This window comes from Zea mays, chromosome 3, assembly GCF_902167145.1.
Source record: "Zea mays cultivar B73 chromosome 3, Zm-B73-REFERENCE-NAM-5.0, whole genome shotgun sequence".
Lineage (NCBI taxonomy): Eukaryota > Viridiplantae > Streptophyta > Magnoliopsida > Poales > Poaceae > Zea > Zea mays.
The window spans coordinates 64,847,182-64,919,270 of record NC_050098.1 but is presented as its reverse complement, the minus strand read 5'-3'; the positions used below and the strand labels follow the sequence as shown (position 1 = coordinate 64,919,270).

Here is a 72,089-nt window from a genome sequence, read left to right as displayed (position 1 = left end):
GTGGTTGAATTGCCCAACACAAACATTTGGACTAACTAAGTTTGCCCAAGTGTATAGATTACACAGGTGTAAAAGGTTCACACTCAGCCAATAAAAAGACCAAGTTTTGGATTCAACAAAGGAGCAAAGTGGGAACCGAAGGCCCTCTGGTCTGGGAGCACCGGACTGTCCGGTGTACACCGGACAGTGTCCGGTGCACCACCGGACAGTGTCCAGTGCACCAGAGGACTCCAGCTCAAACTCGCCACCTTCGGGAATTTCCAGAGGCACTCGCGCTATAATTCACCGGACTGTCCGGTGTACACCGGACAGTGTCCGGTGCGCCAAGGAGGAGCAGCCTCAGGAACTCGCCAGCTTCGGGAAACTCCAACGGCTAGTCCGCTATAATTCACCGGACTGTCCGGTGTGCACCGGACTGTCCGGTGCAACTCCGGAGCAACGGCTATCTCCGCGCCAACGGCTACCTGCGGCGCATTAAATGCGCGCGCAGCGCGCGCAGAAGTCAGGCGCGCCCATACTGGCACATCGGACAGCAAACAGTACCTGTCCGGTGTGCACCGGGCACCCAGGCGGGCCCACAAGTCAGAAGCTCCAACGGTCAGAATCCAACGGCAGTGATGACGTGGCAGGGGGCACCGGACTGTCCGGTGTGCACCGGACTGTCCGGTGCGCCATCGAACAGACAGCCTCCCAACGGCCATTTTTGGTGGTTGGGGCTATAAATACCCCAACCACCCCACCATTCATGGTATCCAAGTTTTCCACTTCCCAACTACTACAAGAGCTCTAGCATTCAATTCTAGACACACCAAAGAGATCAAATCCTCTCCAAATTCCACACAACGCCATAGTGACTAGAGAGAGTGATTTGCTTGTGTTCTTTCGAGCTCTTGCGCTTGGATTGCTTTCTTCTTTCTTGATCCCTTCTTTGCAATCAAACTCACTTGTAATTGAGGCAAGAGACACCAAACTTGTGGTGGTCCTTGTGGGAACTTTGTGTTCCAAGTGATTGAGAAGAGAAAGCTCACTCGATCCGTGGATCGTTTGAGAGAGGGAAGGGTTGAAAGAGACCCGGCCTTTGTGGCCTCCTCAACGGGGAGTAGGTTTGAGAGAACCGAACCTCGGTAAAACAAATCTCCGTGTCTCACTTGCTTATTCGCTTGGGATTTGTTTTTCACCCTCTCGCGGACTCGTTTCTGTCAGCGTCCAACCCCCGGCCCAGCCCACACTCGACAGCTTCGGACGTTCATGCGCTCGTGGGCCGGCCCAGCCAAGAGAGCCCACCACTCACATCCCAAAAGCCAGGCTGATGGGAGGAGGGGGACTCTCCCTTTTAAGCTGCCCACGGCCCCCTTGGCTAGCCGATGTGGTACTAAAGCCGGGGCGCTGACTACCGGCCCCTGACATCCCACCTCCCTTGGGAAGCCCCCCAAGGCAGGCATGGGCCAAACCGGGCTCCGATACCAGATGTCAGCGTCCAACCCCCGGCCCAGCCCACACTCGACAGCTTCGGACGTTCATGCGCTCGTGGGCCGGCCCAGCCAAGAGAGCCCACCACTCACATCCCAAAAGCCAGGCTGATGGGAGGAGGGGGACTCTCCCTTTTAAGCTGCCCACGGCCCCCTTGGCTAGCCGATGTGGTACTAAAGCCGGGGCGCTGACTACCGGCCCCTGACAGTTTCTTTATTACTAACGCTAACCCGGCTTGTAGTTGTGTTTATATTTGTAAATTTCAGTTTCGCCCTATTCACCCCCCCCCCTCTAGGCGACTTTCAATTGGTATCAGAACCCGGTGCTTCATTAGAGCCTAACCGCTCGAAGTGATGTCGGGAGATCACGCCAAGAAGGAGATGGAGACCGGCGAAAAGCCCACTACAAGCCACGGGAGCACTTCATCGGAAGAGTCCCGCACCAAAAGGAGGGAGAAGAAGAAGAGCTCCTCCAACAAAGGGAAGGAGAAGAAATCCTCTTCTCACCACAAAGAGAAGAAGGAAAAGTCTTCTTCTCACAAGCCGCATCGAAGTGGAGACAAGCAAAAGAGGATGAGGAAAGTGGTCTACTACGAGACCGACACTTCATCAACATCGACCTCCGGCTCCGATGCGCCCTCCGTAACTTCTAAACGCCAAGAGCGTAAGAAGTTTAGTAAGATCCCCTTACACTATTCTCGCATTTCTAAACATGCACCTTTACTTTCCGTCCCATTAGGCAAACCACCAACTTTTGATGGTGAAGATTATGCTAGGTGGAGTGATTTAATGCGATTTCATCTAACCTCACTCCACAAAAGTATATGGGATGTCGTTGAGTTTGGTGCACAGGTACCATCCATAGGGGATAAGGATTATGATAAGGATGAGGTGGCCCAAATCGAGCACTTCAACTCTCAAGCGACAACGATACTCCTCGCCTCTTTAAGTAGAGAGGAGTATAACAAAGTGCAAGGGTTGAAGAGCGCCAAGGAGGTTTGGGACGTGCTCAAAACCGCGCACGAGGGAGATGAGCTCACCAAGATCACCAAGCGGGAAACGATCGAGGGGGAGCTCGGTCGGTTCCGGCTTCGCAAAGGGGAGGAGCCACAACACATGTACAACCGGCTCAAGACCTTGGTGAACCAAGTGCGCAACCTCGGGAGCGTAAAGTGGGATGACCACGAAGTGGTTAAGGTTATTCTAAGATCTCTTATTTTCCTTAACCCTACTCAAGTTCAATTAATTCGTGGTAATCCTAGATATACTAAAATGACCCCCGAGGAAGTAATCGGGCATTTTGTAAGTTTTGAGTGCATGATCGAAGGCTCGAGGAAGATCAACGAGCTTGATGATCCATCTACATCCGAAGCTCAACCCGTCGCATTCAAGGCGACGGAAGAAAAGAAGGAGGAGTCTACCCCAAGTCGACAACCAATAGACGCCTCCAAGCTTGACAATGAGGAAATGGCGCTCATCATCAAGAGCTTCCGCCAAATCCTCAAGCAAAGGAGAGGGAAAGACTACAAGTCCCGCTCCAAGAAGGTTTGCTACAAATGTGGTAAGCCCGGTCATTTTATTGCTAAATGTCCTATATCAAGTGACAGTGACCGAGGCGACGACAAGAAGGGGAGAAGAAAGGAGAAGAAAAGGTACTACAAGAAGAAGGGCGGCGATGCCCATGTTTGTCGGGAGTGGGACTCCGACGAAAGCTCTAGCGACTCCTCCGACAACGAGGACGCCGCCAACATCGCCGTCACCAAGGGACTTCTCTTCCCCAACGTCGGCCACAAATGCCTCATGGCAAAGGACGGCAAAAGGAAGAAGGTAAAATCAAGATCCTCCACTAAATATGAAACCTCTAGTGATGAAAATGCTAGTGATAAGGAGGATAACTTGCGTACTCTTTTTGCCAATCTTAACATGGAACAAAAGGAAAAATTAAATGAATTAATTAGTGCTATTCATGAAAAGGATGACCTTTTGGATTCCCAAGAGGACTATCTAATTAAAGAAAACAAAAAACATGTTAAGGTTAAAAATGCTTATGCTCTAGAAGTAGAAAAATGTGAAAAATTATCTAGTGAGCTAAGCACTTCCCGTGAGATGATTGACAACCTTAGGAATGAAAATGCTAGTTTAAATGCCAAGGTTGATTCACATGTTTGCAATGTTTCAATTCCCAACCCTAGAGATAATGATGATGATTTGCTTGCTAGGATTGAAGAATTAAACATTTCCATTGCTAGCCTTAGAATTGAGAATGAAAAATTGCTTGCTAAGGCTAAAGATTTTGATGCTTGCAAAATTACAATTTCCGATCTTAGAGATAAAAATAATATTCTTCATGCTAAGATTGTTGAACTTAATTCTTGCAAACCATCTACATCTACCATTGAGCATGTCACTATTTGTACTAGATGTAGAGATGTTGATGTTAATGTTATTCATGATCATATGGCTTTAATTAAACAACAAAATGATCATATAGCAAAATTAGATGCTAAAATTGCCGAGCACAACTTAGAAAATGAGAAATTTAAATTTGCTCGTAGCATGCTTTATAATGGGAGACGCCCGGGCATCAAGGATAGCATTGGCTTCCAAAGGGGAGACAATGTCAAAATTAGTGCCCCTCCTAAAAGATTGTCCAACTTTGTTAAGGGCAAGGCTCCCATGCCTCAGGATAACGAGGGTTACATTTTATACCCTGCCGGTTATCCCGAGAGCAAAATTAGGAGAACTCATTCTAGGAAGTCTCACTCTGGCCCTAATCATGCTTTCATGTATAAGGGTGAGACATCTAGCTCTAGGCAACCAACCCATGCTAAGTTGCCTAGAAAGAAAACTCTTAGTGCATCAAATGATAATAACATTTCATTTAAAACCTTTGATGCATCTTATGTTTTAACTAACAAATCCGGCAAAGTAGTTGCCAAGTATGTTGGGGGCAAGCACAAGGGGTCAAAGACTTGTGTTTGGGTACCCAAATTTCTTGTGTCTAATGCCAAAGGACCCAAAACCATTTGGGTACCTAAAGTCAAGAACTAAACTTGTTTTGTAGGTTTATGCATCCAGGGGCTCAAGTTGGATACTCGACAGCGGGTGCACAAACCACATGACAGGGGAGAAGAAGATGTTCTCCTCATATGAGAAAAACCAAGATCCCCAACGAGCTATCACATTCGGGGATGGAAATCAAGGTTTGGTCAAAGGTTTGGGTAAAATTGCTATTTCACCTGACCATTCCATTTCAAATGTTTTTCTTGTTGATTCATTAGATTACAATTTGCTTTCCGTGTCTCAATTATGTCAAATGAGCTACAACTGTCTATTCACTGATGTAGGTGTCACTGTCTTTAGAAGAAGTGATGATTCAATAGCATTTAAGGGAGTGTTAGAGGGACAGCTATACTTGGTAGATTTTGATAGAGCTGAACTCGACACTTGCTTAATTGCTAAGACTAACATGGGTTGGCTCTGGCACCGCCGACTTGCCCATGTTGGGATGAAGAATCTTCACAAGCTTCTAAAGGGAGAACACATTTTAGGACTAACAAATGTTCATTTTGAGAAAGACAGGATTTGTAGCGCATGCCAAGCAGGGAAGCAAGTTGGCACTCATCATCCACACAAGAACATCATGACGACCGACAGGCCACTAGAGCTCCTACACATGGATCTATTCGGCCCGATTGCTTACATAAGCATCGGCGGGAGTAAGTACTGTCTAGTTATTGTGGATGATTACTCTCGCTTCACTTGGGTATTCTTTTTACAGGAAAAATCTCAAACCCAAGAGACCTTAAAGGGATTCTTGAGACGGGCTCAAAATGAGTTCGGCTTAAGGATCAAGAAAATTAGAAGCGACAACGGAACGGAGTTCAAGAACTCTCAAATCGAAGGCTTCCTTGAGGAGGAGGGCATCAAGCATGAGTTCTCTTCTCCCTACACACCTCAACAAAATGGTGTAGTGGAGAGGAAGAATCGAACTCTATTGGACATGGCAAGGACCATGCTTGATGAGTACAAGACTTCGGATCGGTTTTGGGCCGAGGCGGTCAACACCGCATGCTACGCCATCAACCGGTTATATCTACACCGAATCCTCAAGAAAACATCATATGAACTCCTAACCGGTAAAAAGCCCAACATTTCATATTTTAGAGTCTTTGGTAGCAAATGCTTTATTCTTGTTAAAAGAGGTAGAAAATCTAAATTTGCTCCTAAGACTGTAGAAAGCTTTTTACTTGGTTATGACTCAAACACAAGGGCATATAGGGTCTTTAACAAGTCCACTGGACTAGTTGAAGTCTCATGTGACGTTGTGTTTGATGAGACTAACGGCTCTCAAGTAGAGCAAGCTGATCTTGATGAGATAGGTGAAGAAGAGGCTCCATGCATCGCGCTAAGGAACATGTCCATTGGGGATGTGTGTCCTAAGGAATCCGAAGAGCCTCCAAATGCACAAGATCAACCATCCTCCTCCATGCAAGCATCTCCACCGACTCAAAATGAGGATGAAGCTCAAGTTGATGAAGTAGAAGATCAAGCAAATGAGCCACCTCAAGATGATGGCATTGATCAAGGGGGAGATGCAAATGATGAAGACAAGGAGGATGAAGAGCAAAGGCCGCCACACCCAAGAGTCCACCAAGCAATCCAACGAGATCACCCCGTCGACACCATCCTCGGCGACATTCATAAGGGGGTAACTACTCGATCTCGTGTTGCTCATTTTTGTGAACATTACTCGTTTGTTTCCTCTATTGAGCCACACAGGGTAGAGGAAGCACTCCAAGATTCGGATTGGGTGGTGGCGATGCAAGAGGAGCTCAACAACTTCACTAGGAATGAGGTATGGCGTTTAGTTCCACGTCCTAACCAAAATGTTGTAGGAACCAAATGGGTCTTCCGCAACAAGCAAGATGAGCATGGTGTGGTGACAAGGAACAAAGCTCGACTTGTGGCCAAGGGATACTCCCAAGTCGAAGGTTTGGATTTCGGTGAAACCTATGCACCCGTAGCTAGGCTTGAGTCAATTCGCATATTATTAGCCTATGCTACTTACCATGGCTTTAAGCTTTATCAAATGGACGTGAAAAGTGCCTTCCTCAATGGACCAATCAAGGAAGAGGTCTATGTTGAGCAACCTCCCGGCTTTGAAGACAGTGAGTATCCTAACCATGTCTATAAGCTCTCTAAGGCGCTTTATGGGCTCAAGCAAGCCCCAAGAGCATGGTATGAATGCCTTAGAGATTTCCTTATTGCTAATGGCTTCAAAGTCGGTAAAGCCGATCCTACTCTATTCACAAAAACTCTTGAAAATGATTTGTTTGTATGCCAAATTTATGTTGATGATATCATATTTGGGTCTACTAACGAATCTACTTGTGAGGAATTTAGTAGGATCATGACACAGAAATTCGAGATGTCTATGATGGGGGAGTTGAAGTACTTCTTAGGATTTCAAGTGAAGCAACTCCAAGAAGGCACCTTCATTAGCCAAACGAAGTACACTCAAGACATTCTAAGCAAGTTTGGGATGAAGGATGCCAAGCCTATAAAGACACCCATGGGAACTAATGGGCATCTCGACCTCGACACGGGAGGTAAGTCCGTGGATCAAAAGGTATACCGGTCAATGATAGGTTCTTTACTCTATTTATGTGCATCTCGACCGGATATTATGCTTTCCGTATGCATGTGTGCAAGATTCCAAGCCGACCCTAAGGAAGCTCACCTTACGGCCGTTAAACGAATCTTGAGATATTTGGCTTATACTCCTAAGTTTGGGCTTTGGTATCCTAGGGGATCCACATTTGATTTGATTGGTTATTCGGATGCCGATTGGGCGGGGTGTAAAATCAATAGGAAGAGCACATCGGGAACTTGCCAGTTCTTGGGAAGATCCTTGGTGTCTTGGGCTTCAAAGAAGCAAAATTCGGTCGCTCTTTCCACCGCCGAAGCCGAGTATATTGCCACAGGCCATTGTTGCGCGCAATTACTTTGGATGAGGCAAACCCTGCGGGACTACGGTTACAAATTAACCAAAGTCCCTTTGCTATGTGATAATGAGAGTGCAATCAAAATGGCCGACAATCCCGTTGAGCATAGTCGCACTAAGCACATAGCCATTCGATATCATTTTCTTAGGGATCACCAACAAAAGGGAGATATCGAGATTTCCTACATTAACACTAAAGATCAATTAGCCGATATCTTTACCAAGCCTCTTGATGAACAATCTTTTAACAAACTTAGGCATGAGCTCAATATTCTTGATTCTAGGAACTTCTTTTGCTAGATTGCACACATAGCTCATTTATATACCTTTGATCGTGTCTCTTTCATATGCTATGACTAATGTGTTTTCAAGTCTACCTCAAATCAAGTCATAGGTATATTGAAAGGGAATTGGAGTCTTCGGCGAAGACAAAGGCTTCCACTCCGTAACTCATCCCTCGCCGACGCTCCAAGTCACTCTCCATTCTTGGGGAGAAAGCATGAGCACCAAGAAAAGGACTTTGTCTTTGGGGAGAGAGTAAGAGCCCAAAGCAAAAGGACCGGACTTCGTCTTTGGTACAATTTTAACTCATTTATCTATGACCAAAGGGGAAGATAGCACTTCGAGGGCTCTAATGATTCTGTTTTTGGCGATTCATGCCAAAGGGGGAGAAAGTAAGAGCCCAAAGCAAAAGGACCGCACCACCACCAAATTCAAAAACTTAAGTGTTGAATATTTTCAATAGGTATCCTATTGTGTTCAAAAGGGGGAGAAAGTAGTATTTCAAAATGATATATCAAAACCCTCTTGAACACTAAGAGGAGGATCCCATTCAAGGGGAGTTTTGTTTAGTCAAAGGAAAAGCATTTGAAACAGGGGGAGAAAATTTCAAATCTTGAAAATGCTTTGCAAAATCTCATTCAATTATCTTTGACTATTTGCAAAAGAACTTTGAAATAGATTAACAAAAGAATTTGCAAAAACAAAACATGTGGTGCAAACGTGGTCCAAAATGTTATATAAGAAAGAAACAATCCATGCATATCTTGTAAGTACTTATATTGGCTCAATTCCAAGCAACCTTTACACTTACATTATGCAAACTAGTTCAATTATGCACTTCTATATTTGCTTTGGTCTGTGTTGGCATCAATCACCAAAAAGGGGGAGATTGAAAGGGAATTAGGCTTACACCTAGTCCCTAATTAATTTTGGTGGTTGAATTGCCCAACACAAACATTTGGACTAACTAAGTTTGCCCAAGTGTATAGATTACACAGGTGTAAAAGGTTCACACTCAGCCAATAAAAAGACCAAGTTTTGGATTCAACAAAGGAGCAAAGTGGGAACCGAAGGCCCTCTGGTCTGGGAGCACCGGACTGTCCGGTGTACACCGGACAGTGTCCAGTGCACCAGAGGACTCCAGCTCAAACTCGCCACCTTCGGGAATTTCCAGAGGCACTCGCGCTATAATTCACCGGACTGTCCGGTGTACACCGGACAGTGTCCGGTGCGCCAAGGAGGAGCAGCCTCAGGAACTCGCCAGCTTCGGGAAACTCCAACGGCTAGTCCGCTATAATTCACCGGACTGTCCGGTGCAACTCCGGAGCAACGGCTATCTCCGCGCCAACGGCTACCTGCGGCGCATTAAATGCGCGCGCAGCGCGCGCAGAAGTCAGGCGCGCCCATACTGGCACACCGGACAGCAAACAGTACCTGTCCGGTGTGCACCGGACACCCAGGCGGGCCCACAAGTCAGAAGCTCCAACGGTCAGAATCCAACGGCAGTGATGACGTGGCAGGGGGCACCGGACTGTCCGGTGTGCACCGGACTGTCCGGTGCGCCATCGAACAGACAGCCTCCCAACGGCCATTTTTGGTGGTTGGGGCTATAAATACCCCAACCACCCCACCATTCATGGTATCCAAGTTTTCCACTTCCCAACTACTACAAGAGCTCTAGCATTCAATTCTAGACACACCAAAGAGATCAAATCCTCTCCAAATTCCACACAACGCCATAGTGACTAGAGAGAGTGATTTGCTTGTGTTCTTTCGAGCTCTTGCGCTTGGATTGCTTTCTTCTTTCTTGATCCCTTCTTTGCAATCAAACTCACTTGTAATTGAGGCAAGAGACACCAAACTTGTGGTGGTCCTTGTGGGAACTTTGTGTTCCAAGTGATTGAGAAGAGAAAGCTCACTCGATCCGTGGATCGTTTGAGAGAGGGAAGGGTTGAAAGAGACCCGGCCTTTGTGGCCTCCTCAACGGGGAGTAGGTTTGAGAGAACCGAACCTCGGTAAAACAAATCTCCGTGTCTCACTTGCTTATTCGCTTGGGATTTGTTTTTCACCCTCTCGCGGACTCGTTTCTTTATTACTAACGCTAACCCGGCTTGTAGTTGTGTTTATATTTGTAAATTTCAGTTTCGCCCTATTCACCCCCCCTCTAGGTGACTTTCAGTCGGCGAATCCAGGGAGAGCTCAAGAATCTCCTGGAAGGAGCTACGGTCCGACGGGCCGAGAGCTCTGCCTCCCGAAGGCAGGGATACCCCTCGGAACCTCATGTCGCGACTTCCCGATTCATGCGGGAAGCCTCGGTCTACACCGGGCGCACGCGCAACACCGCACCTGCGGCCCCGGGCCGCCTCGGCAACGAGCACCATCATCGCGACCGTCGGGCCCACCTCGACGAGAGGGTGCGCCGAGGTTACCACCCCAGGCGTGGGGGACTCTACGACAGCGGGGAGGATCGGAGTCCCTCGCCCGAACCACCCGATCCGCAGGCCTTCAGCCGGGCCATCCGACGGGCACCGTTCCCGACCCGGTTCCGACCCCCGACTACTATCACAAAGTACTCGGGGGAAACGAGACCGGAACTATGGCTCGCGGACTACCGCCTGGCCTGCCAGCTGGGTGGAACGGACGACGACAACCTCATCATCCGCAACCTCCCCATGTTCCTCTCCGACACCGCTCGCGCTTGGTTGGAGCACCTGCCTCCGGGGCAGATCTCCAACTGTGATGACCTGGTCCAAGCCTTCGCCGACAATTTCTAGGGCACGTACGTACGCCCCAGGAATTCCTGGGACCTCCGAAGCTGCCGGCAGCACCCGAGAGAGTCTCTCCGGGACTACATCCGGCGATTCTTGAAGCAGCGCACCGAGCTGCCCAACATCACCAACTCGGATGTCATCGGCGCGTTCCTTGCCGGCACCACCTGCCGTGACCTGGTGAGTAAGTTGGGTCGCAAGACCCCCACCAGGGCGAGCGAGCTGATGGACATCGCCACCAAGTTCGCCTCTGGCCAGGAGGCGGTCGAGGCTATCTTCCGAAAGGACAAGCAGCCCCAGGGCCGCCCATCGGAAGATGCTCCCGAGGCGTCTACTCAGCGCGGCGCCAAGAAGAAAGGCAAGAAGAAGTCGCAAGCGAAACGCGACGCCGCCGACGCGGACCTTGTCGCCGCCGCCGAGTACAAGAACCCTCGGAAGCCCCCCGGAGGCGCCAACCTCTTCGACAAGATGCTCAAGGAGCCGTGCCCCTATCATCAGGGGCCCGTCAAGCACACCCTTGAGGAGTGCGTCATGCTTCGGCGCCACTTCCACAGGGCCGGGCCACCCGCGGAGGGTGGCAGGGCCCGCGACGACGACAAGAAGGAAGATCACCAAGCAGGAGAGTTCCCCGAGGTCCGCGACTGCTTCATGATCTACGGTGGGCATGTGGCGAATGCCTCGGCTCGGCATCGCAAGCAAGAGCGCTGGGAGGTCTGCTCGGTGAAGGTGGCGGCGCCAGTATACCTAGACTGGTCCGACAAGCCCATCACCTTCGACCAAGCTGACCACCCCGACCATGTGCCGAGCCCGGGGAAATACCCGCTCGTCGTCGACCCCGTCGTCGGCGACGTCAGGCTCACCAAGGTCCTTATGGACGGGGGCAGCAGCCTCAACATCATCTACGCCGAGACCCTCAGGCTCCTGCGCGTCGATCTGTCCTCCGTCCGAGCAGGCGCAGCGCCCTTCCACGGGATCATTCCCGGGAAGCGCGTCCAGCCCCTCGGACGACTCGACCTTCCCGTCTGCTTCGGAACGCCCTCCAACTTCCGAAGGGAGACTCTGACGTTCGAGGTGGTCGGGTTCCGAGGAACCTACCACGCGGTACTGGGGAGGCCATGCTACGCGAAGTTTATGGCCGTCCCCAACTACACCTACTTGAAGCTCAAGATGCCGGGCCCCAACGGGGTCATCACCGTCGGCCCCACGTACAAACACGCGTTCGAATGCGACGTGGAGTGCGTGGAGTACGCCGAGGCCCTCGCCGAGTCCGAGGCCCTCATCGCCGACCTGGAAAGCCTCTCCAAAGAGGTGCCAGACGTGAAGCGTCATGCCGGCAACTTCGAGCCAGTGGAGACGGTTAAGGCCGTCCCCCTCGACCCCAGTGGCGACGCCTCCAAGCAGATCCGGATCGGTTCCGGGCTCGACCCCAAATAGGAAGCAGTGCTCGTCGACTTTCTCCGTGCGAACGTCGACGTCTTCACGTGGAGTCCCTCGGACATGCCCGGCATACCGAGGAATGTCGCCGAGCACTCGCTGGATATTCGGGCCGGAGCCCGACCCGTCAAATAGCCTCTGCGCCGATTCAACGAGGAGAAGCGCAGAGCGATAGGCGAGGAGATCCACAAGCTAAAAGAAGCGAAAAGCGTCAAGCTCAACCCTGAAAGGTGGGTCCTCGGGGTGCCCCAGGGCATGGTCTTGGGGTTCATCATCTCCAAGCGGGGCATCGAAGCCAACCCGAAGAAGATCCCGACCATCGCACAGCACCCCGAGCCCTTGCTGGGGGCACCAGGGGGCTGCACGCACCCCCGAGAAAGGCCGCTTGTCATCGCCGACGTTCTGGAGCCCGGAACGTACAAGCTGGCCGGCGGTCAAGGCGAGGTCTACGGCAACGCTTGGAACATCCGACAGCTACGTCGCTTCTACCCTTAAGATGTTTTCAAGCTGTTCGTATACCTCGCTCCCACACAAGTCTCAGTCGTCAAGCGGAGGAAACAAGCAGAGGAAACAAACAAGAACAAGAACCAAGGATGGCCAAGGTGTACCTCCGGCTCGGGCACGCTGCTCCGAGGCCGTGACCTGGGCTTTGGCTAAGTCGGCTGCGAGGGTTTCGGCCCGGCTTTTGGCCTCGGCAGCCCGGCCCCGAGATTGGTCCCGTTCCTCGACGACCTGGACGAACTCCGACCGCTGCCGTTGCGCCTCTGCGCGCGCCGGTGCCGCCTCGGCTCTCAGGTCAGTGCAGAGCAACTGGAGGTCCGCTACCTCGGCACCCTGCTGAGAAAGGCGCGCAGTAGCCCCGGCGAGCGAGGTCCTCAGGGATCGCAGCGAGCCCCAGACATCGACCTCGCGGCGGATGAACGACGACTTGGCGGCGCTCCGATCCGTCAGATCCTGGGGGAAGGAAACGGGGCGTCACGAAGAACGCCTAGATCACAGAAAAGAAAAGGTATGCCTGAAAACGTTACCTGGAGGATTTTGGGGACGTCCCTGCAGAAAACCTCCAGCGACGACCGGAGCGACCCCACCGTTGCTTCAGCACACTCGCGGAGCTCATCCCAGGACCGGTCCTCCTGTTCATCGTCGAGAATGAAGACGGGGTCCGAGGCCTCGCGGGTCCGAAAACGGAGCAACTGGCGCCGGACCCCGGGGCTCCGCCGCACAGCGATGAGGCTGCCGCCCGGCGGGACGGATCGAGCCTCCACGCCCACCTCTTCCGAGGCACTGGGCGCCGACGCATCAGCCGTCTCGACGCCGGCAGCAACCGGTCGCTCTCCGACTGGGACGGCGGCGACATCGGTAGCGGCAGGCGCCGGCATAGCCGGCACGTAAGGTGGGCTCGGGACCACGTCAGCGTCAGCCGCGTCCCCTATCACGATGGCCGCCTCGGCAGAAGAGCCAGCCTCGGGAACCTGCTCCACAGCGACAGGTGCCGCCCGAGCCCCCTGCGGTGGAACGCCTTGCGAGAGGGTCGGCTGAACGGCAAGGCCCGGAGCGGCGCTGGCCGCACAGGCCGGCGCCGTCTTAAGGGCCTTCCGGGGTGCCAGGTCGGTCAGGCCATGGCTTCGCTTGCTGAGGGAAAAAGAAAAATCACGGCCGAGACATATGAATTGAAAGCCAGGACGAAGACATTCCGAGATACCTACCCGCTCCGGGCCATGATCCACCGTGCCTGGGGGGAGGTCTCTTGGATCCCAGCTCCCGGAACAGCCGCCGAGGTCCGCTTCGCCGGCAACTTCGGCACCACCCTTGCTTTGGACACCCGGGGAGCAGATTGCCCAGGCACTGTCACGGTGACTTGAGGGTCACCTCCATGCGCTGCCGGAGTCACCTCAGCTCCTCCAGCCGAGGGGTCAGGTGCCCTCTCGGGTTGCCCCCGCGCCTCGGGCCGGGACCCCGATGCCCCGACTCCGGGGACTGACGGCGTCAGCCCGCTCGGGGGCTGGCTCGACGGCTCCTGGCCACACCCCAAGCCGGGGCTGAGGCCGAGATGGGCGGCCATGTCGTCCTCCTTGTCATCATCATCATCATCATCATCGTCGTCGGGCGTTTCCGGCGATGGCTCCCTCGGGAGTCCCTCCCTCTCCTGCTGGCGACGGAGCTTTTCCAAGGCGTCTCGAGCCCGCCTCCGCTCACGGGCCCGGGCCTTCTCCGCATCCTTCTTCCTCTTCTTCTCCTCCGCGGCGACCCGCCGCGCTGCTCGGTCCACCGCATCCTGCGGGACCCGTGGCAGGGAAGGCTTGTGCCACCGCACCTCCTGAAGAAGGGGGAAAAAACCCGATCGTAAGAACCAGGAGCAACCCAATGTATGAAGAAGGAAGGAGCGAACACTCACCAGAGTCACGCACCCTTGGTCGGGGCGCATCAGAAGCTGGGAGAAGGCGTGGGGGTCCGGCTTCCCCGACGCAACGGACACCCGCCATTGGAGGGCGTCGAAGGGAAGAGGATCAAGGGACATCCGCGAGCCCTCCCAGTCAGCCTCCGGGGTCATCTCCCAAAGCGACAGCCGTCGCTCCGCCAAGGGAAGCACCCTCCGACGGTGGATGGCGGCAATCACTCCCGCAACGGTGAGTCCCCCCTTCCGCAACGCCTCCAAGGCCTGGAGAAGGGGTTCGATGTTCTTCTGTCTTTCGTGCGGGGTCCCGTGGCACCAAGCGTCGGTGGCGGTGGTGACTACTCGCTGGGAGAACGGCGGGAGCAACTCACCGTCGTTCCGGAGGTAGAACCACCGGCGCTGCCACCCCTTGTTCGAGGACGCGAGGATGGCAGGAATATACTGCGACGCCCGCGACTGCCTCAGCAGGAGGGTGCAGCCGCCGGCCCGCACCGCTGTGCGGACTTTCCTCTCCCCCGTCGGCGAGGCAAAAAGCTCCGCGAAAAAGAGATGGGTCCACAAATCCCAATGGGGGGCGATCCCCAAATACCCCTCGCACACCGCTACGAAGATAGCGGCCTGCGAGATGGAGTTGGGGGTGCGGTTGTGCAACTCCACCCCATAGTGGTACAGGATCGCCTGCATAAAGCGGCCCGCCGGCACACCGAATCCCCGCTCGTGGAAGGAGACGAAGCTCACGATGTACCCCGGCGGTGGGGATGGAGCGGCTCCGCCCACGGGAGGAATCCATTCCGGTCGCTGCTCATCGGTGAGAGGGCGAAGCAAACCCTCGCCGACCAGATCCTCCAGATCGCTCGCCGTCACCGTGGAAAAGGGCCATGGATCGCGCGGCGAGATGATGGTCACCCGGTCAGCCATCACCGAACGGAAGGGATGGCGGCGCAAGGGGCAGGAAGGGTGGTTTTCTCTTCTCTGGCTAAAGTCTCTCGGGTTGCGAAAACCTAAGAGGGAGGCAGGAAGCGGAGCAAAGAACCGTCACTAGACCCTCTCCCAGGTATATAAAGACCAAGGCGAGACTGTTTCCAACGTTCCGCCCGGACCGGATGCGGGATTCAAAAAACGCGAAGCGAAACAGCCGTTCCTCGAACGGCTCGTGCACGCGCAACGGCCGCCCCGCCAACCACTCGCCCCGTCGCATTAACTCCGCGGCGGGACAGGCGGCGCTTCTGGCAGGAGCAGCGGGCGACGCTTCGCCTTCGCCGTAATAACCACGCCAAAAAGGTACGCCGCGTCGTTCGATTTCGTATCCTTTTCCTTTTTTCCTCTTTCTCTATCTCTTGCAACAGGGACCGGGAAAGGGGGATACCCCGAAAAAGATCCTTCCCCGTGAAGGAACCAGGCTCCGAGCCTCATTACTGATCAGAGGTTCGAAGGCTGGCCCCCCGAAGGGTTTCAACAGCCGCCTCAGATCGCGTGGGCCCTACACCCACTACTGGTCAGAGGTTCGAAGGCCGGCGCCCCGAAGGGTTCCACGACCGCCTCAGGCTACTCGGGCTCCGCGCCCATTACTGATCAGGGGTTCGAAGGCTGGCCCCCGAAGGGTTCACAGCCGCCTCAGACGCCGAGCGAGGGATGACCAGGGGTACGTTCGATACATAACCAAGGCTCGGGCTGCGCTCCCGAGGTACCCTAGGACATTTCCGAGACCAGCGAGAGCGATCTTGTAACGGAATCCCATCAGAGGGAGGCATTGAGCCCTCGGACCCCGTCGCCAGGGGACCGGGTCCGGCAGATCACCCGCCGGTACTTTTGGGCGTGCCTCTGGGCCCCTAGCCGACCCCTAACGAACGGGGCACAGACGTCCACTCGGATTACCCGCTTGCAGCTCACCGGAGACACCATGTTCGACGCCCATCGAGGGTAACATGGCGCTTTCCCCCCCTCCTCCTTGCGGAAAGGCGACGCAGGGGCGTATGTAAAAAAAGCTGAGTCTGTCCCTGATCGCCCTCTCGCCCTGTGCAGAGGCTCGGGGGCTGCTCTCGCAAACCCGGCTCCGGCCGAACCGTTGACAGCGTCAACATACTAGCCCGAGAACTTGGGCCCCGACCGTACACCCGGGCTACGGCCAATTCGCATGAGGGAACAACCAGACCAGCCGAAACATTACGCAAGGCATTAAGACCTCGGAGGAGTGAAACCACCCCTCCGAGGCCTCGGGGGCTACACCCGGCGGGTGCGCTCGCGCGCACCCACCGGAACAAAATGCAACCGAGAAAGGCTGGTCCCCTTGCAAAAAAGTGCGACGAAAGCCTCCAAGCGAGTGCTAACACTCCCTTCGAGGCTCGGGGGCTACTGTCGGGGACCATAATTAGGGGTACCCTCAAGACTCCTAATTCTCAGCTGGTAACCCCCATCAGCATAAAGCTGCAAAGGCCTGATGGGTGCGATTAAGTCAGGGATCAGTCCATTCGAGCGACTCGATCATGCCTCGCCCGAGCCTAGCCTCGGACAAGGGCAGCCGACCCCGGAGGATTTCCGTCTCGCCCGAGGCCCCCCTCCAACGGCGGACATATCCCCGGCTCGCCCGAGGCCCTGCCTTCGCTAAGAAGCAACCCTGACTAAATCGCCGCACCGACCGACCGAATCGCAGGAGCATTTAACGCAAAGGTGGCCTGACACCTTTATCCTGACACACGCCCCCCAGCAGAGCCGAAGTGACCGCCGTCACTTCGCCGCTCCACTAACCGGCCTGACAGAAGGATAGCGCCGCCTGCGCCACTCCGACTGCAGTGTCACTTGGCAGAGTGAGACTGACAGGCAGTCAGGCCCTGCCAAAGGCACCATAGGAAGCTCCGCTCCGCCCGACCTAGGGCTCGGACTCGGGCACAGTCCCGGAAGACGGCGAACTCCGCTCCGCCCGACCCAGGGCTCGGACTCGGATTAAGTCCCGGAAGACGGCGAACTCCGCTCCGCCCGACCCAGGGCTCGGTCTCGGGCTCAGCCCCAGAAGACGGCGAACTCCGTTCCGCCCGACCCAGGGCTCGGACTCGGGCTAAGTCCCGGAAGACGGCGAACTCCGCTCCGCCCGACCCAGGGCTCGGACTCGGGCTCAGCCCCGGAAGACGACGAACTCCGCTCCGCCCGACCCCAGGGCTCGGACTCCGCCCTGGCCTCTGCCGACGACCTCCGCCTCGCCCGACCCAGGGGCTCGGACTCGGCCTCGGCCATGGAAGACAGACTCGACCTCGGCTTCGGAGGAGCCTTCGCATCGCCCGACCTAGGGCGCAGGCCAGCCACGTCAACCGGAGGCGCCATCATCACCCTACCCCGAGCTGACTCGGGCCGCAGGGAACGAGACCGGTGTCCCATCTGGCTAGCACCGCCAGATAGGCAATGATGGCGCCCCGCATACTCTGTGACGACGGCGGCTCTCAGCCCCCTTACGGAAGCAAGAGGACGTCAGCAAGGACCCAACCGCTCCGACAGCTGTCCCTCCGCCAGGCTCCGTCGCTCCTCCGACGGCCACGACATCACACCAGCTGGGTGCCAAAATCTCTCCGGCTGCCACATCAGCATGTACTTAGGGCGCTAGCTCTCCCCCGCTAGACACGTAGCACTCTGCTACACCCCCATTGTACACCTGGATCCTCTCCTTATGCCTATAAAAGGAAGGACCAGGGCCCTCTTAGAGAGGGTTGGCCGCGCGGGGACGAGGACGGGACAGGCGCTCTCTTGGGGCCGCTCGCTTCCCTCTCCCGCGTGGACGCTTGTAACCCCCTACTGCAAGCGCACCCGACCTGGGCGCGGGACGAACACGAAGGCCGCGGGATTCCCACCTCTCTCACGCCGGTCTCCGGCCGCCTCGCTCCTTCCCCCCTTCGCGCTCGCCCCCGTGCTCGACCCATCTGGGCTGGGGCACGCGGCGACACTCACTCGTCGGCCCGAGGGACCCCCCCGGTCTCGAAACGCCGACAGACATGTATGGTGTGTTTAATGTAGAGGTTTTTGAAGTCTCTAAATGGAGGTTTTGTAAAAAATCTGGAGCCTTCTCTCCGTTAAGAAACGCATCTAGCTGATAACCCAAATAGCAACAGATGCCTCACTTCACACTGTACAAAATTCGTTGTCTGTTCTATCGATCCAATGCTACACAAGCGTATTTATTTATGTATTTATTAGTGAGCTACATTTATAGACGCTCTATTGTATAATATAGTCTCTTAGTTATCTCTTGTGCTTAGAGAACTATTTTTTACCTCTTCACTATTAATGCCCTTAGGCTCAGGAATCATGATAAACGTCCAAACTAGAGATGGCAATGGGTACCCGTGACCCGATACCCGATGGGTTTTACTCCATTAGGGGACGGGTATGGACTAGTTTTTTTTACCCGTGGGTGACTATATGGGGAAAATTCTTCACCCAGCGGGTACGTGGGTACGAGAACGTTCTATAGTCACCCGTACCCGTTAACCCGTTCACCCGTTAGCAAATAGGCCGTCTTCAGATCATGGGCTCTTGGCCTGTCCTGGCCCAATAAACAAAGTATATATGCTAACACGTATTAGCTAAACCCTAATATTTCAATCGGCCGGTCAATCCCTAGGGCCGGTCTTGCTGGCGGCTGCAGCAGCAACACTTCAATGGTGCTCGTCGTCGCCACTCGCGTCCTCGTGACATCCTGGGGAGCCTCGACCGTCGAGCGCTAGCAGCCTAGCATGCCCCTATCGGCCTACCCAGTTGAGTAGTTTCTTCGTATTTTAATTTGAGCGCATGTAGATTCGAGAAGCAGCAGGCTGCAAGCCCGTAGCGACCCTGGTCGGCTCTGCAGCTGGTAAATGCTATATCTTCTTCACTTAATTACTGTTTCCGATAGAGTTCTTCGTGATTAATAGCTTTCCCTTAACTTTCTTCTGAAGGAGATCTTCAGGGTAGAGTAATAGTTGGTTGAACCAGTTTACAGTTAGAACACCAAGTCACAAACATCGTTTTACTATTAGAAAAAGGCACGAGCAGGACAGGGAGCTTTCCAGCTTGGTTCTTAGCGCTAAGTTGCTGCCTCACTGCTCGCTCCCTCCCGCGTTGCTATATCACTGCTCGCTGTCCTCCCACGTTGCTGCCCTCCACACTGCTGCCATTGCCAGCCACAGATCCTAAAAAACCATGGCATCGAAGAGCACTATCACCAACAAGGATGAGCGGTGATGATCTTTCTTTCTTCTATTTGTTACTCATTAACAGTTGTAGCAGGGTGATATGTCCCCAAACTGATTCCCAAGTCCGACGTGCCTTCATTACCGAAGGGACGATACAACCGGCACCAAGTTACCAGCGGATCTGACAGACAAGAACCTCGACACCAATGCTTCTCCAGCTCTTCCAGTACCAACGTCTCGCAACAAAGGTACCACGATAGCTGTTGCTGCTGGTGCAAAGCGACACATCCCCAAGTCTACCACAAGCAAGAATTGTCTCCAACCTGAACCTGCAAAAGTAGCGTAAGCTCTTCTAGTAGCAGTATAATATTTTGAAAACTACTTGTAGCAGTGTAACTGTCTAAGTACCATTTTAATACAGATTAAGAAAAATGGATATAACAAGTGCAACTGGTAGTACTAGCTTGAATTTGAGTAGCCAACGCCAACAAGAATCAGAACACGAATCAGCCAATGACTCAGAACCAATTGAACTAGATGACGATGATGAGGATAATGAAATAGAAGAGGAATTAGGTACAAAATCAAAGAGGAAGCTTACTTCATTAGTGTGGAAAGATTTCACGAGAGTGAAATACATGGGCACAACCAAGGCAAAATGTAATTATTGCTTCAAGAAACTTTCTGGTGAAACTAAGAATGGAACTAAACACCTTCATGACAATTTGAAGTCATGCACACTTAAAAAGATCAAGTTGACGGGAAATAAGACTCTAGCCCAATCTTCTTTGAGGTTTGGTTCCACATATTCTTGAAAAGTTTCAATCGAGAACTACATGTTTGATCAAGATGTAGCTAGAAAAGAACTTGCTACAATGATAATACTACATGAGTATCCATTAAGCATGGTTGATCATGTTGGATTTCGAAGATTTATATCTGCACTTCAGCCACTATTTAAGATGGGAACTAGGAATACAATAAGGTATATAACTATAAACCACATATTCTTATTTTCATATGCATAGGAAGTGTTTAAAATGCATTTCTTACTGTTTTTTGTTTTATTTCAGAAAGGACATTATGGAACAATATCAGTTAGAAAAGAAGAAAGCCATAGAATACATGGCTCAAATTAATTCTAGGGTGGCTATCACTACGGACATGTGGACATAGTCCAATCAAAAGAGAGGTTATATGACTGTTACAACTCACTTTATTGATGAATCTTGGACTCTAAGAAATATAATTATGAGGTAATTTTTGTCCATTGCATAATGCATATAGTGAAATTCATTACAATTTTGTGTGTGGGTCTAATTGCATATAATATGTATAGGTTCATTAGTGAAGAACTTTATGAGGCACTTGTTGAATGGAATATTGATGAGAAGTTATCCATCATTACTCTAGACAACTGCACTACAAATGATGTTGTAGTTCCTTTGCTTGTGCGAAAAATTAGCAAAAGTAAGCTTATCAATGATGGAAAAGTGTTACATATGCCTTGTTGTGCACATATTCTTAATTTAATTGTTAAGGATGCGTTAGAAGAGCTGAAAGATGCCATTGAAAATATTCGTGAAAGTGTTGCTTATTGGACAACCACACCAAAGAGGGTTGAAAAATTTGAGGAAGTGGCTAAATTTGTTAAAATTCCTATTAACAAGAAAATAGGCCTTGATTGCAAGACTAGATGGAATTCGACCTATAAAATGCTTAGCCTTGCATTACCATATAAGGCTGTTTTTGTTAGAGCTAGTCGTGTTGATAAGCAATATACTTGTGTGCCAAGTGAGGAAGAATGGAAATTTGCAGAGGATGTTGTAGAAAGACTTAAGTTGTTCAATGACATAACTGAATTGTTTTCTGGAACCGAGTATGTTACTGCCAATATTTACTTCACAAAAATTTGTGAGATCAGAACAAAAATTAGACAATGGTCAATTTGTGGCAATGCATTTGTAGAAGCAATGTCAGTTAATATGGTGACAAAGTTTGATAAGTATTGGTCTGATATTCAAGGTCTAATGGGCATTGCCACTGTTCTTGATCCTCGATTCAAAACTTTAATGCTACTTATGTGTTTTGAGTGGTTACTTGGTACGACTGGAAAGGAATGTGAGGTTAAGGTTGCTGAAGTCAAAGGACTATTGAGTGATTTGATGAATGAGTATCATGTGGAAGAGGATGAAGATTACACTGAAGAACTACCATCTTCACTTGACAACATGGACTTCTTATCTTCATTTAGTGCTCGAATTGCAAGTAAAAGGCCAATGGAAATGTTGTTTAAATCTGAGCTAGATCGTTATCTTGAGGATGAACTGGTTCCATTAGCAACAAATTTTTTTCATGTTTTAGATTGGTGGAAGGTTGCTGGAACACGCTATCCTACTTTGAGGAAGATAGCAAAAGATATATATGCAATTCCTGTTACTACAGTTGCTTCAGAGTCTGCTTTTAGCAAAAGTGCGAGAGTGCTTAGTGAGCATCGCAGTAGACTTACTCCTAAAATGTTGGAAGCTCTAATGTGTTCACAAGACTGGATTCGAAACAAGTACAAAGGTATATATGGTGTATGTGTATAAAATATATTCTCTTTTTAGCTGCAAACTAACTATTCATGTTTTTGAAGTTGATGACAAAGAAAAGCAACCAAGTAGCTTTTGGTCTTGTCTTCATGTAAGGCCCAAAATATGTATAAGAAAAAATATATAAATAATGAAATAAATAGATGAAGAAATAAAAATATTAAATTCAGATATCTCAAATTATACTTAAGTGCGGAGTTTGGGGACTGAATTTCTAAAACTAAGAATTATTTTAGAAAAAAAAAGTTATAGAAAGGTTTTCTAAATGATTATTCATTTCACGAAATGATGCACTATATGCATTTTATTCTTATGAAAATGTGGTGAAACATTTAATAAAGAGTCACAATTTAAACTTGGGACGTCAAAGTATATATGAAAATCAAATATAAAATAAGAAAGGGGATTTAGTGGAACTATTCATTCCTCCCATGAATAAATAATAAGGAAAAGAACAAAAAAATATTATCTGAAACAGTAAGGTTTCTATTCCTAGTAGTATTAATTTTTGACATTTGGAATCTGAAATTCAAAATAGGGATTTGAGCCTAGTTTGAATACTTGGAAGTAAAGCATAAATTATAAAAGAAAAAGAAAAGAAGTTAGGAAGCCACACTGGGCCTAATCTATCGCGCCAGCCCATCAACACCGCACGACCCACTCACCCAGTCAGCCTCGCGCGCGCGATTCCCTCGCGATGCCGCCAGGTGGGCCCCGCACCATCTCGCCAGCATCGACTTCACTCAACAAACTCGCCGCTGCTCGGACTCTGTTACCGGGTTGTTGGCCGGATTTTGCTCATCAGCCGTTGTTCCTCGCCGAGGCATGTAGTGGACCAAATCCCCCTGCTTGGGTATTTATGCACGCACCTCGCCTCCCTTGGCCACACCAAAATCTGACCCTGAACCACACTAGTAAAAGCACCGTGTTCTTGTTGCAGGCGGCAGAGAGAGAAATTGAGAAGAGAGGGATGGGCGAGGAACTCCACCACACCACCGCAACCACGCGTTGCGCCGCCGCCATAAGGCTTCACGTGCGGGCTCGCTCGAGACAGTGGATCCAGCGCGGGATTCCGTTGGAATTCGGTCGGTTCATCGCGGAGCATCGAAGGAGAGGGCATCGTCGCAATTCACCCCGTGCCGTGGCCAAAGACCTCCGCGCCATTATTCCTGGGTAAGACCTCACAAATTAGCTCGAATTAGTTCCCTGCGTCGCGCTACTGTGATCGACGGTAGGGGGTTTGTGTGCCGAGTCGGCCTCGGGCCGAGTGTTGGGGGTGCTCCTCCGGCGTGACGCCACCGTGCGCCCTGCTAGCTGCCGCGGCTGGGCGTTCGACTGGGGAAGATGAGTATATGGCCGTTGGATCAGATATCTGTGGGCAGGGTTCAATCGGGTTAAAACGGAATGATGACCGTTTGATCCGAATGGGTGCACTAGATTGGATTCTAGCGCACCGTTTGTGGTTAGATCTGGTTCGTTGGATTTTGATCCTAGGGTCTGCGTAGTGTTCTGATTAGAGTTAGATGGAATCTAATCCTGACCGTATGCAGCCGATCAAACGGCTAGGATCGTTCGGTACCCCTTCGCCGAAGTCGTTTTACAAAAGAAACCCTCGGGTCCGATTGATTAAACCCGCAGTCCACACAGTAGCACTATGTGTCTTAGGATTTCTTATGCATTAGCCTCTGCCCTTTCCTATAATTGACGCCCAGTCCAGGAAATTAGAAAATCAGGGAAAATGAAATAGGAATTTATTTTTAATGCAAAAATAAATACTAGAACTTGTGTAAATCATAGAAAATTCATTTTAACTCGTTTTTGACCCGTTCCAATTTCTATAATTGTGTATTAATATTGTTTAGCACTTAATGACTGTTTTAGCATGAAAACTATATTAAATTTGACCACTTATTATTTCCGTATCAAACACATAAAATCTTCGGAAATTCATAACTCCTTAACCGTAACTCCGATTTTAGTGGTTCTCATTCTCACGATCTCGTAGCGACGTGTAGATCATTATTATGCAGTATATTCTTATGTTTGGTGTGATGTTAATTTTATCTATACCATGTTTGTTTGTATTGCTACGACTAGCGCGAAGACATGTGTCATCTGAAAGGCAAGTTGGTACCTGGAATCTCAACTCCCAGGCAAGTTGTGCCCTTGACCACTTCTTACCCAATAATGTTCTTTGATGTCACATGTTCATGCATAGGTTTAATTTTGATGGAACCCAATAGGTTACCCTAGATTGTTTATTTCATTACCTTGTTTACCCCTGAATCACTTGGGTAGTTTGCTATTGCTTTACATGGATTTGGGATAATTATTTATCATATCTATGTTCTAGTTATTTTGTAATTATATTTATGTTCATGTCAAGATCATTAATGTTAATTGGAACATAGAGCTTAACTTGAGAAACACGTGCCACCACAAGGGTTTATGGACGCCCTTGGCTGATTAATTAGGAAAGCTAGTGGAGGACTACCTTACCCGAAAGGGGCAAGGGCAGTAGGGGCGTGGTCAGTGTAGGGAGGTCCTTGGTTGATTTTGCTGCGATGGCGGTCAGGCAAGAACCCTGCATTGGAGCTTCCTATAAACTGTAGCGGGTTTTCTGAAGCTAGTGGAACTTTGTAAAGGCCTCGTAGTGTTACCCTGTCTCGCCTCCTCGGTAGAGGTGTATGGGAAGTCGCGATCCCTTGGTAGATGGGTAACATGACTTGTGGGTAAAGGGTACCACCTCTGCAGAGTGTAAAACTGGTATACTAGCCGAGCTCACGGTCATGAGCAGCTCAGGACTCTCTGATGATTAAATTATGGAACTAAATTCAATTTGTCATATGCATTGCATCGCAGGTGATGTTGTTACTTTTGTTCTACTACTTAATTGGGTTGGTATTTACTTATACTTAGTAATTGCTAATAAAATTTTGACCAACTTTAAAAGCAATGCTCGGCTCTAACCATCCTCTTTGGTAAGCCTTACACTTCACGTGAGCTCCCACCTTTGGCGAGTTCATGCACATTATTCCCCACAACTTGTTGAGCGATGAACGTATGTGAGCTCACTCTTGCTGTCTCACACCCCCCCCACAGGTCAAGAACAGGTACTACAGGATGAGGCGCATGGAGGATGCTGCGATGTGTTCGTGAGAGGTCTAGGTCGTCGTCTCCCAGTCAACTTTGGGTTGCTGGACCGTTGTCTCCTTATAATGTAATTACTTATTTATTTTGTATAGAACTCCTATTATATAGTAAAGATGTGACATTCGATCATGTGCCATGATTCATCATATGTGTGAGACTTGGTCCCAGCACACCTGGTGATTGTTCGCGCCCGGGTCTTGGTGCCCCGAAATCCGGGTGTGACAGAAGTGGTATCAGAGGAATGTTGACTGTAGGACGAAACCTAGATAGAACTGGACAACCAATACTTACTTACCTTTGCTACTCTGATTCTTTTCTAAACTTTTCTTAATCTTTTCTCATCTATTTCCGATTTACTCTGATTACTCTTACCTTTTTCCTTCTAAAGGACAAACTTGGATTTCACACTTTGAAATCCCGTGCCTAAAGTGACCTTTAGGAATAGGAAACCTACTCTTAGGAACAAAAAAACAAAACTATTTTTATAGGTATCCATACGCTTGAGTGTTTGTTCTTATGATATTTGTCTGATTTGGATCTTTGATTGATTGTGAATAGTTGTGGAATAGCGTCCACAATTACATCTGGGCATAAAAATAAATAAATAAAATTCATGAGATAACTAAACAACTGAGATTATCCTCCATTAAAGTGTATCTATTTTATATAGATCTCTCTTATCTCAAAAGCCTCACTCTTACTATAATGGATCCCTCTTAACCTAAAGGAATCTATCTTATCCTAATAGATCCATCTTATCTTAAAAGATTCCTTCTTATCGTAACAGAATCATCTTATCTTAAAAGATTCTCTCATATCTTAATAGACCTATCTAATCTTAAAAGATTTTTTTCTTACCTTAATAGATTCATTTTATCTCGAAAAGATTCTATTTTATTCTTAGATACTCATCTTGTCCTAATAAGCATACTTATCTCCACCACCTTGCTTATCTCGTAATGGTGTGACTGACATAATCTATTCTAAAATAAAATAAGAAGATCCTATCTAGATTAATCTAGTCATGCCTAGACCCCATTCAACCTAAACTGATCCAAAATTAATTAGGTCTTATTTAGTCAAATCTAGTTATGCTAAACTAATCTAGTTTCCATCTAATCTGATCTAACCCGATGTGACCCACTCAAACAGATTAGTTAATACTTGTAACATGGATTAGACCCTATCCACCTGTTCTAACGTGATTCACTCGGCACTAAATTAAGAGTAACCGACCAACTCGGCCTTATGCAACTACCTTAACCACCCGATAGTTGCATAATCCCTCTGTTTAATCTGACAGAGATTCTGATCTACCTACCCCATATAATCCATCCCATCTCAAAAGATTCTAACACATATCCTACCCTAGTAGATCTACCTAACCTAAACTAATCTAATCTAGTCATATCCGACCTAATCTAGATTTTATCTAATCTATTACGATCTAACCTAGAGTAAGTTACTTAATGCTGGTACAAAAGATAAGGCCATACCCCTCATGCACTTAAAACTAAACTAGTGCCTTAAACCAACTCAGCCACATGCATGAGGTCTGATCCAACCAATAGAGTCATGAAGAATTGTATAATCTGACTATCCCCACTTAACATCAAACAAACTTTTGACCTACATCATGTAGTCTATCTCATCCATACCTATCTTAACCATACCCTCCAACCATGATGATATACACTAGCCTAGAATTAATGAGACCAAGACCGGAGAAGAAAAGATCAACATCAACAAGGAAGGATATAAAAGTCAAAGCGAACCTCGAGATGAATCAAGACTTGGACATTTTGGATGAAGTCTTTTTCTCGCCATAATCTTTCTTACCTCAACCTGTCCAGCTTATATCTTACATGAACAGTAACTTGATACTTATACTCTCCTAATCACCCACTACCTCCAACACCACCACCAGTTCCACCAAGCTACATAAACATATATATATATATATATATATATATATATATATATATATATATATATATATATATATATATATATATATATATATATATATATATATATATTACTATTTTAGTTAAATGCTACTTAGTTAGTGGTTGATACTATTTTAGGAGGAATAAAAAGGTCTAATTGACCGTATGTGTTGCTAATAAAATTACGCATCATGCTGAGATTTTGTCTGTGCATATGTTTGAGATAACATGATTATGCACCCTCTTACAAATCTCGAGGACGAGATTTCTCTTAAGGGGGGTAGGATTTGTAAGGCCCAAAATGTGTATAAGAAAAAAATATATAAATAATAAAATAAATAGATGAAGAAATAAAAATATTAAATTCAGATATCTCAAATTATACTTAAGTGTGGAGTTTGGGGACTGAATTTCTAAAACTAAGAATTATTTTAGAAAAAAAAAGTTATAGAAAGGTTTTCTAAATGATTATTAATTTCACGAAATGATGCACTATATGCATTTTATTCTTATGAAAATGTGGTGAAACATTTTAATAAAGAGTCACAATTTAAACTTGGGACCTCAAAGTATATATGAAAATCAAATAGAAAATAAGAAAGGGGATTTAGTGGAACTATTCATTCCTCCCATGAATAAATAATAAGGAAAAGAACAAAAAAATATTATCTTAAACAGTAAGGTTTCTATTCCTAGTAGTATTAATTTTTGACATTTGGAATCTGAAATTCAAAATAGGGATTTGAGTCTAGTTTGAATACTTGGAAGTAAAGCATAAATTATAAAAGAAAAAGAAAAGAAGTTAGGAAGCCACACTGGGCCTAATCTGTCGCGCGAGCCCATCAACACCGCACGACCCACTCACCCAGTCAGCCTCGCGCGCGCGATTCCCTCGCGACGCCGCCAGGTGGGCCCCGCACCATCTCGCCAGCATCGGCTTCACTCAACAAACTCGCCGCTGCTCGGACTCTGTTACCGGGTTGTTGGCCGGATTTTGCTCATCAGCCGTTGTTCCTCGCCGAGGCATGCAGTGGACCAAATCCCCCTGCTTGGGTATTTATGCACGCACCTCGCCTCCCTTGGCCACACCAAAATCTGACCCTGAACCACACCAGTAAAAGCACCATGTTCTTGTCGCAGTCGGCGGAGAGAGAAATTGAGAAGAGAGGGATGGGCGAGGAACTCCACCACGCCACTGCAACCACGCGCTGCGCCGCCGCCATAGGTTTTCACGTGCGGGCTCGCTCGAGACAGTGGATCCAGCGCGGGATTCTGTTGGAATTCGGTCGGTTCATCGCGGAGCATCGAAGGAGAGGGCATCGTCGCAATTCACCCCGTGTCGTGGCCAAAGACCTCCAAGCCATTATTCCTGGGTAAGACCTCACAAATTAGCTCGAATTAGTTCCCTGCGTCGCGCTACTGTGATCGACGGTAGGGGGTTTGTGTGCCGAGTCGGCCTCGGGCCGAGTGTTGGGGGTGCTCCTCCGGCGTGATGCCACCGTGCGCCCTGCTAGCTGCCGCAGCTGGGCGTTCAACTGGGGAAGATGAGTATATGGCCGTTGGATCAGATATCTGCGGGCAGGGTTCAATCGGGTTAAAACGGAATGATGACCGTTCGATCCGAATGGACGCATTATATTGGATTCTAGCGCACCGTTTGTGGTTAGATCTGGTTCGTTGGATTTTGATCCTAGGGTCTGCGTAGTGTTCTGATTAGAGTTAGATGGAATCTAATCCTGACCGTATGCAGCCGATCAAACGGCTAGGATCGTTCGGTACCCCTTCACCGAAGTCGTTTTACAAAAGAAACCCTCGGGTCCGGTTGATTAAACCCACAGTCCACACAGTAGCGCTATGTGTCTTAGGATTTCTTATGCGTTAGCCCCTGCCCTTTCCTATAATTGACGCCCAGTCCAGGAAATTAGAAAATCAGGGAAAATGAAATAGGAATTTATTTTTAATGCAAAAATAAATACTAGAACTTGTGTAAATCATAGAAAATTCATTTTAACTCGTTTTTGACCCGTTCCAATTTCTATAATTGTGTATTAATATTGTTTAGCACTTAATGACTCTGTTTTAGCATGAAAACTATATTAAATTTGACCACTTAATTATTTCCGTATCAAACACATAAAATCTTCGGAAATTCATAACTCCTTAACCGTAACTCCGATTTTAGTGGTTCTCATTCTCACGATCTCGTAGCGACGTGTAGATCATTATTATGCAGTATATTCTTATGTTTGGTGTGATGTTAATTTTATCTATACCATGTTTGTTTGTATTGCTACGACTAGCGCGAAGACACGTGTCATCTGAAAGGCATGTTGGTACCTGGAATCTCAAGTCCCAGGCAAGTTGTGCCCTTGACCACTTCTTACCCAATAATGTTCTTTGATGTCACATGTTCATGCATAGGTTTAATTTTGATGGAACCCAATAGGTTACCCTAGATTGTTTATCTCATTACCTTGTTTACCCCTGAATCACTTGGGTAGTTTGCTATTGCTTTACATGGATTTGGGATAATTATTTATCATATTTATGTTCCAGTTATTTTGTTATTCTATTTATGTTCATGTCAAGATCATTAATGTTAATTAGAACATAGAGCTTAACTTGAGAAACACGTGCCACCACAAGGGTTTATGGACGCCCTTGGCTGATTAATTAGGAAAGCTAGTGGAGAACTACCTTACCCAAAAGGGGCAAGGGCAGTAGGGGAGTGGTCAGTGTAGGGAGGTCCTTGGTTGATTTTGCTGCGATGGCGGTCAGGCAAGAACCCTGCATTGGAGCTTCCTATAAACTGTAGCGGGTTTTCTGAAGCTAGTGGAACTTTGTAAAGGCCTCGTAGTGTTACCCTGCCTCGCCTCCTCGGTAGAGGTGTATGGGAAGTCGCGATCCCTTGGCAGATAGGTAACATGACTTGTGGGTAAAGGGTACCACCTCTGCAGAGTGTAAAACTGGTATACTAGACGAGCTCACGGTCATGAGCCGCTCAGGACTCTCTGATGATTAAATTATGGAACTAAATTCAATTTGTCATATGCATTGCATCGCAGGTGATGTTGTTACTTTTGTTCTACTACTTAATTGGGTTGGTATTTACTTATACTTAGTAATTGCTAATAAAATTTTGACCAACTTTAAAAGCAATGCTCGGCTCTAACCATCCTCTTTGGTAAGCCTTACACTTCACGTGAGCTCCCACCTTTGGCGAGTTCATGCACATTATTCCCCACAACTTGTTGAGCGATGAACGTATGTGAGCTCACTCTTGCTGTCTCACACCCCCCACAGGTCAAGAACAGGTACTACAGGATGAGGCGCATGGAGGATGCTGCGATGTGTTCGTGAGAGGTCTAGGTCGTCGTCTCCCAGTCAACTTTGGGTTGCTGGACCGTTGTCTCCTTATAATGTAATTACTTATTTATTTTGTATAGAACTCCTATTATATAGTAAAGATGTGACATTCGATCCTGTGCCATGATTCATCATATGTGTGAGACTTGGTCCCAGCACACCTGGTGATTGTTCGCGCCCGGGTCTTGGTGCCCCGAAATCCGGGTGTGACACTTCAAGATATTCAAGAGGACATTCTGGTATCTATTCATTTATTTTCTATTGCAGTCAATATAAACTAAACTGCATGAAGTAGCAATTTATTCTCTTTGTTCTCTATTTTTAAACTGCAGGAAACAACAATATAACTGCAACAGCAGGTAGTGTAATGTTGGTCGATGGTCGCTGGGCACAATGAGGAATGGAGGATTGCTGGAAGTTGTTGTCTACAGAATGCATACTTATCACTTGATGCGGTCTAATTGTCTAAATCTGGTGGCTGGGTGCATGTGATGTTGATTTTGACTTATCTATCCTATAAATCTATAATCATTGTGATGTAATAATGTAATATTACTAGTTCTCAAGCTTACAGCTTGCTGCTTGTGCTTTTGCACTCTTTGAAGTTTGTCAAACTTATCTATAATCATATGTATGGTGCAATGTTGATTATTTGATATTTACAATACTGTTGGTGTATGTGTTGTTCTCGCGGGTATGGGTAACCCATCGGGTAAATTTACCCGTACGGGTGCGGGTACGGGGATTTTTTGTACCCGTGACTGAATGTGGGTATCTTAACAGGTGTATTTTTATTAGGCGGGTACGGGTGTGGGGACGTGGTATAGGTGGGTATGTACCCGTTGCCATATCTCGTCCAAACCAACGGGGCAGCTACCAAACCGTCCAATTCCCAACTCTGTATATGAATAGGAACCAAAAGCGGGCTAACCGATCTCGGATCGTTAATGCCCTGGCCGTCCGATCCGAGCAACTTGCATTGTAACGGATCGGCCTAACGGATTCCGATGCCAAGTTAGAGGTGCCGAGGTGGGGGCATGCATGTGGCAACGCCTAACCGACCGGAATATGACACACGCTCTTGATCATTTCTGAGTTATATGGATGGTTCTTGTCGGTTGGATCGTGCTGTGATCTGACTTGATCATGCGGTTTAGCTGCGCTAGTGGAGCTAGCTAGATAGATCGCCGATGGTGATACTGATTTGAGAGACCTTACTTTCTGCGGCCCTCAAGGGTGCTTGGCTGCTTGCTACTAGTAGCTGGATGGCCTGGCTCAAGTCCTAGCACTCTGCCTAGCAAAAAAATCTACAAGTTTCGCAGTCTACTAGCTAGAGACATTTTTCTACACTAATATAATACTAGGGCCACAAGAAAAAATGTAAAAGATTAAATGTGGTAAGTAAAAGAATGTAAAAAAGGACAGACTTGTTAAAGCAATAATCTGCATATTTTTTTCAAGGGCCAGCCCAGCCCGCAAAATTACTCTGGTAGAGGAGCAGGACCGGTGCGCTGTCACATGGATAGACACATGCAGAGCTCAGCCAGAATAATTGAAAAAAAGATCCAGCAGATTAATCTGGTTTTTCTAGAAAGCCTGGCTGCTTTCTAGTGCATGCAGTGGTGCCTCTACATATACATCAGGACTGGACGACTGGTCGACTTGGACGTCCAAATGCTGACGATGCAATTCGCTGTCATCAGTTGTGATTGTGAGCTCATCAAACAAGTACCTACTGTACGTCTGTACATAACATCGTAGTCGGCTGTTGGGCAGTAGCTAGTGTTCGATCACTTTCTGTAGAAGAGCTTTTACTTGTATTGTTGGTTATGCACGTGGTTAATTAACCGTAGGCCACTCTTCAGTAGTGACGTCGTCAGATCTGACCTCGGCACGCCTCTCTCTCTCCAGTATCCACTCCATGGATCAAATTAAACCACGCACCACCAACACAACCAAAGCATCGTCTTCACTGAAAAAATGAAGAAAAACAAATTACTAAAGGATTATTTTGTAAATATTGATCTGTGTTTGTGGGCCTCCGAGTGGTGGATGTGAAGGGCTGTAAAAGATAACGTTCATATCCGGTATGTACAGAATATTTTTCCCTTCACTGAAAAAAATTCTTTGCATACCGGATGTAAAGAATCTCTTTTACAGTCCCTCACATATACCAGCTGCTGGTCCATATAAATAGAAGAAAAACAAATTACTAAAGGATTATTTTGTAAATATTGATCTGTGTTTGTGGGCCTCCGAGTGGTGGATGTGAAGGGCTGTAAAAGATAACGTTTATATCCGGTATGTACAGAATATTTTTCCCTTCACTGAAAAAATTCTTTGCATACCGGATGTAAAGAATCTCTTTTACAGTCCCTCACATATACCAGCTGCTGGTCCATATAAATAGAAGAAAAACAAATTACTAAAGAATTATTTTGTAAATATTGATCTGTATTTGTGGGCCTCCGAGTGGTGGATGTGAAGGGCTGTAAAAGATAACGTTTATATCCGGTATGTACAGAATATTTTTCCCTTCACTGAAAAAAATTCTTTGCATACCGGATGTAAAAAATCTCTTTTACAGTCCCTCACATATATCAGCTGCTGGTTCATATAAATAGAAGAAAAACAAATTACTAAAGGATTATTTTGTAAATATTGATCTGTGTTTGTGGGCCTCCGAGTGGTGGATGTGAAGGGCTGTAAAAGATAATGTTTATATCCGGTATGTACAGAATATTTTTCCCTTCACTGAAAAAAATTCTTTGCATACCGGATGTAAAGAATCTCTTTTACAGTCCCTCACATATACCAACTGCTGGTCCATATAAATAGAAGAAAAACAAATTACTAAAGGATTATTTTGTAAATATTGATCTGTGTTTGTGGGCCTCCGAGTGGTGGATGTGAAGGGCTGTAAAAGATAACGTTTATATCCGGTATGTACAGAATATTTTTCCCTTCACTGAGAAAAATTCTTTGCATACCGGATGTAAAGAATCTCTTTTACAGTCTCTCAAATATACCAACTGCTGGTCCATATAAATAGAAGAAAAACAAATTACTAAAGGATTATTTTGTAAATATTGATCTGTGTTTGTGGGCCTCCGAGTGGTGGATGTTGATAGTCGCCTAGAGGGGGTGAATAGGGCGAAACTGAAATTTACAAATATAAACACAACTACAAGCCGGGTTAGCGTTAGTAATAAAGAAATGAGTCCGCGAGAGAGGGCGCAAAACAAATCACAAGCAAATGAAGAGTGTGACACACGGATTTGTTTTACCGAGGTTCGGTTCTTGCAAACCTACTCCCCGTTGAGGAGGCCACAAAGGCCGGGTCTCTTTCAACCCTTCCCTCTCTCAAACGATCCCACGGATCGAGTGAGCTTTCTCTTCTCAATCACTTGGAACACAAAGTTCCTACAAGGACCACCACAAGTTTGGTGTCTCTTGCCTCAATTACAAGTGAGCTTGATCGCTATGAAAGAATCAAAGAAAGAAGAAAGCAATCCAAGCGCAAGAGCTCGAGAGAACACAAGCAAATCACTCTCTCTAGTCACTATGGCGTTGTGTGGAATTTTGGAGAGGATTTGATCTCTTTGGTGTGTCTAGAATTGAATGCTAGAGCTCTTGTAGTAGTTGGGAAGTAGAAAACTTGGATGCAATGAATGGTGGGGTGGTTGGGGTATTTATAGCGTCAACCACCAAAAGTGGCCGTTGGGAGGCTGTCTGCTCGATGGCGCACTGGACAGTCCGGTGCACACCGGACATGTCCGGTGCCCCTGCCACGTCATCACTGCCGTTGGATTCTGACCGTTGAAGCTTTTGACTTGTGGGCCCGCCTGGGTGTCCGGTGCACACCGGACATACACTGTTCCTTGTCCGGTGCGTCAGTATGGGCGCGCCTGACTTCTGCGCGCACTTCGCGCGCAATTAATGCGCCGCAGGTAGCCGTTGGCGCGGAGGTAGCCGTTGCTCCGGAGTTGCACCGGACAGTCCGGTGCACACCGGACATGTCCGGTGAATTATAGCGGACTAGCCGTTGGAGATTCCCGAAGCTGGCGAGTTCCTGAGGCTGCTCCTCCTTGGCGCACCGGACACTGTCCGGTGTACACCGGACAGTCCGGTGAATTATAGCGAGAGTGCCTCTGGAAATTCCCGAAGGTGGCGAGTTTGAGTTGGAGTCCTCTGGTGCACCGGACATGTCCGGTGGTGCACCGGACACTGTCCGGTGGCACACCGGACAGTCTGGTGCGCCAGACCAGAGGTGCCTTCGGTTGGCCCTTTGCTCCTTTGTTGAATCCAAAACTTGATCTTTTTATTGGCTGAGTGTGAACCTTTTACACCTGTATAATCTATACACTTGGGCAAACTAGTTAGTCCAATTATTTGTGTTGGGCAATTCAACCACCAAAATTAATTAGGGACTAGGTGTAAGCCTAATTCCCTTTCAATCTCCCCCTTTTTGGTGATTGATGCCAACACAAACCAAAGCAAATATAGAGGTGCATAATTGAACTAGTTTGCATAATGTGAGTGAAAAGGTTGCTTGGAATTGAGCCAATATAAATACTTACCAGATATGCATGGATTGTTTCTTACTTATTAACATTTTGGACCACGCTTGCTCCACATGTTTTGTTTTTGCAAAACCTTTTGTAAATCCTTTTTAAAGTTCTTTTGCAAATAGTCAAAGGTAATTAAATAAGATTTTGCAAAGCATTTTCAAGATTTGAAGTTTTCTCCTCCTGTTTCAAATGCTTTTCCTTTGACTAAACAAAACTCCCCCTAAATGAGATCCTCCTCTTAGTGTTCAAGAGGGTTTTTGACATACCATTTTTGAAATACTATTTTTCCCTCTTTTGAACACAATAGGATACCAATTGATAATATCTTTGGAAAACACAAAGTTTTGGAAATTGGTGGTGGTGCGGTCCTTTTGCTTTGGGCTCGTACTTTCTCCCCCTTTGGCATGAATCGCCAAAAATGGAATTATTAGAGCCCTCGAAGTGCTATCTTCCCCTTTGGTCATAAATAAATGAGTTAAGATTTATACCAAAGAAGAAGTCCGGTCCTGTTGCTTTGGGCTCTTACTCTCTCCCCCAAAGACAAGGTCCTTTTCTTTGATGCTCAGCTTTTCTCCCCCAAGAATGGAGAGTCTCGTGGAGCGACGGCGAGGGATGAGTTATGGAGTGGAAGCCTTTGTCTTCGCCGAAGACTCCAATTCCCTTTCAATATACCTATGACTTGGTTTGAAATAGACTTGAAAACACATTAGTCATAGCGTATGAAAGAGACATGATCAAAGGTATACAAAATGAGCTATGTGTGCAAATCAACAAAAGAAGTTTCTAGAATCAAGAATATTTAGCTCATGCCTAAGTTTGTTAAAAGTTTGTTCATCAAGAGGCTTGGTAAAGATATCGGCTAATTGATCTTTAGTATTAATGTATGAAATCTCGATATCTCCCTTTTGTTGGTGATCCCTAAGAAAATGATATCGAATGGCTATGTGTTTAGTGCGGCTATGCTCGACGGGATTATCCGCCATCTTGATTGCACTCTCATTATCACATAGCAAAGGGACTTTGGTTAATTTGTAACCGTAGTCCCGCAGGGTTTGCCTCATCCAAAGCAATTGCGCGCAACAATGGCCTGCGGCAATGTACTCGGCTTCGGCGGTGGAAAGAGCGACCGAATTTTGCTTCTTTGAAGCCCAAGACACCAAGGATCTTCCCAAGAACTGGCAAGTCCCCGATGTGCTCTTCCTATTGATTTTGCACCCCGCCCAATCGGCATCCGAATATCCAATTAAATCAAATGTGGATCCCCTAGGATACCAAAGCCCAAACTTAGGAGTATAAGCCAAATATCTCAAGATTCGTTTCACGGCCGTAAGGTGAGCTTCCTTAGGGTCGGCTTGGAATCTTGCACACATGCATACGGAAAGCATAATATCCGGTCGAGATGCACATAAATAGAGTAAAGAACCTATCATCGACCGGTATTCCTTTTGATCCACGGACTTACCTCCCGTGTCGAGGTCGAGATGCCCATTAGTTCCCATGGTTGTCTTGATGGGTTTAGCATCCTTCATCCCAAACTTGGTTAGAATGTCTTGAGTGTACTTCGTTTGGCTGATGAAGGTGCCCTCTTGGAGTTGCTTCACTTGGAATCCTAAGAAATACTTCAACTCCCCCATCATAGACATCTCGAACTTTTGTGTCATGATCCTACTAAACTCTTCACATGTAGACTCGTTAGTAGACCCAAATATAATATCATCAACATAAATTTGGCATACAAACAAGTCATTTTCAAGAGTTTTAGTAAAGAGTGTAGGATCGGCCTTTCCAACTTTGAAGCCATTAGCAATAAGGAAATCTCTAAGGCATTCATACCATACTCTTGGGGCTTGCTTGAGCCCATAAAGCGCCTTAGAGAGCTTATAGACATGGTTAGGATACTCACTGTCTTCAAAGCCGGGAGGTTGCTCAACATAGACCTCTTCTTTGATTGGTCCATTGAGGAAGGCACTTTTCACGTCCATTTGATAAAGCTTAAAGCCATGGTAAGTAGCATAGGCCAATAAAATGCGAATTGATTCAAGCCTAGCTACGGGTGCATAGGTTTCACCGAAATCCAAACCTTCGACTTGGGAGTATCCTTTGGCCACAAGTCGTGCTTTGTTTCTTGTCACCACACCATGCTCATCTTGCTTGTTGCGGAAGACCCATTTGGTTCCTACAACATTTTGGTTAGGACGTGGAACTAAATGCCATACCTCATTCCTAGTGAAGTTGTTGAGCTCCTCTTGCATTGCCACCACCCAATCCGAATCTTGGAGTGCTTCCTCTACCTTGTGTGGCTCAATAGAAGAAACAAACGAGTAATGTTCACAAAAATGTGCAACCCGAGATCTAGTAGTTACCCCTTTATGAATGTCGCCGAGGATGGTGTTGATGGGGTGATCTCGTTGAATTCCTTGGTGGACTCTTGGGTGTGGCGGTCTTGGTTCTTCATCCTCCTTGTCTTGATCATTTGCATCTCCCCCTTGATCTATGCCGTCATCTTGAGGTGGCTCATTTGATTGATCTTCTTCTTCATCAACTTGAGTTTCATCCTCATTTTGAGTTGGTGGAGATGCTTGAGTGGAGGAGGACGGTTGATCTTGTGCTTTTGGAGGCTCTTCGGATTCCTTAGGACACACATCCCCAATGGACATGTTCCTTAGCGCGATGTATGGAGCCTCTTCAATACCTATCTCATCAAGATCAACTTGCTCTACTTGAGAGCCGTTAGTTTCATCAAACACAACGTCACATGAGACTTCAACTAGTCCAGTGGACTTGTTAAAGACCCTATATGCCCTTGTGTTTGAGTCATAACCAAGTAAAAAGCCTTCTACAGTCTTAGGAGCAAATTTAGATTTTCTACCTCTTTTAACAAGAATAAAGCATTTGCTACCAAAAACTCTAAAATATGAAATATTGGGCTTTTTACCGGTTAGGAGTTCATAAGATGTCTTCTTGAGGATTCGGTGTAGATATAACCGGTTGATGGCGTAGCAAGCGGTATTGACCACCTCGGCCCAAAACCGATCCGAAGTCTTGTACTCATCAAGCATGGTCCTTGCCATGTCCAATAGAGTTCGATTCTTCCTCTCCACTACACCATTTTGTTGTGGCGTGTAGGGAGAGGAGAACTCATGCTTGATGCCCTCCTCCTCAAGAAAACCTTCAATTTGTGAGTTCTTGAACTCCGTCCCGTTGTCGCTTCTTATTTTCTTGATCCTTAATCCGAACTCATTTTGAGCCCGTCTCAAGAATCCCTTTAAGGTCTCTTGGGTTTGAGATTTTTCCTGTAAAAAGAATACCCAAGTGAAGCGAGAATAATCATCCACAATAACAAGACAGTACTTACTCCCGCCGATGCTTATGTAAGCGATCGGGCCGAATAGATCCATGTGCAGGAGCTCCAGTGGCCTGTCGGTCGTCATTATGTTCTTATGCGGATGATGAGAGCCAACTTGCTTCCCTGCTTGGCATGCGCTACAAATCCTGTCTTTCTCAAAATGAACATTTGTTAATCCTAAAATGTGTTCTCCCTTTAGAAGCTTGTGAACCTTTTACACCTGTATAATCTATACACTTGGGCAAACTAGTTAGTCCAATTATTTGTGTTGGGCAATTCAACCACCAAAATTAATTAGGGACTAGGTGTAAGCCTAATTCCCTTTCAGATGTGAAGGGCTGTAAAAGATAACGTTTATATCCGGTATGTACAGAATATTTTTCCCTTCACTGAAAAAAGTTCTTTGCATACCGGATGTAAAGAATCTCTTTTACAGTCCCTCACATATACCAACTGCTGGTCCATATAAATAGAAGAAAAACAAATTACTAAAGGATTATTTTGTAAATATTGATCTGTGTTTGTGGGCCTCCGAGTGGTGGATGTGAAGGGCTGTAAAATATAACGTTTATATCCGGTATGTACAGAATATTTTTCCCTTCACTGAAAAAAATTCTTTGCATACCGGATGTAAAGAATCTCTTTTACAGTCCCTCACATATACCAACTGCTGGTCCATATAAATAGAAGAAAAACAAATTACTAAAGGATTATTTTGTAAATATTGATCTGTGTTTGTGGGCCTCCGAGTGGTGGATGTGAAGGGCTGTAAAAGATAACGTTTATATTCGATATGTACAGAATATTTTTCCCTTCACTGAAAAAAGTTCTTTGCATAACGGATGTAAAGAATCTCTTTTACAGTCCCTCACTACCAACTGCTGGTCCATATAAATAGAAGAAAAACAAATTACTAAAGGATTATTTTGTAAATATTGATCTGTGTTTGTGGGCCTCCGAGTGGTGGATGTGAAGGGCTGTAAAAGATAACGTTTATATCCGGTATGTACAGAATATTTTTTCCTTCACTAAAAAAATTCTTTGCATACCGGATGTAAAGAATCTCTTTTACAGTCCCTCATATATACTAACTGCTGGTCCATATAAATAGAAGAAAAACAAATTACTAAAGGATTATTTTGTAAATATTGATATGTGTTTGTGGGTCTCCGAGTGGTGGATGTGAAGGGCCGTAAAAGATAACATTTATATCCGGTATAATATTTTTCCCTGTTCAGCTCATTCATATAAGTACACAGATAGCCACACAAGCAAACGCATCGATAAAGAAAAAAAAAATGGATGCTTTCATGGGGTCAGTGCTGGGTGCCCTCCTGGCCGTGCTCGCCTCCACGCTGCTGATCGGAGCGCTGTTCTTTCTGGTGTGGAAGCCCTACGTCGTCACCCGGTGGTTTCGGGGCCAGGGCATCGGGGGCCCAAGCTACAGGTTCCTCGTCGGCTCCCTGCCGGAGATCAAGCGGATGAAAGCCGCCGGCAGCAAGATCACACTCGACGTCGGCTCCCATGACTTCGTCCCCATCGTGCAGCCGCAGTACCGTAGATGGGTATCCGATTACGGTATGCACAGCGTCTAAATTAGCACGGGTGGCCTTCGTCTGGAGAATCGAATCGAATGATGTATGTTTCTGACAGAATGACTACCGTTCACTGCAGGGAAGACATTTCTGTACTGGTTCGGCGCGGTGCCGACCATCTGCGTCGCCGAGGTGGGCCTGGTGAAGCAGGTGCTCGCGGAGAGGACAGGCCTGTTCCCCAAGGACTACATGAACGACAGCATGGAGGTACTCCTTGGCAAGGGTCTCGTTCTCGCCAACGGCGAAGACTGGAAACGCCACCGCGAGGTGGTGCACCCGGCCTTCAAGCCCGACAAGCTCAAGGTCAGCCTGATATGATGTCTGAGACCAAGCATACCACCCTGATCCCACTGCATATGCAAATACAATGTGATCATTAAATTAATTACTGCGTCATTGTCATGTCGCATGTATGCAGACGATGTCGGTGGTCATGGCCGACCTGGTGCAGCGGATGATGCAGCAATGGCGATCTCAGATACAGCGGGCCAGCAACCATGAGGCTGAAATTGAACTCAGCAGCGAGTTCTCGGAGCTGACTTCAGATGTCATCGCGCACACGGCCTTCGGTACCAGCTACAAGGAGGGTAAGGAGGTGTTCGTCGCGCAGAAGGAGCTCCAAGAACTCACATTCTCGACATGGCTTGATATCCCTGCTCCTGCTTGTCTAAGGTTATTCAACTAATCGCTTCTTTGCATAAAGGCAATGGAATACTCAATAATCGAAATTCATTTGCATACATACGTATATGCATGAAGGAAACTGAAATTGCCAACTAGCAAGAGCAGCCGACGAGTTGAAGAGCTGGACAAGAAGGTGAGGAGCATGCTCATGGCGATAATCGAAGGGCGCCTTGCCGCGAGGGGCACCAGTGGATACGGCAACGATCTGCTCGGCCTGATGCTCCAAGCGCGCGCTCTGGAGCAAGAAGGGCACCAGATGCTCACCACGGAGGAGATCGTGGACGAGTGCAAGACCTTCATCTTCGCTGGGCAGGACACCACCTCGCACCTCCTCACCTGGACCATGTTCCTGCTTAGCAGGTACTCTGAGTGGCAACACAGGCTGAGGGAGGAGGTGCTGAGAGAGTGTGGCGATGCAGTGCCAAATCCGGACACAGTCACCAAGCTCAAACTGGTAAACCTAGCATATCCCCCTCCCGCCAGAAATTTGGAACCGGTCAATGTATTGATATCCATTGCCGTTCAGGTTAACATGGTTCTTCTCGAGTCATTGAGGCTCTACAGCCCCGTGGTGTTCATAAGAAGGGCCGTAGGCTCAGACATCCTGCTCCGCAGCACGAGGGTGCCCAAGGGAACAATGCTGTCGATACCAATTGCATTGCTGCACAGGGACAAGGATGTCTGGGGCCAAGATGCTGACGAGTTCAACCCTGACAGGTTCGAGCATGGCGTGTCCAATGCCGCTGCCAAACACCCCAATGCCCTGCTGTCCTTCTCCCAGGGGCCTAGGGCTTGCATCGGCCAGAACTTCGCGATGCTTGAGGCCCGTATCGGGATCGCCATGATCCTTCAGAGGTTCTCGTTTGAGCTCTCGCCAAACTATGTCCATGCACCCAAGGAAGCGGTCACCCTTATGCCCAGGTTCGGGCTTCCCATCATCCTGAGGAACCTTCACGATTGAGATGTGCTACCATAAATATATATACGCACTGCCACTTCCTTTTGCCCGAGGTTTGTCACACTAAACAAACACTTGTGGGTATTTGGTATGTCATTATGTGATGCTGTTGTATTTTTTTACTTTATTTACGGTTTGCTTTAGTTTCTTACGCAGAATGTAATGAATAAAAACTTGTCAGGGAGATTACCTGCAATAATTATAGTTGTGTTCCTACACTATAGCAGCATCGTACAAAGAAGACATACTGAATGATCGTACAAAGAAAACATACTAGAGAAGTGCGAATTGGAGACAATATTTTTTTTTCACCACGACAATTGTCGGGTACCCGAAAAACCGGGTAATTAAAGAAGGCTCAAAGGCCTCCCAAAGACGGCCCACGAACCGGACGACACACCTGCCACACAGCTCGACATGGAGGTCCAAAAGGCCTCCCGGGGACGGCCCGCCAAGACGATCAGCCCGTCTACCGAACAAATATCCACCGAACAACCCAACGAGGTAGGACTGTCGAGCAACCCAATGAGGCGGGGCTGCCGAGCAACCAGCCCGCCAAGCAACACAGCAAGGTGGGACTGCCAGCCAACCTGCCCACGGAGTAACTCAGCAAGACAACAGACAACTCTCAGGTGAACATCCCTACTAAAAAGGAAGAGCCAAACTAGTACTATCGAGCCATGTCGGCACGATGGAACATTACCGAGACATGCCCAGACCGTGGAAGCAGTACTGAAGAGTCTCTGTCAAGCACAACGCCGAATACGTATCCCCGCTGACTAGTGGTACCAGACAACCCCAACCGCAGAGGCCTTAGCATTTGGGTCTCTACAGTGACCCATACACGAGAGGGGACGGGACAACACGTTGTACCAGTCATACGCCTACGCATGATGAAAAGTGCACTATCGGAAACAACTTTTTTGTCGAGTGTTCGAAGCACTCGGCAAAGCTTGTAAAACACTCGGCGAATGCATTGCTGAGTGTGACACTCGACAAAGCATGCTCGGCGAACTGTACATCAGCAACAACTTCTTTGCCGAATACTTTGTCGAGTGTCAACAGGTACTCGGTAAAGAAAAGTCGCCGTCACGACTGCTGGTAACAACAACGGAGCCTATGCCGAGTGCCCACAGAGTAACACTGGGCAAAGAGTTCCCCTTTACCGAGTGTCCACTGTACTGACACTCAGCAAAGAGTTTCCCTTTGCCGAGCGTATTTGGTGACACTCGGCAAAGGCTCTCTCTTTACCAAGTGTCCGCCGGACTAGCACTCAGCAAAGAGATCGCCAGCGGGCCCCTTTGTCAGTACCTTTGCCGAGTGCACTATAAGGCACTCGACAAAGGTTACTCGGCAAAGAGGCTTTACTAGTGTCTAGGTGTGCCTTCTTTGCCGAGTGCTATGACCTTGACACTCAGCAAAGTACCTCTTTGCCGAGTGTTACACTCGGCAAAGTGACCAGTATACCCCTTTTTTATTTGTTTTTGCTATTCCATCCAAACAAACAAAAGATATCATATAATCATCACAGATATCACATAGTCATCACATATATCACATATCTCACAAAGACCATAAATCAAACAAGTTCTCACAAAGCATTACCAACATGTTCGAACACAAACATAAATATCCAACACTCAAGGACATAAGTCTCAAGTATCTCACAAAGCATTACCAACATCAACAAGTTCAGACCAAGTTATATCACAAAGTATTAACAACACTAACAAAGATAATATCATGTGCACAAAGTATCTCATCGAGGTGGGCGACTGGACTGGTGCAGCGATGGGCTGGGCGATCCATGAGGGTTGTTGGATGCCGCACCATATTGTCCCTGTACAGAGAAAAGATTGCATGTGTTATACCAGATGAATATATCATGAAGAACTAGAATTTTGATACTCATAGGAGTATGGAACTGAGTAGGGTCAACTGGAAGGAACAATAGAGGTGGTGGAGCAAAACCATGTGCGACGCCAAGGCTCTACATGTACTGGAACATCTCTGCCATCCTCTGTTGATTTGCCAAGCGGGCCTCCCGCTCCGCTATCATCCTCGCCTCCATCTCCTGTCGTTCCCTCCTCTCTTCTTCTAGCTGGGCCTATAATATTCCAACCCAATGTTATAATAACTCAAAGAGAAGGTATGTAACTCAAGGAATGACGAGTTACAGATGCACTAACCTGGACTTACTGTATGTGATGATGTGAGTTGTCCTGTTGAGGTCGTATGGATGGGCTCGAGCTCGTGCTCCTTGCTCACACCTGAGATAGAGTGGGAGTGGATGACGAGTCGATTGCCCTGTCGGCAATCCAGTACCGCCCATGCCTCTTGCCTCCTCCGACCCTCATGAGGACATCTCCGTCGATGTTCTCGGATCGTAATCTGGCCCATGGACCTCCTGTGCCATGGCAATGTACTCACTAAGGCGACTATAGACGGCAGGGTTGCTATACGCCTCGAGCCCGTCATCCGAGTTGTAGGTGACGTCGGACGTTGCCTTGCCCTTGTGGGCCATAGCATAAGCCAAGAAGATAGAGCAAGGTTGGCCACCATGTGACGCCGACTGCAAGAAAACCAACGAGATAGTTAGAAATCATATCTAATCCACTGTTATATACCTACATAAAAAAGAGGGCGTACCCATGCTTCTGCATATTTGTCGAGGCTGCAACTGCCTTGGTGGTGGGAGGGACCTTACATCATCAGACGTCGTTCCCGGCTAGCGTTGTAAGCCTCGTCCCACTCAAGCGAGCACCACATATCCACCATCTACTCCCAGCACTGAGGATGCGCAACGCACCAATAAGGAATCATCTACAAAGTATAACAAGTACACTGAATATCAGAAGATAAAATTAAGAAATTTTTTGTCACGAATATTTAAGTGTTGTATTTACCTGCCAGTATTGGTCCCTAGTCAACGACATGGTCCGACCGTCCTGCTTGGTCACCTTCTCCCCAAGGACGGAGACATGGTAGCTGATGATGGCCTGGATTCGCGCCTCGCAGTGCATGTCCATGACGAGCTTCTTACAGCTCGTGGTGGCCACCACATCTGCCCTGGCCTCGTATCTAGCCTCGCATTTGAAGAAATCCTGCATACAAAGACTTATTTCAAGAATGTGCAATGAATGCGACATATTTTATAATATAGTAAGACTTACCCACAACTCTTGCTTCACTCACTCCGCCTTGTTGTTGAATTCCCTATCGTCCCGGTCTACTGCATCAGAGGCGACAATATAGTGGTCGAAGGTGTAGGCTGGGCCCGTCACTCCAGCGTACTCAACTAGTCCAGGGAACTGTTCCCTGCACAGAAGGCTAAGGATGCCATTGGGTTGCGGCCGTGACCGCCTGCATTCTCCACAATCTACCAAGACATGCCCATGTGATAAATAAAAAGTATTAGTTTATATTATGAATTTGAACACATAATATGAACAAGCAGCGGGAATATCTAAAGTTACGTGCCTCTCCCCATCGGTTGAATCAGTGGCCGCCTGTCACGAAGTATGGGACGCTAAGGGAGACTCGCGGGACCTCGCAGGTAGACATTCCTCGAACCTAAGGCGTCCTGCTGAGCGTCGTCATCGTCCTGCTGCGTTGCATCGACAACGGCCTGCTGCTGGACGTCGTCGTCGTGCTGTGTCTCCTCCACCGTCCTGCGGGTGCTCCTCCCTCATCGCACTGTCCACCATCTTTGTCCAACAACCTGCAATTAAGATTAAGCAAATAATCACATATAAAAAAGATGTATTTAGAAACAGGTGCAAAATAAAAAAAATTTAGCATTACATCGATTAAAAATAATCTTCATATGTGTTGGGGTTAGCCGGATCATAAGTCTCACCATCACTATCAACCATTTCATAGTCAACACCATCTGAAGGCGCAAGTTTGTCATTAATGTCATTGCCTTCAAGTATTTCTTGATCATTCTCATTTTGCACCTCATCATCCTCCTCATCAACAACCATTTCAATATCTACTTCCATTCCAATAGCTTCGGTTAAGTCTATCTCAATTTGCCCTTCTAGCCTATCTTCTTGGAAGAACTCTCCGTCAAATGTGTTTGGGTCTAAGTTATAATCTTCATAGTTTAGAACATGTAATTTACTATGCGGCGATACCTTATACACAACATCCCAACCCTTAAGATGTTCTTTCGTTTGGCACGCACATGGGAGATAATACACTTGTGTGGCATGTTGGGCCACGATATAGACATCGCCTCCTGGTAAGGTGGAATCTTGTCGAATTTCGACTATCCCAAGATTAGAATGTGTCTGTCTCGTCACTTGAGGGTCAAACCAATGACATTTGAATATCACTGGAGTAAGAGGTTTGGAACCATGAAAATTGAGTTCATATATTTCTTCGATTCGTCCAAAATAATCAACCTCATCAAGGTCGGGCGTAAAGACTCCAGAACACGTTGTTTTCGATTGGGCTGACTTTTGTCGTAGCTTGTTGTGCGAAAACGGTGTCCATTGATGTCATACCCAGAATATTTCTTGACCCTATAAGCAAAGCCATTGGCTACTTGTCTCAACTCGGGACACATAGACAGATCTCTGTGGCCCTGCAAGCATTCACAAGTTAAAAGACGCTAAATTGAGTTCATAGACGGATCTCTTTGACAAACTAAGCATGTACCTTATGTTTGAACCAGGAAATGAAATCGGGCAATCCATTTCCCGCTCCCTTTATAAGAAGGGTATCATATTCCTGTGGAGTTGGGTCCCTTGATCGATGCCAGAATTCATGAAGAAATTGTTCCATGTATGGCGTCACCTCTTCAAGGTTGGTCAATATATATAGTATGATATGGCACCACTCTTCATGTCTCAGGGTCTTGGTGGTCGAACCACTTGCGCTTCCGAGTTGGCCTCAAAATATGAGGTTCGATTCATTGCCGCCATTATTGTAATGAGGCGGTGGATTATGCACGCTCGGCAGTTTGTCACCATAGTAAGTTGTTGCAAAGTTTGACACCTCCTTTAGAATGTATGCTTCTGCAATGGAAGCCTCGATTTTGCATTTATTTCTACATTTCTTTCGAATAGTATTTAGACATCTCTCGATTGGATATCACCAACGTCCCTGCACGGCCCCCCATTCGTGCCTCATATGGGAGATGAAGAATCAAATGCTGCATTGGATTGAAGAAGCCGGGTGGAAATATCTTCTCAAGCTTACACAACAACATGGGTGTCAATCTTTCCAAGTCTGCAATCACGGTCCGAGATAACTGTTTTGCACAAAGCTGGCGAAAGAAATAGCTCAACTCTATAAGCGCTAGCCAGATATGCTCAGGAACATAGCCTCGAACCATCGCAGTAAGAATCTATTCAATCCATATGTGGAAGTCATGACTCTAAATCTCTACGACTCGTAGAGTAGATAAGTTCACCCCCTACTCCGGTTAGCTGCATACCCATCAAGGAACATCAACATCTTGATCCACTAAAGTACTTCCTTCCTCTAGGCCCTGCTTAGGATGAAATCGGCCTTAGGTCTTCTGCCTTTGAAAGCATACACCGGGGGAAGATTGATTGGGATAACAAACACGGGCCAACATGTGTACGGGGCAGCACTCATTCCATAGAGATTGAACCATCTGTCCAGCGCAACACGTACATTACGAGCCTCTTTGATTTTCTCACGGTGAATGGCATCAAAGTGTTTCCATGCTTCACCATCGGATGCGTGCACCATCTTGTTAGGATTGTGTCGTTTGCCATTTTTGTGCCACATCATCTGTTTTGTGGATTCCTCGGTCATGTATAGACACTGGATCCTCGATATGAACGGAAGATGTCGTAGGTGAAAGGGAAATAGGGTTAACCTTTTCCCACAATTAATTTTGGTGGTTGAATGCCCAACACAAATAATGGACTAACTAGTTTGCTCTAGAATACATGTTCTACAGGTGCACAAAGGTTCAACACAAACCAATAAATATTCAAGTTAGGGATCCAAATTCAAAAGAGCAAAGAAACCAAGTGTGTTGTGGTCTGGCGCACCAGACTGTCCGGTGCACCAGGTCCGTACAGGGCTGAACCAGCCACTCTCGGGTTTCTTCAGGCGCTCTCCGCTATAATTCACCAGACTGTCCAATGTGGCACCGGACTGTCCGGTGCACCAGCGGAGCAACGACTATCCAGCGCAACGGTCGACTGCAACGACACCCTGACATCGCTATAGTGGAGAACAGTGAGCAGCAGAGTCAGAGCGCAGAGTCAGAGGTGCATCGGACAGTGAACAAGACCTGTCCGGTGCCGCAAGAGGACAAAGCCTCCAATGGTCGACTGCTCCCAAACCCTAACGGTTGGGTGACGTGGCGACACACCGAACAGTGTCCGGTGGTGCATCGGACTGTCCGGTGCGCCCATCGACAGCAGCCATCCCCAACGGCTATTTGGTGGTTCAGGGCTATAAATACCCCCCAACCACCACAACACCAAGCACCCAAGCATTCTGAACATTGCATTCAATACAAGAGCAATAGACTTCACTCCAAGACACAATCAAAGCGATCGATCCACTCAAACTCCCCAAATCAACTCTAGTGCATTAGGACTTGTGAGAGGATCTCTTGTGTTTCTTTGTTGCTCTTGTTTGCTTGGCTTGGCCTTCTTTTTATTTTCAATTCTTACTCTCAAGTGCTTTGTAAGCAAGGCAAGAGACACCAATTGTGTGGTGGTCCTTGCGTGGTCTAAGTGACCCGTGAGATTAAGGAAGAAGGCTCACTCGGTCTAAGTGACTATTTGAGAGAGGGAAAGGGTTGAAAGAGACCCGGTCTTTGTGACCACCTCAATGCGGACTAGGTTCTTTAGAACCAAACCTCGATAAAACAAATCACCGTGTTCATCCGCTTTATTTCTTGGTTGATTTGTTTTCCCCGTCTCTACCGGACTCGGATTTGACTCTAACGCTAACCCCGACTTGTAGTTTGTGTTTTAATTTGTAAATTTCATATTACGCCTATTCACCCGCCTCTAGGCGACTTTCAATTGGTATCGGAGCCTGGTGCTTCATTAGAGTCTAACAACTCGAAGTGATATCGGGAGAACACGCCAAGAGGGAGATCGTGACCAGCGACAAGCCCACAAGCTCGGGGAGAACTCTTTCGAGAGAGTCCAGCCACAAGCATAAGGAGGAATCCTCTTCCTCCAATAAGACACATCGGAAGGGTGACAAGAATAAGAAGATGAAGAAGGTGGTCTACTACGAGACCAACTCTTCGTCGCCCTCCACGTCGCCAAGCTCCGACTCGTTCGTCGCTTCTAAGCGCCATGAGCGCAAGAAATATAGTAAGATGCCCCTACGCTATCCCCGTGCTTCTAAGCGCGCTCCATTACTTTCCGTTCCCTTAGGCAAGCCACCATATTTTGATGGTGAAGATTATTGTATGTGGAGTGATAAAATGAGGCATCACCTAACCTCACTCCACGCAAGCATTTGGGATATTGTTGAGTTTGGAGCGCAGGTACCTAAGGTGGGGGACAAGGGCTACGATTTGGACAAGGTAGCCCAAATTAGGCATTTTAACTCGCAAGCCACAACTATACTCCTCGCCTCTTTGTGTCGAGAGGAGTATAATAAGGTGCAAGGGTTAAAAAGTGCCAAAGAAATTTGGGATGTCCTCAAGACGGCGCACGAAAGGGACGAGGTGACCAAGATCACCAAGCACGAAACGATCGAGGGAGAACTCGGTCGATTCGTCCTCAACAAGGGCTAGGAGCCACAAGCAATGTACAACCGGCTCAAGACCTTGGTGAATCAAGTGCGCAACCTCGGGAGCACAAAATGGGATGACCATGAAATGGTCAAGGTTATTCTTAGATCCCTCGTATTTATTAATCCTACTCAAGTTCAATTAATACGTGGAGATCCTAGATACAAGCAAATGTCTCCCGAGGAGGTTATTGGAAAGTTTGTGAGCTTTGAGCTAATGATCAAAGACTCCAAACACATCGTCAACTTGGAGCAAGGCGCCACCTCTACACCCGAGGTGCAACCCATTGCATTCAAAGCAACGGAAGAAGAAAAGGAGTCTACACCAAGTAGGCTTCCAATCGATGCCTCCAAGCTTGACAACGAGGAAATGACACTCATCATCAAGAGCTTCCGCTAAATCCTCAAACATAGGAGGGGGAAGGACTACAAACCCCGCTCCAAAAGGGTGTGTTACAAATGTGGTAAGCCCGGTCATTTTATTGCTAAATGTCCAATTTCAAGTGATAGTGATAGGGGCGACGACAAGAAGGGGAAGAAAAAGGAGAAGAAGAGGTACTACAAAAGGAAGGGCGATGATGCCCACGTGTGTCGGGAATGGGACTCCGACGAGAGCTCCACCGACTCTTCCTCTGACAGGACACTGCCAACATCGCCATCAACAAGGGCCTCCTCTTCCCCAACGTCAGCCACAAGTGTTTCATGGCCAAGGACGGTAAAAAGAAGAAGGTACAATCTAGAACCACCCCCAAGTATACAACATCTAGTGATGAGGGTAGTTCTAGTGAAGACGAAGATGATTTACTTACTCTTTTTGCTAACCTCAACATGGAACAAAAAGAAAAATTGAATGAATTGATAGGAGCCATTCATGAGAAGGATGAACTCTTGGACAACCAAGAGGAATTCCTTATTAAAGGAAACAAAAAGCATGTTAAGGTAAAAATGCTCATGCTCAGGAAGTAGAAAAATGTGAAAACTTGACTAAGGAGCTTAGCATTTGCCATGATTCAATTACCAGTTTTCGAAATGAAAATGCTAGTTTAAATGCTAAGATTGATAATTGAATGAATCAATTTCTAGCCTTAGGACTGAAAATGCTAATTTAATTTCTAAGGCTAGAGAGCTAAATGTTTGCAATGATTCTATTTCCTGTCTTAGAAATGAGAATGCCATATTACATGCTAAGATAGATGAATTAAATGTTTGCAAACCCTCTACATCTACTGTTGATCATGTTACTATTTGTACTAGATGTAGAGATGTTAATGTTGATGCTATAAATGATCACCTTCCTCTTATTAAACAACAAAATGATCATATAGCTCAATTAACTGCTAAAATTAATGAGCATGAAATTGAAAATGAAAACTTTAAATTTGCTAGAAGCATGCTCTATAATGGGAGATGCCCTGGCATTAAGGATGGCATTGGTTTCCAACAGGGAAGCAATGTCAAGCTTAATGCCCCTAAAAGATTGTCAAATTTTGTTAAGGGCAAAGCTCCCATGGTTCAGGATAATGAAGGCTATATTTTATATCCTGCTAATTATCCTGAGCACAAAATTAGGAGAATTCATGCTAGGAAACCTCATACTGTTTCACATCATGCTTTATGTATAAGAATGAGGCTTCTAGCTCTAGGCAATCAAATCATGTTAAATTGCCTAAAAAGAAAACTCCTGCTACATCAAATGAGCCTAACATTTCTTTTAAAACTTTTGATGCATCTTATGTTTTAACTAACAAATCAGGCAAAGTAGTTGCCAAATATGTTGGGGGCAAACACAAGAGCTCCAAAACTTGTATTTGGGTACCCAAGGTGCTTTTTTCTAACGTCAAAGGACACAAGACTGTTTGGGTACCTAAGAACAAGGCCTAAATTGTTTTGCAGGTTTATGCATCCGGGGGTTCAAGTTGGATAATTGATAGCGGATGCACAAACGACATGACTGGGGAGAAAAGAATGTTCTCCTCCTATGAGAAAAATGAAGATCCCCAAAGAGCTATCACATTCGAGGATGGAAATCAAGGTTTGGTCAAAGGACTTGGTAAAATTGCTATATCACCTGACCATTCTATTTCCAATGTTTTTCTTGTAGATTCTTTAGATTACAATTTGCTTTCCGTTTCTCAATTATGCAAAATGGGCTACCACTGTCTATTTACAAATGAAGGCGTACTGTCATTAGAAGAGGTGATGATTCAATAGCATTTAAAGGAGTGTTACAGGGTCAGCTATATTTAGTTGATTTTAATGAGAACATAGCTAAACTCAACACTTGTTTAATTGCTAAGACTAATATGGGTTGGCTCTGGCATCTTCGACTAGCCCATGTTGGAATGAAGAATCTTCACAAGCTTCTAAAGGGAGAACACATTTTGGGACTAACAAATGTTCATTTTGAGAAAGACAGGGTTTGTAGCTCATGTCAAGCAGGAAAGCAAGTTGGCTCTCATCATCCACACAAGAATATCATGACGACCGACAGGCCGCTTGAGCTACTCCACATGGACTTATTCGGCCCGATTGCTTACATAAGCATCGGTGGGAGTAAGTATTGTCTTGTAATTGTGGATGATTATTCTCGCTTCACTTGGGTATTCTTTTTGCAAGAAAAATCACAAACCCAAGAGACCTTAAAAGGATTCTTAAGACAGGCTCAAAACGAGTTCGGATTAAGGATCAAAAAGATAAGAAGCGATAATGGGATGGAGTTCAAGAATTCTCAAATTGAAGGCTTTCTTGAGGATGAGGGCATCAAGCATGAGTTCTCTTCTCCCTACACACCTCAACAAAATGGTGTAGTGGAGAGGAAGAATAGAACTCTACTGGACATGGCAAGAACCATGCTTGATGAGTACAAGACTCCGGACCGGTTTTGGGCCGAGGCGATTAACATCGCCTGCTACTCCATCAACCGGCTCTACCTTCACCGAATCCTCAAGAAGACATCTTATGAACTCCTTACCGTTAAAAAGCCCAATGTTTCATATTTTAGAGTCTTTGGAAGCAAATGTTTTATTCTTGTTAAAAGAGGTAGAAAATCTAAATTTGCTCCTAAGGCTATAGAAGGCTTTTTACATGGTTATGACTCAAACACAAGGGCATATAGAGTCTTCAACAAATCCACTTGATTAGTTGAGGTTTCTTGTGACATTGTGTTTGATGAGACTAATGGCTCCCAAGTGGAGCAAGTTGATCTTGATGAATTAGATGATGAAGAGGATCCGTGCGTCACGCTAAGGAACATGTCCATTGGTGATGTGTGTCCTAAGGAATCCGAAGAGCCTCCACAAGCACAAGATCAACCGTCATCTTCCATGCAAGCATCTCCACCAACTCAAGATGAGGATCAGGCTCAACATGATGAAAATGAAGATCAAGAGGATGAGCCGCCTCAAGAGGAGGACAGTGATCAAGGGGGAGATGAAGAGAATGAAGATAAGGAAGATAATCAAGAGATACAGGGTCAAAGACCGCCACACCCAAGAGTCCACCAAGCAATTCAAAGAGATCACCCCGTGAACTCCATTCTCAATGACATTCATAAGGGGGTAACCACTAGATCTCGATTTGCACATTTCTGTGAACATTACTCTTTTATGTCCTCTATTGAGCCATACAGGGTGGAGGATGCACTAAGAGATTCGGATTGGGTGCTGGCTATGCAAGAGGAGCTCAATAACTTCACAAGGAATGAGGTATGGCATTTAGTTCCACGTCCTAACCAAAATGTTGTAGGTACCAAGTGGGTATTCCGCAACAAGCAAGATGAGCATGGTGTGGTGATAAGGAACAAAGTCCGACTTGTGGCCAAAGGTTATTCACAAGTCAAAGATTTGGACTTTGGTGAAACTTATGCACCCGTAGCTAGGCTTGAGTCAATTCATATATTACTTGCCTATGCTATGTACCATGGCTTTAAGCTTTATCAAATGGACGTGAAGAGTGCCTTCCTCAATGGACCAATCAAGGAAGAGGTCTATGTTGAGCAACCTCCCGGCTTTGAAGATAGTGAGTATCCTAACCATGTTTATAAACTCTCAAAGGCGCTTTATGGGCTCAAGCAAGCCCCAAGAGCATGGTATGAATGCCTGCGAGATTTCCTTATCACTAATGGCTTCAAAGTCGAAAAAGCCGATCCTACACTCTTTACTAAAACTATTGCAAAAGATTTGTTTGTATGCCAAATTTATGTTGATGATATCATATTTGGGTCTAACAAATCTACTTGTGAAGAGTTTAGTTGGATCATGATACAAAATTCGAGATGTCTATGATGGGGGAGTTGAAGTATTTCCTAGGATTTCAAGTCAAAACAACTCCAAGACGGCACCTTCATCAGCCAAACAAAGTACATTCAAGACATACTTAACAAGTTTGGAATGAAGGATGCCAAGCCCATCAAGACACCCATGGGAACAAATGGGCATCTCGACCTCGACACGGGAGCTAAGTCCGTAGATCAAAAGGTATACCGGTCGATGATAGGATCTTTACTCTATTTATGTGCATCTCGATCGGATATTGTCGGGTACCATAATTAGGGGTACCCCCAGTACTCCTAAACATGGCTGGAGAACGTCTTTAAAAAGACTGGTAAGCACGGTTCAGAGTTAAGACCTTGTCTACCGAGGGACGCGGTCCCGTCTCACCCGAGCCCAGCCTCGGGCAAAAACAGTAGTCCCGTACGGATTCATGGCTCGCCCAAGGGTCCCCTCAGGCAGTGGAGGCATCCCAGCTCGCCCGAGCCAAAGCTCGGGTAAACTTTGTCGTATAGCGGCCTCGGCCAAACTGCCTTGCCACCGACCGTATCACGTGCGCATTTAATGAGGGGATCACCTGACACCTTATTCCGACACGCGCGCCTCAGTGGGCAAGATCGAAATGACCGCAGTCACTTCACCCTTTTACTTATCGTTCTGACAGGATGATGACACTATTCACCCCATTCCGACCACTGTGCCAACCACCGGGGTAAGACTAACAACAGTAAGTTACTGCCTCTCCCGAGTTCAGCCTCGGACGCAGCAGGGAGTTCCGCCTCGCCCGACCCCAGCCTCGGCCTCGGAAGGAATCATCGCCACGCCCGACCCAGGCCTCAGCCTCGGCCTCAGGATGAGGTATTCGCCTCGCCCGACCTAGGCCTCAGCCTCAGCTTTGGCCTCGGGATGAGGTCTTCGCCTCGCTCGACCTAGGCCTCGGCTTTGGGAGAAATCACCGCCTCACCCGAGACAGCCTCGGACCGACTACGCAAACAGGGAATACAACCCTATCCTTCCCCTAGCTAGCCACCTCAGGCTATGAAGGAACAAGACCGGTGTCACATCAAATTACTCCAGTAACAGGTAATGATGATCCCCAGCATGCGCCCATGACGTCAACTGTCCTCAGCTCTCTACAAAGTCAGGACCTGGGGCCACACCGCCAGCAACGCTTCTACAGGGCTCAAGCACTTCTCCGCCGTCCACGTTAGCGCATAGCTACACCCCCATATGTACAGCTGGGTCACCTCCTTGTACCTATAAAAGGAGATGCCCAGGGCCTTCCCAAGGCAAGCTTTGAAAAGCTCACCCAGACGGCTCACCCAACATCAACAAAACACTTCAGGGCAAACCTCCACTCCACAACTCTAGACCTCTCAAGAGACCTGGGATCTGTTCCCTCTCTCGCAAAGCTTGTATCCCCTACTACAAGCACCCCGGTGCAAGATAATATAAGCCTCATCCTCCCTCTGCTGGAAGTAGGGCCTTCTTAGCCCGAACCAGGATAAACCTTGTGTTTCATCTTGCATCAATCCATCCGGGCAGGGACACCCAGCATAAAATTTACTAGTCGGTTGAGGGTCCCCCGGGTCCAAAACATCGACAGTTGACGCGCCAGGTAGGGGCTCGCTGCGTGTTGACAATACTTTCCCGTTAAGTTCCAGATGGACAATCTTCAGCAGCCTCTTCAGCCCGGGACGGTGCTCCGCTTTGGGAGTCTCGAGTTCATGTCCCTCGACGGCAGCTATGACATGATACTCCTCCCACCGCAGCACGACAGCAACGACGATCGTCGACTTGCCCGGCGGAGAAAAACCCGACGACGACCTCTCCCCAGGGCAGAAGAGGGACACTCGAGTCTACCCCGCCACCCTCCTCGCCGAAGGAGACGGAGACGGGGCAACCATGGCCAGGTGAGAGGCAGCACCTCGTCGGCTGTCGGACCAGAGCGAGTTAACGGCGCTGGCACCCATGCGGGGGACATGTCGGGCGTTAGCCTCGCACCTGGGACAACGACGGGTGTCGCTTCCCGACAACGTGCCAACCCCAGGAGGACTGATGACGCCAGCACCCTTGCGAGGGACTTGTCGGGCATTAGTCTCGCGCCTGAGATAGCGACACGTTTCATCTCCACTGCAACTTCACCACCATCCACCAACCAGGAGGTGGAGTGCGCCAATGGCATGGTTTTGCAGGGACTAAAACCAAGGATCTACAACGACCTCAACAAGTTTGGCAAGCGGTGGATGAAAGAGCTACCCTTGGTGGTTTGGAGTCTGAGGACAACACCGAGCCGAGCCACGGGTTTCTCGCCGTTTTTCCTGGTCTATGGGGCCGAGGCCATCCTACCCACAGACTTAGAATACGGTTCCCCAAGGGCAAAGGCATACGACGACCAAAACAACCAAACCAGCCGAGAGGATTCATTGGACCAGCTGGAAGAGGCTCGGGACATAGCCTTACTGCACTCAGTGGGGTATCAGCAGTCTCTGTGACACTATCACGCCCGAAAGATTTGGCCCCGAAGCTTCCAAGTTAGAGACTTGGTGCTTTGGCTACAACAAGACACCCGAGGGCGCCACAAGCTTACTCCTCCCTGGGATGGGTCATTCATCATCGCCAAAGTATTGAAGCCCGGGACATACAAGCTGGCCAACGATCAAGGCGAGGTCTACAACAACGCTTGGAACATCGAACAACTACGTCGCTTTTACCCTTAAATGTTTCAAGCCGTTCATGTATCTCGATCCCTTTACATGTATAAATAAAGTCTAACCGTCAAGGAAGGATCGACCTTGCCTCGGCAAAGACCGACCCTCCCTCGGGGGCTAGAAGGGGGGAACCCCCTCTGCGTCAAAATTTTCCTCAGAAAAGTTTTCTACCAAAACGACTTTCGTGCCTTTCGACTATATCGATAACGGAATCCTAAAAACAAACGAGAGAGACCTCGAACGGCAAGGCCGACCGAGCCAAGGGACTCCTACACCTCCGGGATACCGATACCTCACTCACCACCTTCAGCAAAAGGTAACTCACGCTCGGATAAGTGATTCTGCTACCGAACAAGTCCTAATACTCGAAATGAGAGGAAAAAAACACAAGGAAAACATGACTCAAGAGCAACGCAACTTTAGACTCAAACATCCAAATGTTCAGGCCTTAGTAGCCGCAGAAAACATACACATACTTAAAATAACCATTCTACACAGGCTCAGGCATCGGCAGGGGGAGGAGCAGCACCCTCGGCGTTGTTTCCACCTGCGGCAGACGAAGCAGCCTCGCTGGCAGCGGTAGCAGAATGTGGCCCGGCCTCAGACAGCAACATGGGCGGAGGATCTCCACCTCAAAAAAGGAAGCCAACGCCGCGCCTGGACCCTCGGTAGCCGCATTAAGCCTTTGGGCCTCGGCCAAGGCGGCATCCTCGTCATCGGGTAGGCAGTAGCCCTCGCTGACCTGCTCCAAATCAACGTCGTAGTGAGAAGCGAGGACGGCGAAGGCCCGCCTAACACCATGATGCAGCGCCCCGCGGAGTCTGCTGCGCACGTGGCCGCCCAAGGCCCGCAGGCGACTCTGGGGGGAGCTGCTCGAGGGGACGTCGTCAAGGCCAAAGGTCCGGCAAAAGGCCAAAATGGCCTCGGACATGGCCGTGTGGTCAGCCTCCTTCTGCTCGGCCGCCCGGGCAAGCGCCTTGCAGTTCGTAATGGACTCATTAAGAGCCATCTCAAACCCTGAAGGCAGCCAGACAACATTCAGACATGAAGAAAAGAGTTAAGCTAAACAAAATCACAAAGCAGGCAAAACATACCTTTGGCCCGGGCACGCTGCTGTGAAGCCATAGCTTGGGCGGACCAGGCTGACCCGACGGCTACGGCCAGGCCCTCCGAAAGGATCCCAGCCCGAGCAGTCGCCTCGGCTAGCCGCTCCATGACCTCAGCCATCTGTCCCTTAAGGGTCTCAGCCCGGCTCGCGGCCTCGGCAGCTTGGCCCTGGTGTTGGTCCCGCTCACTGGTGACCTGGCCAAGCTCCAGCTGCCGCTGCTGCATCTCCTCGGCCTGGGAAGCCACCTGCTCCCGAACGATGAAGCCTCCGTCCGTGCCGACGCCGCCTCTGTTCGCGCCGCCTCTGCCTCCGACTTCAGCTCCTCACAGAGCCGCAGCGCCTCGGCGCTCTGTTGGACGAGGCACTTGTTAGCCTCGATAAGCGCGGCCCCCTGGAGCCGCAGCGATTCCCAAACGCTGCTCTCACGGCGGAGGAACAGCGACTTAGTGGTGCTCATGTCCACGAGCTCCTGAAAAGAAAAATAGAATATCACAAAGAATGCTCTGACCACACGAGGTATGCGTCTAAATCCTTACCTGAAAGACCCTGGGAATGTCCTGGGAAAGGACTTCCGTGGCCGTCTTAAGCGACCTCATCACCGCATCGCTATAGTCACGGAAAACTTTCCGCAACTTTTCCTCTCCCTCATCATTAAGGGCAAGGAGAGGCTCTGAGGTATCGCGGCCCCAGAACACGAGCGGTTGCGCTCCCCACTCATTGGGATTGAGCTGCGTGGGGATGAGGCCGCTGCTCCCCACGACGGGCCAAGGATCTGTGCGCCCCGCGACCAAGGCATCAGGTCCCTCTGCAGCCGACGCATCGGGCCTCTCCTCGGTCAAGGCGACATGCCTCTGCTCACCAACCTCGGCGACAACGGCCGCCCCCTCCCCATGATCGAAAACGGGGGAATCAGGGACGACCAGGATCAAAGGAGCCAGGGGCGGAGGCACCTCAGCCATCTTGACATCGAGGGCGGCGGGCGGCTCCGTGGGCGCACCAGCGGCGGCCCCGGTAGGAATTGACGTCGGCGACGAGGAAGGCGGGCTCGAGGCCGCGACCGCGACAACGGCCTCCCCTAGCATGATGGCCGCTCCAACAGGGGGGTCGACCTAGGAGGCTTGCCCCATGACAGCCCGTGCCTCCTGGCCCCCCCCCCCCCCGCCGGAGGGCACCTTGCGCGGAGGCCAACCAACCAGCATGGCGCGCCGCAGCTCCGGCTGAAGAGGCCGGCCCCATCTTAAGGGCCTTCGTGGGGGCCAGACCAGCCGAGCCCTGCCCCCGCTTGCTGAAAGGAAGAAAAGACAAAATCAAGATACACAGAAAAATGGCTGAAACAAGAGTGCCCTCAGATACTTACCCGCTCCGGGGCAAGGCCAATCGTGCCTGCGGGGAGACCTCTCGGACCCCAGTCTCCGCAGACGCTGCCGAAGGTTGGCCAGCGGCCGACTTCGACGCCGCCTCTTCCTCGGACGCCCGAGGTGCCGAGGGGGCGGCCTGCCCGGGCGACGTCATGACAGCCGAGGGAACAACTTCCCGCATGGCTGGCACGGGCACTTGCTCTCGGGGGGCATGCGGGTCGGCCTGGCCCCCTGGAGTCACCCCAATTATCTCGGCCAAGGGGTCAAGTACCCCCTCGACCCGCCTCCGCTCCTCGGACCGGGACCCTGGCGTCCTGGCCCCAAACACTGGTGGTGCCAGCCCACCTGGAGGCTGGCTTGACGACCCCTGGCCCAGCCTCGGATCCGGACTGAGGCCAAGTCGGGCCGCCATGTCGTCGTGTTCATCATCATCATCATCGTCATCGTCGGGCGTGTCCGGCGACGGCTCCAACGGGAGCCCGTCCCTTTCTTGCTTCCGACAATGCTTCTCCAAGGCTTCCAGAGCCCACATCCTCTCGCGAGCTCGGGCCTTTTCCGCGTCTTTGTTCTGCTTATCCTTCTCCGCGGCGAGCCTACGCGTGGTTCGGCCCGCCGCGTCCTCCGGGACCGGTGGCCAGGAGGTTTTAAAGTTCCTAAACCCCTAGGGACGAACAAAAATCCCAAGGGTAAGGGCTAAAAACATAAGAAACACGACACAAAATAGAAAAAGGTCGAACACTTACCAAGGACACATACCCGTGGTCGGGACGCATCAGGGGCTGGTTAAGGACGCCAGCGTCCAGCCTCCCTACCGTGCCCGCTACCCGTCTGAGGAGGTCGTCGATGGAGAGGGGGGTCGATGACATCCGTGAACCCTCCAAATCGACCCCCGGCTTCATTTCCGAAAGCCGCAACCGTCGCTCTACCAATGGGAGCACCCTCCGGCGGTGGATAGCGGCGACGACCCCCATGGCAGTAAGGCCTTCGGCTTGGAGCTTCTGTAGGGCACGAAGAATGGGCTGGAGCTTCTCCTGGTTCTCGCGTGTGGCCCCCCAGCGCTAGTTATCGCCAGCAGCGGTCACCACTCGTTGTGAAAATGGCGGTAGCACCCCGTCGTCATTTCGGAGATAAAACCACCGGTTCTGCCACCCCTTGTTCAAAGACACAAGGGAGGCAGGGATGTACTGCTGTGCGCGCCCCGACCTCAGCTGGAGGGTGCAGCCGCCAGCCCGCACCGCCATACGGACCTTCTTCACGTCCGTCGACGCGGCGAAGAACTCCGCGGAGAAGAGATGGGTCCACAGGTCCCAGTGGGGGTCAATCCCCAAAAACCCCTCGCAAACCGCCACGAAAATGGCCGCCTACACGATGGAGTTGGGGTTGAAGTTGTGAAGCTCCACCTCGTAGTAGTGCGGGAGCGCCCGCATGAAGCGGCTCGCCGGCATCCCAAACCCCCGCTCATGAAAAGGGGTGAAGCTGACCACGTACCCCGGCGGCGGAGTCAGGTCGACCTCGCTCCCGGGGGCCAACCACTCAGGCTGTGGCCCGCCGGAGAGAGGATGGAGCAGACCCTCGGCAATGAGGACCTGCAGATCCTCTCCAGTGACGGTGGAGAAGGGCCACGGGTCTCGCGGCGGAATGACGGTCGTCTTGTCAGCCATCGCCAAGCGGAAGCGGTGGAAGCGGAGGGGACGAGGTGTGCGGTTTTCTCTTCTCTCTATCTACTCTCTCAGGTTGCGAAAGCAAAGGCAGAAGGCAAGGATGGAAGCACAAATGGCAGGGTAAAGAACCGATGCCGGTCCCTCTCCTAGGTATATAAAGGCCCGGGCAAAATCCACCCAAAACTTTGCCCGAGCCCCTCATGAATTTTAAATTCGAAATCAAAATGGTTTTTTCCGTTCCTCGAATGACTCGCGCATGCGCAACAGATACCCCGCGAGTCGCCCGTCCCATCGCATTAACTCTCTGGCAGGACACGCGTCACCCCTGGCAGGCGAGCGGGCGTCGTTTCGCCTCCGTCATGATGACCGCCTCAAAAAAGGTGCGCCACACTGTTTTAGTTTATACCCTTTCTTCCTTTCACCTCTCTCTCTCTCCATAGGGATCGAGAAAGGAGATATTTCGAAAGAGTCCTTCTCAGCAAAGGAAACGGGCCCCGAGCCCTCCTACTGATCAGGGGTTCAAAGGTTGCGCCCTGCGGGGTTCGGCAACCGCCCCAGAGCACTCGGGCTCCGAGCCCTCTACTGATCAGGGGTTTGAAGGCTGGCCTTCGACAGCCGCCCCAGAGCATGTAGAGACAGGGATGACCCTAGGTACGTCTATTACATGGCCGAGGCTCGGGCTACGCTCCCAAGGTACCCTAGGACATTTCCGAGACCAGCGGGAACGATTTGTAATGGAATCCCTCCGGAGAGAGGCACCGAGCCCTCGGACCCTATCAAATGGGTCCGGGTCCAGCGAATCACCTGCAGGTACTTTTGGAGCGCGCCTCTGGGCCAATAGTCGACCCTTATCGAATGGGGCTCGGGCGTCCACTTAGATTACCCGTTAGCAACTCACTGGAAACACCATGTGTCAGGGATCATAATTAGGGGTACCCTCAAGACTCCTAATTCTCAGCTGGTAACCCCCATCAGCACAAAGCTGCAAAGGCCTGATGGGTGCGACTAAGTCAGGGATCGGTCCATTCGAGGGACTCGATCACGCCTCGCCCGAGCCCAGCCTCGGGCAAGGGCAGCCGCCCCGAAGGATCTCCGTCTCGCCCGAGGCCCCCCTCCAGCGACGAACATACTTCCGGCTCGCCCGAGGCCCAGTCTTCGCCAAGAAGCAACCCTGGCCAAATCGCCACGCCAACCGACCAAATTGCAGGGGCATTTAATGCAAAGGTGGCCTGACACCTTTATCCTGACGCACGTCCTCCAGTCGACAGAGCCGAAGTGACCGCAGTCACTTCGCCGCTCCACTGACCGGCCTGACAGAAGGACAGCGCCGCCTGTGCCGCTCCGACTGCTGTGCCACTCGATAGAGTGAGGCTGACAGGCAGTCAGGCCCGGCCACAGGCACCATAGGAAACTCCGCTTCGCCCGACCCAGGGCTCGGGCTCGGGCTCAGCCCCGGAAGACGGCGAACTCCGCTCTGCCCGACCCAGGGCTCGGACTCGGGCTCAGTCCTAGAAGACGGTGGACTCCGCTCCACCCGACTCAGGGCTCAGACTCGGGCTCAGCCCCGGAAGACGGCGAACTCCGCTCTGCCCGACCCAGGGCTCGGACTCGGGCTCAGCCCCGGAAAACGGTGAACTCTGCTCCGCCCGACCCAGGGCTCGGACTCGGGCTCAGCCCCGGAAGACGACGAACTCCGCTCCGCCCGACCCCAGGGCTCGGACTCAGCCCTGGCCTCAGCCGACGGTCTCCGCCTCGCCCGACCCAGGGGCTCGGACTCGACCTCGGCCTCGGAAGACAGACTCGACCTCGACCTCGGAGGAGCCTCCACATCGCCCAACCTAGGGCACAGACCGACCACGTCAACAGGAGGCACCATCATTACCCTACCCCAAGCTGACTCAGGCTACGGGAAACAAGACCGGCGTCCCATCTGGCTCGCTCCGCCAGACAAGCAATGATGGCGCCCCGCAAGCTCTATGACGACGGTGGCTCTTAGCCCCCTTACGGAAGCAAGAGGACGTCAGCAAGGACTCGACAGCTCCGACAGCTGTCCTTCCACCAGGCTCCAGCGCTCCTCCGACGGCCACGACACCACACGAACCGGGTGCCAAAACCTCTCCGGCTGCCACGATGGCATGTACTTAGGGCGCTAGCTCTCCTCCGCTAGACACGTTAGCACTCTGCTACACCCCCCATTGTACACCTGGATCCTCTCCTTACACCTATAAAAGGAAGGACCAGGGCCCTCTTACAGAGGGTTGGCCGCGTGGGGAAGAGGACGGGACAGGCGCTCGCGTGAGGCCGCTCGCTCCCCTCCCTCGTGGATGCTTGTAACCCCCTACTGCAAGCGCACCCGACCTGGGCGCGGGAAAAACACAAAGGCCGCGGGATTTCCACCTCCCTCTCTCCGGCTGCCTTTTCCCCCCTTCGCGCTCCATCTCGCGCCGACCCATCTGGGCTTGGGCACGCGGTGACATTTCACTCGTCGGTCCAGGGACCCCCCGGTCTCGAAACACCGACAGTTGGCGCGCCAGGTAGGGGCCTGCTGCGCGTTGACGAACAGCTTCCCGTCAAACTCCAGATGGGCAGTCTCCAGCAACCTTTCCAGCCCGGGACGGTGCTCCGTTTCGGGAATCTTGAGTTCATGTCCCTCGACGGCAGCTACGACATGATACTCCTTCCCCCGCCGTGCGACAGTGACAATGGCGACCGACAGCCCGCCCGCCGGCGGCGGAATCGACGACGTCTTCCCCGCGTGGTGGAAGAACAACATTCGAGCTCACCCTGCCCTCTCCCCCGCCGACGGAGGAGGAGGCGGGGAAACCAAGGCCAAGCAGGAGGCGGCACCTCGTCGGCTGTCGAGCAAGTCGACGGCGCCGGCGCCTCAATGAGGGGCGCGTCGGGCATCGACCTCGCGTTTGAGACGAAGACGAGCGCCGTCTCCCGGCAACACGCCAATTCCAAGCAAACGGACGACGCCAGCACGCTCGCGAAAGGCTTGCTGGGCGTCACCCTCGTACCTGAGACGACGGTGCAGTCAGTCCCTACGTGACTTCGTCACCGCCCGTCGACCAAGAGGTACCCACCGATTCCCATCTCACGCCCTTTGGATTCAGCCTCGACCCGCCAAGCGACTTCGCTTTGGCGGACGCCCTCGTAGAGGCGAGTCCAAACCCTCTGGGGTTTCGTATGCGGTCACCCTGGGACCGGCTGACGGACGTCTCGACCTACGGGCCCTCGGGGTCCGAGGAAGATGACGTGCCCGACTTCTGTTGGGATTTCTTCGGACTTGGTAACCCAGTGCCATGCGGGACTTCATGACCGCATGCGACTACTGCCTTTCCGACTGTTCCGACGGTAGCCGCAGCCTCAGCGACGAGGACTGCGGCCCAAGTCGTGAATGTTTCCACGTCGATCTAGGGGGTCCCTCCGAAGGCAACCATCTTGGTATGCCGGAGAACGGTGATCTCCCTAGGCCTGTGCCTCGCGTTGACATCCTACGGGAGCTAGCAGTGGTCCCCGTTCAGGCGGGGGGTCATGACCCACAGCTCAAGCAAATCCGTGGGGTGCAGGCCAGGCTCGACGAGGGAGCAGGAACACTTGAGCCGATCCGCCGGGACGTCGGGCAGGAATGGGCGGGCCAACCTCCGGGCGGGGAAGTGCGTCATCTACCCCAGGGCTTCTAGCACCGCATCGCCGACGATGTCAGGGTGAGGTCGCCACCTGCTTCCAGTGGAGTCGGCCAGAACCTGGCTGCAGCGGCAATGCTTCTCCGTGCGATGCCGGAGCCATCAACCACCGAGGGGCGGTGAATCCAGGGAGAGCTCAAGAATCTCCTGGAGGGTGCCACGGTCCGACGGGCCAAAAGCTCCGCCTCCCGAAGGCAGGGGTACCCCTCGGAACATCGCACCGCGACTTCCCGATTCATGCGGGAAGCCTCGGTCCACACCGGGCGCACGCGCAACACAGCGCCTGCGGCCCCGGGTCGCCTCGGCAACGAGCACCATCACCGCGACCGTCGGGCCCACCTCAACGAGAGGGTGCACCGAGGCTACCACCCCAGGCGTGGGGGACGCTACGACAGCGGGGAAGATCGGAGTCCCTCGCCCGAACCACCCGGTCTGCAGGCTTTCAGCCATGCCATACGACGGGCGCCGTTCCCGACCCGGTTTCAAACCCCGACTACTATCACAAAGTACTCGGGGGAGACGAGACCGGAACTGTGGCTCGCAGACTACCGGCTGGCCTGCCAACTGGGTGGAACGGACGATGAGAACCTCATCATCCGCAACCTCCCCCTGTTCCTCTCCGACACCGCTCGCGCCTGGTTGGAGCACCTGCCTTCGGAGCAGATCTCCAACTGGGACGACCTGGTCCAAGCCTCCGTCGACAATTTCTAGGGCACGTACGTGCGCCCTGGAAACTCCTGGGACCTCCGAAGCTGCCGACAGCATCCGGGAGAGTCTCTCCGGGACTACATCCAGCGATTCTCGAAGCAGCGCACCGAGCTCTCCAACATCACCGATTCGGATGTCATCGGCGCGTTCCTCGCCGGCACCACCTGCCGCGACCTGGTGAGCAAGCTGGGTCGCAAGACCCCCACCAGGGCGAGCGAGCTGATGGACATCGCCACCAAGTTCGCCTCTGGCCAGGAGGCGGTTGAGGCTATCTTCCGGAAGGACAAGCAGCCCAAGGGCCGCCCACCGAAAGATGACCCCGAGGCGTCAACTCAGCACGGCGCCAAGAAGAAGGGCAAGAAGAAGTCGCAAGCAAAACGCGACGTCGCCGACGCGGACCTTGTCGCCGCCGCCGAGTACAAGAACCATCGGAAACCCCCCGGAGGTGCCAACCTCTTCGACAAGATGCTCAAGGAGCTGTGCCCCTATCATTAGGGGCCCGTCAAGCACACCCTTGAGGAGTGCGCTATGCTTCGGCGCCACTTCCACAGGGCCGGGCCACCTACGGAGGGTGGCAGGGCTCGCGACGACGACAAGAAGGAAGATCACCAGGCAGGAGAGTTCCCCGAGGTCCACGACTGCTTCATGATCTACGGTGGGCAAGCGGCAAATGCCTCGGCTCGGCACCGCAAGCAAGAGCGTCGGGAGGTCTGTTCGGTGAAGGTGGCGGCGCCAGTCTACCTAGACTGGTCCGACAAGCCCATCACCTTCGACCAAGCCGACCACCCCGACCACGTGCCGAGCCCAGGGAAATACCCGCTCGTTGTCGACCTCGTCATCGGCGACGTCAGGCTCACCAAGGTCCTCATGGACGGAGGCAGCAGCCTCAACATCATCTACGCCGAGACCCTTGGGCTCCTGCGTGTTGATCTGTCCTCGGTCCGGGCAGGCGCTGCGCCTTTCCACGGGATCATTCTCGGGAAGCGCGTCCAGCCCCTCGGACGACTCGACCTTGCCGTCTGCTTCGGGACACCCTTCAACTTCCGAAGGGAGACCCTCACGTTCGAGGTGGTCGGGTTCCGAGGAACCTACCACGCAGTACTGGGGAGGCCATGCTACGCGAAGTTCATGGCCGTCCCCAACTACACCTACCTCAAGCTCAAGATGCTGGGCCCCAACGGGGTCATCACCGTCAGCCCCACGTACCGACACGCGTTCGAATGCGACGTGGAGTGCGTGGAGTACGCCGAGGCCCTCGCTGAATCCGAGGCCCTCATCGCCGACCTGGAGAGCCTCTCGAAGGAGGTGCCAGACATGAAGTGCCACGCCGGCAACTTCCAGCCAGCGGAGACGGTTAAGTCCGTCCCCCTCGACCCCAGCAGCGATGCTTCCAAGCAGATCCGGATCGGCTTCGAGCTCGATCCCAAATAGGAAGCAGTGCTCATCGACTTTCTCCGCGTGAACGCCGACGTTTTCGCGTGGAGTCCCTCGGACATGCCCAGCATACTGAGGGATGTCGCCGAGCACTCGCTGGATATCTGAGCTGCCTGACCCGTCAAGCAACCTCTGCGCCGATTCGACGAAGAAAAGCGCAGAGCCATAGGCGAGGAGATCCACAAGCTAATGGTGGCAGGGTTCATCAAAGAGGTATTCCATCCCGAATGGCTTGCCAACCCTGTGCTTGTGAGAAAGAAAGGAGGAAAATGGCGGATGTGTGTAGACTACACTGGTATAAACAAAGCATGTTCGAAGGTTCCCTACCCTCTGCCTCGCATCGATCAAATTGTGGATTCCACTGCTGGGTTCGAAACCCTGTCTTTCCTCGATGCCTACTCAGGGTATCACCAAATCAGGATGAAGGAGTCCGACCAGCTCGCGACTTCTTTCATCATGCCTTCGGCATGTACTGCTATGTCACCATGCCGTTCGGCTTGAGGAATGCGGGTGCGACGTACCAGCGGTGCATGAACCATGTGTTCGGCGAACACATTGGCCGGACGGTCGAGGCCTACGTCAATGACATCGTAGTCAAGACGAGGAAAGCCTCTGACCTCCTTTCCGACCTTGAAGTGACATTCCGATGTCTCAAGGCGAAAGGCGTGAAGCTCAATCCCGAAAAGTGTGTCTTCGGGGTACCCCGAGGCATGCTCTTGGGGTTCATCGTCTCCGAGCGGGGCATCGAAGCCAACCCGGAGAAGATCGCAGCCATCACCAGCATGGGGCCCATCAAGGACTTGAAGGGCGTATAGAGAGTCATGGGATGTCTTGCGGCTCTGAGCCGCTTCATCTCACGCCTCGGCGAAAGAGGCCTGCCTCTGTACCGCCTCTTAAGGAAGGCCGAGTGCTTCACTTGGACCCCTGAGGCCGAGGAAGCCCTCGGGAACCTGAAGGCGCTCCTCACGAATGCGCCCATCTTGGTGCCCCCCGCTGCCGGAGAAGCCCTCTTGATCTACGCCGCCGCGACCACTCAGGTGGTTAGCGCCGCGATTGTGGTTGAGAGAGGAGAAGAGGGGCATACATTGCCCGTCCACAAGCCAGTCTACTTCATCAGCGAGGTACTGTCCGAGACCAAAATCCGCTACCCACAAGTTCAGAAGCTGCTGTACACGGTGATCCTGACGCGGCGGAAGTTGCGACACTACTTCGAGTCTCATCCGGTAACTGTGGTGTCATCCTTCCCCCTGGGGGAGATCATCCAGTGCCGAGAGGCCTCGGGTAGAATCGCGAAGTGGGCGGTGGAAATCATGGGCGAAACAATCTCGTTCGCCCCTCGGAAGGCCATCAAGTCCCAGGTCTTGGCGGACTTCGTGGCTGAATGGGTCGACACCCAGCTCCCAACAGTTCCGATCTAGCCGGAACTCTGGACCATGTTCTTCGACGGGTCGCTGATGAAGACAGGAGCCGGCACAGGCCTACTCTTCATCTCGCCCCTCGGGAAGCACCTACGCTATGTGCTACGCCTCCATTTCCCGGCGTCCAACAATGTGGCTGAGTACGAGGCTCTGGTCAACGGGTTGCGGATCACCATCGAGCTAGGGGTCCGACGCCTCGACGCTCGCGGTGACTCGCAGCTCGTCATCGACCAAGTCATGAAGAACTCCCACTACCTCTACCTGAAGATGGAGGCCTACTGCGATGAGGTTCGGCGCCTGGAAGACAAGTTCTACGGGCTCGAGCTCAACCACATCGCCCGGCGCTACAACGAGACTGCGGACGAGCTGGCTAAAATAGCCTCGGGGCGAACAACGGTTCCCCCGGACGTCTTCTCCCGAGACCTGCATCAACCCTCCGTCAAGATCGACGACACGCCCGAGCCCGAGGCGCCCTCGGCCCAGCCTGAGGTACCCTCGGCTCAGTCCGAGGCACCCTCAGCTCGGCCCGAGGCACCCTCAGCTTGGCCCGAGGCACCCTCGGTTCAGCCTGAGGTACCCTCGGCCCCCGAGGGTGAGGCACTGCGCGTCGAGGAGGAGCGAAGCGGGGTCACGCCTAATCGAAACTGGCAGACCCCGTACCTGCAATATCTCCACCGAGGAGAGCTACCCCTCGACCGAGCCGAAGTTCGGCGGTTGGCGCGACGCGCCAAGTCGTTCGTCTTGCTGGGGGATGGGAAGGAGCTCTACCACCGCACCCCTCAGGCATCCTCCAGCGATGCATCCCCATCGCCGAAGGTCAGGAGCTCCTACGAGAGATACACTCGGGGGCTTGCGGCCATCACGCAGCACCTCGAGCCCTTGTTGGAAACGCCTTCCGACAAGGTTTCTACTGGCCGACGGCGGTGGCCGACGCCACTAGAATTGTCCGCACCTGTGAAGGGTGCCAGTTCTACGCGAGGCAGACCCACCTGCCCGCTCAGGCTCTGCAAACGATACCCATCACCTGGCCTTTTGCTGTGTGGGGTCTGGACCTCGCCCCTTGCAGAAGGCACCCGGGGGCTACACGCACCTGTTGGTCGCCATCGACAAATTCTCCAAGTGGATCGAGGTCCGACACCTAAACAGCATCAGGTCCGAACAGGCGGTGGCGTTCTTCACCAACATCATCCATCATTTTGGGGTCCCGAACTCCCTCATCACCGACAACGGCACCCAGTTCACCGGCAGAAAGTTCCTGGACTTCTGCGAGGATCACCACATCCGGGTGGACTGGGCCGGCGTGGCTCACCCCATGACGAATGGGCAAGTAGAGCATGCCAACGACATGATTCTACAAGGACTCAAGCCTCGGATCTACAACGACCTCAACAAGTTCGGCTAGCGATGGATGAAGGAACTCCCCTCGGTGGTCTGGAGCCTGAGGACAACGCCGAGCCGAGCCATAGGCTTCACGCCGTTCTTTCTAGTCTATGGGGTCGAGGCCATCTTGCCCACAGACTTAGAATACGGTTCCTCGAGGACGAGGGCCAATGCCGACCAAAGCAACCAAGCTAGTCGAGAAGACTCGCTGGACCAGCTGGAAGAGGCTCGGGACATGGCCTTACTACACTCGGCGCGGTACCAGCAGTCCCTGCGACGCTACCACGCCCGAGGGTCCGGTCCCGAGACCTCCAGGTGGGCGACCTGGTGCTTCGGCTGTGACAGGACGCCCGAGGGCGGCATAAGCTCACACCTCCCTGGGAAGGGCCGTTCGTCATCGCCAAAGTTCTGAAGCCCGGAACGTACAAGCTGGCCAATAGTCAAGGCGAGGTCTACAACAACGCTTGGAACATCCAACAGCTACATCGCTTCTACCCTTAAGATGCTTTCAAGTTGTTCATATACCTCGCTCCCACGCAAAGTTTATTCATCAAGGAAGGGTCAGCCTTGCCTCGGCAAAGCCCGACCCTCCCTCGGGGGCTAAAAGGGGGGAACCCCCTCTGTGTCGAAATTTTCCTCGAAAAAAGATCCTTTCTGCCAGAATGTCTTTCGTGCTTTTCGACTACTTCGAAAGTGGATCCTGAAAACGACGGAGTACACGTAAGCAGCCAAGGCTGACCGAGCCGAGGGACTCCTACGCCTCCGGGATACGGATACCTCACTCATCACCTTCTGCGATAAGTAACTCGCATTCGGATAAGCGATTCCGCGGACCGAACAAGTCTTCACGCTCGAAAGCTCCTCTGCCGAAGCGATTCTTCGGGCCTTCTCGACTACGTCGGTGGCAGAACCCTATGGATGGGCAAGAGTGTGCGTAAGCGGCAAGGCCGACCGAGCCGAGGGATTCCTACGCCTCCGGGATACGGATACCTCACTCATCACCTTCCGTGAAAAGCAACTCTCGCCCGCACAGACAATTCTGTTACCGACGAAAAAGTCTAGATACTCGAAACAAGAGGAAAAGAAACACAGCTTTACAACACGGCGATGGTGTGTTTGGGCCTCGGCGGCCGCAGAGAACGCACACTACAAGATAATTCGATCCTGCAGGCTCGGATCTTGACAGTTGAAGGGAGCAGCAGCACCCTCGGCGTCGACTACACCTTCGACGAGGTCCGACCTAGCCTCGGACGGCGACGCGGTCCAAGGATCTCCACTCTGAAGGACGACATCATCATCACGCCCGAGCCATCGCCGCCAGGGTCTTCTCCAAGAATCCGGCTCGAGCAGGCGGCTCGGCTGGTCACCCCGAGGCCTCGGCCAGCTGTCCCCCGAAAACATCAGCCCGGCCCGAGGCCTCGGCAGATCAACTCCGGCGTCGGTCTCGCTAACGGATGACCCGGCCAGGCTCCGGCCGACCAAGTCTTCTTTTTGAGCCAACTCTGCCTCTGTCCGTGTTGACACCGCTACCCATGGCTTCGGCTCATCGAAGAGCGGTCGAGGGGTTCCTTTAACTAAGCAAGAGAAGCCTCGGATAGCAAGGCTGACCGAGCCGAGGGACTCCTACGCCTCCGGGATATGGATACCTCACTCGTCACCTTTGCACGGGGCGACTCACGCTTGGTGAAGCGGTTCAGACAACCAACAGGCGAGTCTTAGTGCTCGAAAATGAGGAAAAAACACGGCTCCGCGCCAAAAATACATACACGTTCAGGCCCCGACAACCACAATGAACAAAAGACACGATGCATAAGGGAGCGCGAAGACATGGTCGCCTTTCAAGGGGGTCACCCTCCTTTTAAAGGCGACTCTCCCTACTTGCGTCCCCAGCCGTCGTGGGTTGAGTCTTCTCCAACACGCTCCAAGGTCCTCCCCCTACGGCGCGGGGGCTGGGTCCCACGCGTCATGCAAGCTAACCTAGAGCAGAAGGAGCCAAACCGCCGCGCGCGGTGCATGCAACCGCCCAACGGTTACGAGCATTCCTCCACCTTCGCCCAGACCAGCGGGCGAAAGGGCGGGCAGCCATGCAGGCGGCATGCAACCGCGCCAAGTGGGTGCGCCCCTCCGACTTCCAACGCACCCAGCATGGGGGCCCACGCCCACGCGTCATGCAACCGGCGCGCCGGTCGCTACGTGCAAGCAACTGCACCGCCACTCGCACCACTGCCACGCCTCCTCGACTGCGGAACCAGTACCGCAACTCGAGGCAACCCTGCGCACGACCCAGAAGTGCCAGCCAGGCGCGACGGTCAATACGGCCAAAAATGGGCCGGCAGTAATGGCGGTGGCAGGCGGGCAGGAGCAGCGGTCACGTCGTCAGCCAAGCTCACGTCCCGTCCAGGGGCAGCAAGAGAACCCTCTCTCACGACGTGAAGACGGCGCGCCCGCGTTTCGTTCCTCGAACGGCTCGCGCACGCGCAACGGTTTCCCCGCGAACTACTCGCCCCATCGCATTAACTCCGCGGCGGGACAGGCGGCGCCTCTGGCAGGGGAAGCGAGCGACGCTTCGCCTTCGCCATGATGACCGCGTCAAAAAAGTTACGCCACGTCATTCGATTTCGTATCCTTTTCCTTTTCCTCTTTCTCTCTCTTACAACAGGGACCGGGAAAGGGGTATACCCCAAAAAGGATCCTTCTCCGTGAAGGAAACAGGCTCCGAGCCTCCCTACTGATCAGAGGTTCAATGGCTGGCCCCTCGGAGGGGTTTAACAGCCACCTCAGAGCGCGTGGGCTCCACACCCACTACTGGTCAGAGGTTCGAAGGCCGGCCCCTCGAAAGGGTTCAACGGCCGCCTCAGGCCACTCGGGCTCCGCGCCC

At 50.4% G+C, this 72,089-nt stretch overlaps 1 protein-coding gene across 1 annotated transcript; it reads left to right on the top strand.

Moving 5' to 3' along the window:
• Positions 1-39,741: 39,741 nt before the first annotated feature.
• On the top strand, positions 39,742-41,945 carry LOC103650157 (cytochrome P450 709B2). The gene is made up of 5 exons (XM_008675805.3): positions 39,742-40,068; positions 40,165-40,388; positions 40,504-40,757; positions 40,845-41,223; positions 41,296-41,945. Exons 1-5 carry the CDS (start codon positions 39,789-39,791, stop codon positions 41,728-41,730), a joined length of 1,572 nt encoding a protein of 523 aa, XP_008674027.1. The 5' UTR covers positions 39,742-39,788; the 3' UTR covers positions 41,731-41,945.
• The last annotated feature ends 30,144 nt before the right edge of the window (positions 41,946-72,089 follow it).

Bases quoted from the DNA above. Each gene is read 5' to 3' on its own strand.
- LOC103650157 (XM_008675805.3), top strand. From the start codon at position 39,789: ATGGATGCTTTCATGGGGTCAGTGCTGGGTGCCCTCCTGGCCGTGCTC. The intron at 40,389-40,503 runs GTCAGCCTGATA...GCATGTATGCAG, and splicing joins TCAAGCCCGACAAGCTCAAG to ACGATGTCGGTGGTCATGGC. The intron at 41,224-41,295 runs GTAAACCTAGCA...ATTGCCGTTCAG, and splicing joins CAGTCACCAAGCTCAAACTG to GTTAACATGGTTCTTCTCGA.